The 72,089-nt window shown below is 42.3% G+C and overlaps 2 protein-coding genes across 6 annotated transcripts in view; both read left to right on the top strand.

The window, feature by feature from the left end:
• The window catches only part of hadhb (hydroxyacyl-CoA dehydrogenase trifunctional multienzyme complex subunit beta), a 79,605-nt gene extending 73,883 nt beyond the window's left edge, over positions 1-5,722 (top strand). For all 5 annotated transcript variants that reach the window (XM_043675785.2, XM_043675776.2, XM_043675803.2 and 2 more), the window contains 2 exons: positions 3,681-3,845; positions 5,509-5,722. In XM_043675785.2, the coding sequence (XP_043531720.2) occupies positions 3,681-3,845; positions 5,509-5,547 (204 nt within the window). In that variant the 3' untranslated portion in view covers positions 5,548-5,722. The remainder of the gene's footprint in view (positions 1-3,680; positions 3,846-5,508) is intronic.
• Positions 5,723-17,838: 12,116 nt separating this feature from the next.
• LOC122540277 (uncharacterized) lies at positions 17,839-68,137 on the top strand. Its single transcript, XM_087975811.1, has 7 exons — positions 17,839-17,891; positions 21,138-21,305; positions 22,420-22,511; positions 24,308-24,408; positions 27,664-27,856; positions 60,858-60,998; positions 66,572-68,137. Exons 1-7 carry the CDS (start codon positions 17,839-17,841, stop codon positions 66,580-66,582), a joined length of 759 nt encoding a protein of 252 aa, XP_087831937.1. The 3' UTR covers positions 66,583-68,137.
• Positions 68,138-72,089: the final 3,952 nt, after the last annotated feature.

Below are 72,089 nucleotides of genomic sequence, written 5' to 3'. Positions count from 1 at the left end.
GCACAACATCGTGGGCCGAAGGGCCTGTTCTGTGCTGTATTGTTCTATGTTCTATGTTCTACCTTGTCAAGCCCCTTAAGAATTGGCACGGTGGTTCAGTGGTTAGCATTGCTGCCTCACAGATCCATGGACCCGGGTTCAATTACACTCTCAGGCGTGTGTTTTCTCCAGGTGCTCCGGTTTCCTCCAACAGTCTGAAGATGTGCAAGTTAGGTGGATTGGCCATGCTAAATTGCCCATATTGTGCAGGAATGTGCAAGCTGAGTAGATTAGCCATGTGAAATGCAGGTTACAGGGATAGGGTAGGGGAGGGGGGGGTGTCTGGGTGGGATGCTCTTCACAGGGTCACTGTAAACTTGATGGGCCAAATAGTCTGCTTCCCCACTGTAGAGATTCTATGAATCCTACATGTTTCTGTCCCAACTCTATTCCTTGATCTTTAGTCCTGTGCTTTTTTCGGTTGCAGATCTCCATTCCTGCCCCACTCCAGCTCTGTCCCCAGATCTCCAATTTCACACCCACAAGTGTACAGCCCAGCAGCACTGGTCCTGGTATTCCCTTTGGCCAAGGTGCACCATTGTGGTGGGATTCAGGTGAGAGGCTGCAGCCATCACTGAGGGCAGTAAATCAAGCCTGTTGCCCAAACATACTTCACTAGTCTGATTTTGAAAAAAATGATTGAGTAAACTCCTGAGCAGGAGCGGAGCAAATCTTCCACCCTCTGCATCCCTTTGCCAGTCAAACCAAGTTCTCGATGCTGAGAAGGAGCCAAGCCCAAGGAGAGTCTCCAGCTCAGGAAATTTCACAACTACGGGGAGCCAGAGGAGTGCCCCATGCCCCTCTTCCCTGCTGTCTGTTTTGCTTCCCAACTGCTGCTCTACATTTCACCCAGTCAGCCAAGCCACGGCAAATAGCCTTCAGTCAGTTCCCTGGTTGGCTGTAAGGCTTTTGGTGTTGGCAGGCTTCCAAATGGAAAGTGGTGCTGACTCTGAAGCAGAAGCAAAGATGCCAGGCACTGTTCAAACTTGCCCCCTCCTCTGGGCACCTACTCCACCTGAACACACAGTGAACACAAGCTGAAAGTGTCTCCTTCCATTGTAATCCTTACCAACTATTGAACTCAGAACAAATTACTCACCCTATTCAGCATATCTGATGTCTTCCTCTGCCTAATGACCAGCAAACCACACAAATAACACCTTTTTTTTTCTCTCTTGCTCGCTGTCTCTCTGCGCGCTCTCGCTCTCTCTCTCTCCCTCCTCCCCTCGCTCGCGCCTGCTCTCGCGCTCTCTCTCCCCCCCCCCCCCCCCCCCCCCCCCCGCTATATCCCCTGCGCCCAACCGGGTCTACTGTCTGTCAAGCTGGTTCCTAAGTCACCGCTGCTCTGCCACATGACCCTTATGGTTTCTGTTTAGAAAGATGTTTTCTTTATTTTTATTGCAGGTTGGGATTACTTCGGATATCATCTCTCTTTCTTAACAATGTGAAGCTTATGTAGTTAGATGAATATAATCTAGTCTGGGATGTACATTCAGATCTTCAAATTGGAAAGTAACCGTGAGAATTACAGAGAATAAATTCTGAATATTCTTATTTTGCCTTTTCTTCCTTTCTGGCTGGCTCTCAATTTTTTTAGAAGTCGTTGCTGAACTGTCTTCAGTGCGATAATAACTTTTCTTAAATAAGGGACCAAAACTGCTCTCACTGCTCCAGTCATGATCCCACCAGTAGCTTGTTTAGTTGTAGTCAGTCTTCTCTGCTCATATACTCCTTGAAATAAGAGACAACATTCCATTTGCCCCCCTGAATACCTGCTGCACTTGTGTGCCATCTTTGTCTGTCTTGCACATGTCCCTTTGAAGCACAATGTCTTCATGGTTAGCACCGCTGCCTCACAGTGCCAGGGATCTGTGTTCAATTCCAGCCTCAGGCAACTGTGTAGAGTTTGCACACATCCCCCGTGCCTGCATGGATTTCCTCTGGGTGCTCCGATTACCTCCCATAGTCCAAAGATATGCAGGTTCAATATGGAGTTCAAACCAGACAAATTTGAGATGATGCATTTAGGCAAATCTAATTCTAGAGCGAATTATATAATGAACTAAAGAGCCTTGGGAATAGTTGATGGGCAGTGAGATCTGGAAGTGCAGGTCCATTTGTACCCTGAAGGTTGCTGCACAGGTGGATAAAGTGATCAAGAAGGCATATGGTATGCTTGCCTTCATTGGACATGGTATTGATTATATGAGCTGGCAAGTCATGTTAAAATTGTACAAGACATTAGTTCGGCTGCATTTAGAATACTGTGTACAGTTCTGGTCGCCACATTACCAAAAGGATATGGACGCTTTGGAGAGGGTGCAGAGAAGGTTTACGAGGATGTTGCCTGGTATGGAAGGTGCTAGCTATGAAGAGAGGTTGGGTAGGTTAGGTTTATTTTCATTAGAGAAAAGGAAATTGAGGAGGGGATCTGATTGAGGTCTATAAAATCATGAAGGGTATAGACAGGCTAAATAGAGATAAGCTTTTTCCCAGGGTGAAGAATTCCATAACGCAAGGTCAAACTTTCAAGGTGAGAGGTGAAAAGTTTAAGGGGGATACACACGGCAGGTACTTCACACAGAGGTTGGTGGGTGTCTGGAACGCGTTGCCAGCAGAGGTGGTAGAGGCAGGCACAGTAGATTCATTTAAGATGCGTCTTGACAGATGCATGAATTGGTGGGGAGCAGAGGGATACAGATGCTTAGGAATTGGGCGACAGGTTTAGACAATAGATTTGGATCGAGTCAAGCTTGGAGGGCCGAAGAGCCTGTTCCTGGGCTGTAAATTTTCTTTGGTCTTTGTTCAGGTTAGGTAGATTGGCCATGGGAAATGCAGGGGTAGGTTGGAGAGGCAGGTCTGAGCGGGATGCTCTTTAGAGGGTAGGTGTGGACTTGATGGGGCTGAATGGGCTGTTTCCGCATTGTAGGGATTCTATGATTCTTTGTGTTGCGGCTTTCTGCAGTTTATTTCCACTTAATTAATACTGTGTTCATTTGTTCTCCCTTCCATAATAAACAACTTCACATTTTCTAACCTATTGCCCACTTATTTAACCTATCAATATCTCTTGGTAAACTGTTTGCATACCTCTCACAACCTTCCTTTCCACCTATTTTTGTGTTGTCTGTAAATTGGATACAGTACATTCCTCTCTTCCTCCAAGGCATTAATATATTTTGTACACAGTTTTGGTCCTAGCACTGAGCCCTACTTTTCACAGGTCGCCAATCTGAAAAAGAACCCCCTTCTGAAATTATATACTTCACAGATTTTTGAACTGAAGTTCTGATGATGTACGCATGGCAGACAAAACTGCATATGGCATATTGTCATGTAATGTGTCGGGAATAGGAAAGACAAGGGTGTGGGGACAAAATCAGGAAAATGATACTGTTTGCTATTGGGGAAGCAATGCCTTCCTCTTCAAAGAGGGGGATGTTCTGGCTAGCTACTTTTTAAAAATTTTTTGCCAAACTGGGTTTGGATGACTAGTAGGCAGTGAAATCAGAAGGGTTAATTTGTTAAGATATCTTTGAAATCTTTTGCATAATGAAAATTACAATGAGGTATTTAATATTTTGTTTTACATATAGCTTCCAATTTATTATGCATTGTAAGATTTTCTATAATTTTGCTAGGTTGGTGTTCCTAAAATGGAAAAGTTTAACTGCTGGGGTGGTTCGCTGTCTCTGGGACATCCTTTTGGTGCCACTGGTTGCCGCCTTGTGACAACAGCTGCTCACAGACTGATTAAGGAAGGTGGACAGTATGCACTTGTTGCAGCTTGTGCTGCTGGAGGACAGGTTTGGCTTTTATTTTTTATTTTGTATGTTTCAACTTTACAATAGTTAATAAATCTTTCACACAATGTCTTCATGGTTAGCACAATTGTCTCTCAGTGCCAGGGATCTGTGTTCAATTCCAGTCTCAGGCAACTTTCTTGAGCGGTCCATGTTACAACACGAAAGCTGACTGTGAAAGCTATTTTTACAATGGCACCCTAAAACATTTGCTGTCCAGCAAACTTTATGATTCATGATGCTATAAATTTGGCTCATTCATTTTTTAGAGCAGTCTTTGGAGTCATCTGAAATATTAAATTCTGACTTGCTGAAAATTACATTAGAATTTTGTAGTTTACTATTAGTCCTCAGGTATTCTTTACAAATACCACTGTGTCATTTATTGATACAAGGACAGTCTAATATAGGAAACATTTTATTAACTGACACCTGAAATGTAACATTCCTGATGAAGGGCTTATGCCCGAAGCGCGATTCTCCTGTTCCTCAGATGCTGCCTGACTTGCTGTGCTTTTCCAACTCCACACGTTTCGACTCTGACTGTCCAGCATTTGCAGTCCTACTTTCTCCTCGTCACTGGAAACCTTACAGCGAAGCCTCTTCCAAGGAACCCCACCTTGAAGAACTTCTCCTCTCTCCCCAAGGATCTAAGTGAGTCTCTCTCCTACTGCACCCCCCCAGGTTACCTCCTCTGCCCTGAAGCTCTTCAACCACATCCCGAAGCAGACCCACTACTACAGCCATGTCTCCTTGCTCAGCACTTGCCTATGCAACCGACTGATCCACCCCATGTCCTTGATAAAGGGCTTATGCCCAAAACGTCGCCTATCCTGCACCTCGGATGCTGTCTGATCTGCTTTTCCAGTGCCACACTTTGAAGTTGATCCAGAGGTCCATATAATCAATGTAAAAAAAACATTAAATAATAGAAGTATAACAGGGGGTGTACACATCACTGTTATACCTTATTAAATAATTCATGCTGTAAATAATGAAACTTTGCCTTAATTAAAACTTACTAGCAGAGAGTCTTCTCCCTCTCATCCTCAACTGACTAATTGGGGATTGCAGAGATCGTGATGATGATACAGTAAAGTTCCAGTACTTCGGGTATATAATTTTTGCTGCTTTATTGAGAGTGCTGGTTCATAAGGTTTTGGTTAAAATGAAGTTTGCTGTACAAGAAAAGTCCGAGGTGTGTTCCATCAAAACCTTTGACTTCTTTTCTCCAAGTTTTGTGTTTACACCATCCTTGTATTCAAATAATAACATATCTATGAGCCAATAAATTTTGTTTCAACCCACAAACAATGTGGGTTCACACTGCAGAGCACAGCATTCGGTATCACACCTAATTTGCAACAGTTTATTTTTCATGGTAGCTGTTCAACTTAGCCCACAACCTAAGGTGTTTCATTTTCTGAAATCATTAATTGATTTTTCCATGTAGAACACTTTACTTCATCCTTCATATAGAGACTAATCTGTTGCCTTTTCCCTGCTGAATAATCTGGCATCCAGATGCATAGCAAATCAGGGCTATGATGAGTTATGTTTAGGAAAAAAAAATTGTTTAGATCATATAATTTTGCATTCACATGCTTAATTATTTTCAAGGAAAACTCCGTCAACTGTTGATATATCTTGCATGTTCTCTTCTCAGGGCCATGGAATGATCATAGAAACCTATCCTCAAAAATGAAAAGCGTTTTGGCTTTCTGAATTAAATCAATGCCATTCCAATGCAGTGGAGCATTAAATGAAGACGACCCAAAATAGTCTGCTGGACTGAGCAGATACATTTTTTAAATACCACCTACATTTGTCAATTAAAATTCAAACCATTGGATCTGTCAATAAAATGAGTTCTGGAGGTCTTTAAATTCTTTTTTTCCACGTCTTAGAATTTTAATACTGCCTGAAATCCTAGAATGTGTACCTATTGTTATTTTATAAAAAGAGTAAGTCAGATATGCTGATATATAAAGTGTGTTAACAGCTTTTTTTCTTTAATAAGCAGTGAATATATTAAATGTATGGACTTCCAATAATCTTTATAGACACATTAGTTTACAATACAAGCATCTTTAATTTTATCCAAACACAAGAGGAATTAGAATTACATTTCTTTGTGTGGCACTCAGAACAGTTAAAACAATGGTCAAAGTTTTCTTTTATAAAATAACTTTCTCTGCATAAAGGGCATAGATTTAAAGTGATGTGCAAATAAAGCAAGGATGATGTAAGAAAATGTTTTACCCATCAAGCAGATAGGGCATTCAAGTGGGTGTTGGATATCTATTTGGTTGGCAATGGTGTGCACAGATATGGGGAAAAAGGCAGAAGATTGGTACTAGATACTAGAACTGGTGCAGAGGCACTGGGCTAAGTTGCTTTAGTCAGTGCTGCAATAATTCAATGATTTTGTAATAACAGTATAAGATTCATCTACTCCTAATTCTAGCACTTGTGAAAGATCTGTTTCATTACCGCTTTGAATTAGTGACATTTTTGTGCTGTTAAATTGACAGCACTGTATTGTGACTGCCTAAAACTAATTGAATCTGTGACCTTAAAGCCAATGCATTGAGGACTCTATTTAATCCAAAGTATAGTTTGAACTTTGGTCTTTATTCAGGAATAGTGTATATCTATACAAATGCACCTGTATCTGTATTAACTCCTCAGAACAAAATCATTGAAATACTCCAGCTCATATTGCAAGGATCTGTGCACTTCAATAAGTCCTGATAATTTTAAAATCATGGGTAAGAATGCGCTCTCACTATTACTATGTTCCTTTTTAAAAATTTGGAGTATGAATGACAATGTTAAATCTTTTGGAACATTCTTTAGAATCAATGGGTAAGAGTTTGGATAGTATGTTTAGTTGGAGAAAGTGAGGTCTGCAGATGCTGGAGATCAAAGTTGAAACTTTATTGCTGGAACAGCACAGCAGGTCAGGCAGCATCCAGGGAACAGGAGATTCGACGTTTCGGGCACAGGCCCTTCTTCAGGAATGAGCAGAGAGTGTTCAGCAGGAGAAGATAAAAGGTAGGGAGGAGGGACTTGGAGGAGGGGCGTTGGAAATGTGATAGGTGGAAAGAGGTCAAGGTGAGGGTGATAGGTCGGAGTAGGATGGAGGCGGAGAGGTCAAGAAGAAGACTGCAGGTCAGGAAGGCGGTGCCGGGCTGGAGGGATTCGGCTGAGACACGGTGGGGGGAGGGGGGATGAAGAAACTAGTGAAGTCCAAGTTCATCCCCGGTGGTTGGAGGGTTCCCAGTCGGAAGATAAGACGCTCCTCCTCCGACCGTCGCGTTGTTGTGGTTTGGCGGTGGATGAGTCCAATGACCTGCATATCCTCGGTGGAGTGGGAGGGGGAGTTGAAATGCTGTGCTACAGGGTGGTTGGGTTGGTTCGTCCGGGTGGCCCAGAGGTGCTCTCTGAATCGCTCCGCAAGTAGGCGGCCTGTCTCCCCAATATAGAGGAGGCCACACCAGCTGCAGCGGATGCAGTAGATGATGTGCGTGGAGGTGCAGGTGAATCTGTGGCGGATATGGAAGTTTCCTTTGGGGCCTTGGAGAGAAGTGAGGGGGGAGGTGTGGGCGCAAGTGTTGCACCTCCTGCGGTTGCAAGGGAAGGTGCCGGGAGTGGAGGTTGGGTCGGTGGGGGGTGTGGATCTGACAAGGGAGTCGCGGAGGGAGTGGTCTCTACGGAAAGCTGATAGGGGAGGGGAGGGAAATATATCCTTGGTGCTGGGGTCTGTTTGGAGGTGGCGGAAGTGACGGCGGATGATGCGCTGTACATGGAGATTGGTGGGGTGGTAGGTGAGGACCAGTGGGGTTCTGTCCTGGTGGCGGTTGGAGGGGCGGGGCTCAAGGGCGGAGGAGCGGGAAGTGGAGGAGATGCGGTGGAGGGCACCGTCGACCACGTCGGGGGGAAATTGCGGTCCTTGAAGAAGGAGGCCATCTGTGTTGTACGTATTTTGAACTGGTCCTCCTGGGACCAACCACCCTGTAGCACAGCATTTCAACTCCCCCTCCCACTCCACCGGGGATATGCAGGTCATTGGACTCATCCACCGCCAAACCACAACAACGCGACGGTCGGAGGAGGAGCGTCTTATCTTCCGACTGGGAACCCTCCAACCACAGGGGATGAACTTGGACTTCACCAGTTTCTTCATCCCCCCTCCCCCCACCTTGTCTCAGCCGAATCCCTCCAGCCCGGCACCGCCTTCCTGACCTGCAGTCTTCTTCTTGACCTCTCCGCCTCCATCCTACTCTGACCTATCATCCTCACCTTGACCTCTTTCCACCTATCACATTTACAACGCCCCTCCTCCAAGTCCCTCCTCCCTACCTTTTATCTTCTCCTGCTGAACACTCTCTGCTCATTCCTGAAGAAGGACCTGTGCCCGAAACGTCGAATCTCCTGTTCCCTGGATGCTGCCTGACCTGCTGTGCTGTTCCAGCAATAAAGTTTCAACTAGTATGTTTAGTTAGCAAGCTAATCTTCCACCTGTTGTAAAAGATTCATAATTATTTTATAACAACAACTATTTAATTATCCATTTCACCCAAAAACTGCTGATGCTACAAATCAGAAACAAAAACATAAGTTGCTGGAAAAGCTCAGTAGACATGGTAGCATCTGTGAAGAAAAATCAAAGTTAATGCTTCAAGTCTAGTTCTGAGGAAGGATCACCAGAGCTGAAACATTAACTCTGATTTCTCTTCGCAAAAGCTGCCCACTCTGTTTAATTATTAATTTAGTGCCTTTAGTGTAGTAAAGGTCCCAAAGCACTTCACAGGAATAATCTCAAACAAATAATCAAGGAATAATCCCGCCTCAGGCGACTCTGTGTGCAGTTTGCACGTTCTCCTCGTGTCTGCGTGCGTTTCCTCCGGGTGCTCCGGTTTCCTCCCACAATCCAAAAATGTGCAGGTTAGGTGAATTGGCCATGCTAAATTGCCCGTAGTGTTAGGTGAAGGGGTAAATGTAGGGGAATGGGTCTGGATGGGTACTCTGCGGCAGGTAGGTGTGGACTTGTTGGGCCGAAAGGCCTGTTTCCATACTGTAAGTAATCTAATCTAATCAATTTCATACCAACTATCCATCATGTGTTGGGATTGATGACCAAAAGCTCAAAGAAGTATGTCTCAACAGTGTCTTAAAGAAGTGGAGATAAAGGAGTTTGGGCAAGAATTCCAGAGTCTAAGGGTCATATTTGCTGAAGACGTCCCCACACTATAGTCATCGAGTCATACAGCACTGAAACAGACTCTCTGGTCCAACTCGTCTGCATTGACAAGATATCCAAATCTGACTACATCACATTTGCCACCAATTACCATAATCCCTCCTAAATCCTTCTGTTTCATACATCCATCCAGATGCCTTTTAAATGTTATTGTGTTTGCCTCCATCACTTCCTCTGGTAGCTCATTCCACATGTGCCCATCCTCCGCATGAAAATGTTACCCCTCTGGTCCTTTTTAATATTTCACTTCTCACCTCAAATAATATCACTGCGCATACACAGGATCTGCTTATACAAGGAGAAACACAACGGCGACTAAAGATTTTGAAGGGCACTCTCCTATGAATGGGATATGATGCTCAATTCATCAATTGCCAGTTCTGACTTGCCACAGTGACAAACCACAACAACCTCCTCAGAAGACAGACCCAGGACAACCTATAGTGTACTTGCCCGGAATGAAGAAACTACACCGTGTACTTCGCAGCCTTCAACGTGTCATCGATGACAACAGATATCTTGCCAAGACCTTCCATATGCCCTCACATCTCACCTTCAAACAACCGCCAAATATTAAACAATCGTTTGCACCAAACTACCCAGCCTTCAGGACAACAGAGACCACAACACTACACAGCCCTGCCATGGCAATCTCTGCAGTACATGTCAGATCATTGACATGGATGCTACCATCATGTGGGAATATCATGCACAATGTACACGGTAGATACTCTTGTGACTCAGTCAAATGTTGTTTATCTCCTACACTTAGGCAAGGACGCCCTGAGATATGGTATATTGGTGAGATTATGCAGATGCTACGATAACATGAATGGACACCTCGCAACAATGGCCGGACAGGAATAGTCCCTCCCAGCCGGGGAACACTTCAGCAGTCAAGGACACTCACCCTCTGACCTTTGGGTAACATCCTCCAAGGCAGCCTTTGAGAGACACAATAACTCAGAATCACTGAGCGGAAATTGATTGATACAGTGAAGACAGCCTCAACCATGATGTGTCATGCTGCATGTAACCACACCATACTGTTCTGTATTTATAAGATCTTCATATTGTCCTGTTTTGACACCATCAGCTTGATAACCTGTAATGATCTCTCTATCTTAATTAGTTTGTACAGTTGTCACTTATTAATGTGCCTCGGCAGGCAACTCTTATACCTATCATGTTATTCCAGTCATTCAGTTTGTCTCCAGCTACACCTTACTTCTAATTTTCTTTATAATTATCCCTCTGCCTCAATTAATTGGAATGTAGGTCATCCCTTCACCTACAACTCAGTTGTTGACCCTTTACTCACCGTTTGGCACTCTTGATCACCCGTAGAGACTTTTTATTTGGCCTGTCGACACTTCACTCAAACCATTTGTATGATCTTTTGATCTCTCTCTGCCTATAAATTCTATAACTATACTTTTCTTTACTTCACCTGACGAAAGGACACTGCTCTAAAAGCTTGTGATTTCAAATACACCTTGTGGACTATAACCTGGTGTCATGTGACTTCTTCCCTACCATAGGAAGTAATTGATGCCAAAGTACTGAATCTGTTCACGACGTGGCTAGATATAGCACTTAGAGTGAACGGGATCAAGATTATGGGGAGAAAGCAGGACTAGGCTATTGAGTTGAACGATCAGACATGATCATGATGAATGATGGGGCAGGCTCGAAGGACCAAATGGCTTTCGTCTGCTCCTATGTTCTATGTTTCTATTTAACACTGTTTCTTCCACATCCATGTAATGTTTGCCATTTTATGTTCTCTACGAAGAGTGCTACTAATTGCTTTTAGTGTAAATAGGCACAAAACCGACATGACTATCTCTCTACTCGATACTTTTGCCATTGTTAATATTTATATTGGTAATTAAATTATAAATCTATCCATAGTTTGTGAAATAAGCAGCATAAGTCAGTAGCACTTTAAAGGAACATAGTATTTTACAGTTTTTTCCCTGTGAAGTCCATATTGAAAAATTAACTTTGAAATTAAGCAAAATTAATGTAAAAGCGGCTTAGACTATTGTATATATTGATGTATGCTTTTATTTGAGATTGTAGAAGAACAGATGAGTAATTATCATTCCAATTTATTCAAATTAATGCCAATGTACTGCTTTCATTTTCATTAGTAAATGGGTGAAGACTACATATTACAAAAATGAACTCTCTCAACGTTACTACCATAGAAATTTTTATTTTCAGTATTGCACCTCTTGGTCAGAATTCATTCAAAGTATTATTAATACCATTGTTGGAATTTTTTTAAAATAATAGAATACCAGTTAACATCGGCACCTACACATCATGGAATATGTTAAGCAGGGCTACCAACCGATAGCAAACAGAATTGAGCTAACATTAATAAAATTTGAAAATATAAAAATTGTCTTGCTTACTGCACAAAAAGAATTGTTTTTTAAAAAGTTACTTTCCTTACTCACGTAATATTAATCTACAATAGTTTCTGAATTTGAAGTCTTTAACCTTTTGCAATATATGTCACCAGAGAAGCTCAAATTACGTTTTATACTTATTAGCACCTTGAGTTTCTAAACTCTTACAAAATAAAAGTTTGATTGAAGTTTGCGTATTTTGGACACAATATTGGGAACTCTTTCCATACTTTACAGGCTTCTTGTTGTGACTGGAAGCAGGGCCTGGTGGAGCTCATTGACTATGAGGTACTTGATTGGGATTGTTAACCTGGAGTAATCCGGGAGCCCTGACTGACCGATGTAAACAAGAGACTCAGAGAGTCTCTTCATTGCTGGGGACTGGCTCTGAGCTGGCTGGTCAGAGCCTATGCACTGTGCCCATGCACTTCTCGTTATTTAAGGTAAATATATTTCATGGACAAATAAAAGAATAGTATGCCAAAAAAAATTATGACTGGAATTTGAGAAGCAAAAATTGCATCACTCATGTACGAGTCAGAAAATAAAAGGCGATTTGAAAAGAAAAACAAACTTGTGCAACAGTACTTTAAGTTGTAGAATGACACTTGTTCAATTTAAAATATACTCACAGGGGAGAAGAGTATATCAATAACAAACACAGAGATGACAGGAAAAAAATCAGCAGCTCAGGCAGCACCTGTGGAGAGAGAAGCAGTATTTGTGTTTTGAGTCCAGTCTGACTTCTTCTGAAGCACAAAAGTGACTCTATGTCAAATGGCCTTCCTCCATGCTGGAACTGAATCTGACACTGTGAACAGGGCTGTTCTTCTAAGTGAAGGGAAGACTGGGTGGTGTTTAGGGCTTTCAGGTTATGCTGAGGGAGTTCAATCAGGGATAACCAGAAAGATGTACAATTATAGTTGCTCTGCTATAGGAAGTTGGTGTTAAAAGTACAGCACAGAACAGGCCCTTCGGCCCATGATGCTGTGCCGAGGATTAATCCTAATATAAAATACAATAACTTAACCTACGCATGATTTGGAGATGCCGGTGTTGGACTGGAGTGGACAAAGTTAAAAATCATACAACTCCAGGTTATAGTTCAACAGGTTTAATTCGAAACACTAGCTTTCAGAGTGCCGCTCTTTCATCACAACCACCTGATGAAGAGTGGCGCTCTGAAAGCTAGTGTTTCCAATTAAACCTGTTGGACTGTAACCTGGTTTGTGATTTTTAACTTTAACCTACACATGCCTCAATTCACTGCTGGCCATGTGCATGTCCAGCAGTTGCTTAACTGTCCCTAATGACTCGCTGGTAACGCATTCCATGCATTCACAACTCTGTGTAAAGAACCTTCCTCTGACATCCCCCTCTATACCTTTCTCCTAATATCTTAAAACTATGACCCCTCATACCAGTCAATTCTGCCCTGGGGAAAAGTCTCTGGCTATTGACTATCCATGCCTCATTACCATGTATACCTCGATCAGGTCACCTCTCTTCCTCCTTCTCTCCAGAGAGAAACGTCCAAGCTTAGTCAACCTCTCTTCATAAGACAAGCCTTCCAGTCCAGGCAGCATCCTGGTAAACTTTCTTTGCACCCTCTTCAAAGCTTCTGTATCTTTCCTATAGTAGGGCAATCAGAACTGGACACAATATTCCAAGTGTGGTCTCACGAGGGACTTGTAGAGCTGTAGCAAAACCTTGCGGCTCTTTAACTTGATCCACCCCGTTAATGAAAGCCAAAACACCATTTGCTTTCTTAACAACCCTATCCACTTGGGTGGCAACTTTGAGAGATCTATGTACTTCAACACCAAGATCCCTCTGTTCCTCCACACTACCAAGAATCCTGTCTTTAATCCTATATTCAGCATTCGAGTTCGACCTTCCAAAATGCATCATTTCACATTTATCCAGGGTGAACTCCACCTGCCATTTCTCAGCCCAGCTCTGCATCCTGTCTATGTCACGTTGCAGCCTGCAATAGCCCTTGATACTATCGACGACACCTCCAACCTTTGTGTCATTTGCAAATTTACTAACCCACCCGTCAACCTCCTCATCCAAGTCATTTATAAAAACTACAAAGAGCAGAGGCCCAAGAACAGAGCCCTGCAGGACCCCACTCAACAGTGACCTCCAGGCAGAATACTTTCTATCTACAACCACTCTCTGCCTTCTGTCAGCCAGCCAACCAATTCTGAATCCAGATAGCCAAATCTCCCTGTATCCCATACTTCCTGACTTTATGAATGAGCCTACCATGGGGAACCTTATCAAATGCCTCGAAGAGGGCTTCCAGTTGTTCCAAATCTGTTTTTCAGGTATTGCTGTGCATTAGGAAGTCATCTGGGTGCACTACGCAATTAGCTAATCCTGCCACCATCTGGTTCACCAGCCCTTGAAAGGTAGCTGAGCTATTTCAGAGTTTGAACGGCTTGACTTGACACCGGTGCAACTTATTCAGAGATGGTTTTACTTACTCTATCTATGCAATCTTCCAACCAGATCATCGGTCAAAGTCCACTCTGATCACTGCAATGACCTTTCCTTAGTCAATGCAGAGACTATTTGGCCTGTGGAACTTGCAGAAAGGACAAGAGGATCATAGTATCGCTACTGTGTGGAAACAGGCCCTTCGCCCCAACAAATTCACACCGACCCTCCAAAGAGTAACCACCCAGACCCATTCCCCTACCCTATTATCCTTCATTTACCCCTGACTAATGCACCTAACCTATACATGGGAGGAAACTGGAACATCCAGAAGAAAACCCATGCAGACAAAGGGAAAATGTGCAAACTCCAAAGAGACAGTCACCCAAAGCTGGAATCAAACCTGGGTCCCTGGTGCTGTGAGGCAGCCGTGCTAACCACTGAGCCATCAAGAATGGAGGATAATAAGGTGGAAAGTAAGACAAAAACAAAAATGGCTGGAAAAGCTCAGCAGGCTGGCAGCATCTGTTCAGAACTCAGTTCTGAAGAAGGGTTAACTCTGTTTTCTCTCCACAGATGCTACTAGTCCAGCTGTTTGTGGTTCTGATTTCCAGCATCTGATTTCCAGTTCTTTGAGTTTCTTTTAAGGGCAGTGGGAGACACATGAAGGAGTGGAAGCACAGAACAGAATTACAGCAAGAAATAGGTCAGACAGGCCTTAGGGTGTGATAACCATGCTGGTGGGGAATCCTCAATGAAGAAAAGAGAATAACATCTTAATGGTACCGCTGTGGTCAGGTACGAGAACAAATCTCACTTCCTCCAAATAAAATGGTTTCAATGACATTATTAGAATTTCTAATTCCAGAGTTTTAATGAATTCAAATTCCACTACCTGCCATGGTGGGATTTGAACCCAGTTCACCAGAACATTACCTGGTGTCTTGAATCACAAAGTGTATTCAAACAATTTTTCGGATTCAGTTAAATGTAGTTAAGAGAAGACTTAACAACATAAGTTTACTTAAAGATGAACATTTATTAAGTAATAGAAACAATGAAAAAGAAATGAAAAAAAAAATGTCTCAGATGCCCTTCTGCCCATCAGAGACTCCTTGACTGACAGCTGGTCTGAAGGAACATTCCTGGCACTGTTCACCATCCCAGCCTGAGGGGAAGTCCAATGATTCAGAACGAAGCTTTCTCTCTTATACAATATAATGAACTTCAACTCCAGAAAAACAAGTTGATTGTGTCATCTTCGGCACATACAGGAATGTGTGGGATTGTGTTCAAATAACAACTGAAATCAGTGAGTGGAAAAAATACCCTCTTTATTCAGCATAGCAGTAGCAAAGTTCAAGAGAACGATGGAATTCCAAAGTACAGTTCTTACAGTAGCCTTGTTACACAGAGTTCTTACATGCATTAAAATTCTAACATTTAGGGTGTCACATAGCTTTATCTTTTCCACACAAAAGTTTGTAAGGATGGGCACCTCAGCACCTCACTCCACCACAAACCCACAGGTAACATCACAATGCTACACTTCTCCAGCTTCCACTTGAAACATATTAAAACAGCCATCCCCAATGGACAAGCCCTATGCATATACAGGATCTGTTCAGATGAGGAGGAACATTACAAGCAACTGGAAGTACTCAAGGATGCCAGCATAAGAATGGGGTATGACGCTCAACTCATCGACCACCAGTTCCAACGTGCCACATCCACAGTGAGAAACTGTAATGAGCTCCTCAGGAAACAGACGCAAGCTGCAACCGGCAGGGTACCCTTCGTTGTCCAGTGCTTCCCAGGAGCTGATAAACTACGCTATGTTCTTCACGGCCTGCAACACATTATCAATGAGGATGAGCACCTTGCCAAGACCTTCCCCACGCCTCCACTTCTCACCTTTAAACTGCCACCAAACCTCAAACAGATCATTGTTTGTAGCAAACTGCCCGGCTTTCAGCACTACACCATACAACCTTGTCACGGTTGACGCTGCAAGACATCTCAGAGTGTCGACACAGATACCACCATTACGTGTGGGGACACCTCCCACTGTGTACAACTCAGCCAACGTTGTATATCTCATACGCTGCAGGCAAGGATGCCCTGAGGCATGGTACACTGGTGAGACTGAGTAGAGGCTACGGCAATGGATGAATGGAGACCACACTACACTCAACAGACAGGAGTGTTCCCTCCAAGTCAGAGAACACTTCAGCGGTCCGGGACATTCGACCTCGGACCTTTGGGTGAACCATCCCCCAAGGCGAACTTCGGGACGGGCAACAACACAAAGTGGCTGAGCAGAGTGATTGAGTCAGAGTCATAGAGATGTACAGCACGGAAACAGACTCTTCGGTCCAACCTGTCCATGCCGACCAGATATCCCAACCAAATCTAGTCCCATCTGCCGGCACCCGGCCCATATCCCTCCAAACCCTTCCGATTCATATAACCATCCAAATGCCTCTTAAATGTTGACAATTGTACCAGCATCCACCACTTCCTCTGGCAACTCATTCCATACACTTACCACCTGAAAACGTTGCCCCTCAGGTCTCTTTTATATCTTTCCCCTCTCACCCTAAACTATGCCCTCTAAGTTCTGGACTCCCCGACTCCAGGGAAAAGACTTTGCCTATTTATCCTATCCACTCCCCTCATAATTTCGTAAACCTCTATAAGGTCACCCCTCAGTCTCCGGCACTCCAGGGAAAACAGCCTCAGCTTGTTCAGCCTCTCCCTATAACTGGAATCCTCCAACCCTGGCAACATCCTTGTAAATCTTTCTGAACCCTTTCAAATTTCACAACATCTTTCCGATAGGAATGAGACCACAATTACGCGCAATATTCCAACAGTGGCCTAACCAATGTCGTGTACAGCTGCAACATGACCTCCCAACTCCTGTATTCAATATTCTGACCAATAAAGGAAAGCATACCAAACACCTTCTTCACTATCCTATCTACCTGCAACTCCACTTTCAAGGAACTGTGAACTTGCACTCCAAGGTCTCTTTGTTCAGCAACACTCCCTAGGACCTTACCCTTAAGTGTATAAGTCCTGCTAAGATTTGCTTTCCCAAAATGCAGCACCTCGCATTTATCTGAATTGAACTCCATCTGCCACTTCTCTGCCCATTGGCCCATCTGATCAAGATCCTGTTGTAATCTGAGGTAACCTTCTTCGCTATCCACTACACTTCCAATTTTGGTGTCATCTGCAAACTTACTAACTATACCTCATGAGTTGTAGGACGGTGCTTGGAGATTGGCAGTTGTTGGTGTTGAATACTGAGGCTGTTGCCGGGATGCCGTCATTGTGGGGGATGCTGGTGTAGAGTGCTGAAATGTCCATTGTGACAAGGAATGTTTCCGGTTCAACTGGTTTGTGGATGCTGAGTTTCTGTAAGAAATCTGTAGTGTCACGACAGAAGCTGGGAATCCTCTGCACAATGGGTTTCAAGATGCTTTCCACATAGCCAGAGAGATTCTCACATAGGGCCTGATACGATGATATAGGAACAGCCTCTGAAAGCTAGTGCTTCCAAATAAACCTGTTGGACTATCACCTGGTGTTGTGTGAATTTTAACCTTGATAGGATTAAAAGTGTTGGTCTGGTCTGCTTGATAATTAAGAGGTGTTAGTCCTTTTATCTTTTAAGTTAGTAAATGTTAATAAAAGTACTAGACGTAAATGCTTTAAATAAGTTAAAAATCACATGACACTGGGGTTATGTCGAACAGGTTTATTTGGAACCTGTTGGACTATAACCCAGTGTCGTGTGATTTTTTAATTTTATCCATGCCAGTCCAACACCAGCACTTCCACACCTGAAATAATATACATGCAGTTAATAAAAAGAATAAAGGATACAAAACTGATTACCTCAACTGGATCGTGAGATTCTGTTTACTATTTTCCAGTGTGCGTTCCATTCATTCATGCAGTTTCATGGAAATGTTGTTTTGATAGTAAGTTTACTGGCTTTGTTTAATATGTATTTAACAAATACATACTAGTTGGAGAAACTGTTTGTTGTTCTGCAATCTATTCAGGTCCCAGGAGATGGTTGGTAAGGGCTGATTAACGTTATAATGTTTCCATAGTTTTGGGTGGGTTGGGGAGACACTATGGCAGCGAGGGTACTGTTTCTGAAAAAGTTAATAATATTTAATATTTATTCAGAGGTAGCTTTTGATGGAAATAAGTCTGATAAGGGTTGAAGGTGTGAAGAAGCAGTAATGGTTTGGAAGGAATGATTTTAATTTAGTTAAAAAGTCACACAACACTAGAATATAGTCCAACAGGTTTATTTGGAAGCACTAGCTTTCAGAGCGCTGCTCCACCATCAGGTAGCTGTGTGATGTTTAATTTAGTCAATCTTGCAATATTAAAATGTACTACAAAAATGCAGTTTTATGAATGAATCGGAATGTGGTATTAGTAAATATAGTGAGTCAATAAAGAGTTGAGGATGATCCTCAACTCTTTATTGACTCACTATATTTACGAATCCAGTGATAATATCAGTAGGCCATCCCCTCCCCTATGTGCAAATAGGGCAGACCATTACCTGTTTGTCCCCTTATCAGTCTTGGACTGGTTTATCTGTTGGCAAAGTCTCTGCTTTTTTTTCATCTAAGCTCTGCAGATGCTGTTAATTCAGAATTTGGTTACACAGTTGTGGATGTACAAGGAGTATAGTAGGGGGCTACAAACACATATGTGAGGGGCTGTAGTGTTGAGACTTATTGTGGAGGATTGATAAATCGTGATCTTGGGGTTCAAGTCTATAGCTCCCTGAAAGAGGGAGCACAAATAAATTTACAGCCTTCTCAATACAAAGTTATTGAAAAATATATCAGAATCACAATTTACTTAAAAATCTATCTTTTCAAAAAAGTATTGATAATTTTTTTGGTAATAACTTTAGATGGTTGGTTTGATTGGAGCATTCAGTCATCCCTGCTCCCTCTGGACAAACAAATTTAAAAATCACAAACCAGGTTAATGTCCAAGTTTTATTTAGAATTATTGGCTTTCAGAGTGCTGTTCCTTCATCAGATAACTAGTGGGGCAGGATCATACGACACAGAATTTATAGCAAAAGATCACAGTGTCACGCAATTAAAACAAGATACAGTATTGAACAAGCAGCATCCAAGGAGCTTCGAAATCGACGTTTTGGGCAAAAGACCTTCATCAGGAATAAAGGCAGTGAGCCTGGAGCGTGGAGAGATAAGCTCGAGGAGGGTGGGGGTGGGAGAAAGTAGCATAGAGTACAATAGGTGAGTGGGGGAGGGGATGAAGGTGATAGGTCAGGGAGGAGAGGGTGGAGTGGATAGGTGGAAAAGGAGAAAGGCAGGTAGGACAAGTCCGGACAAGTCATGGGGACAGTCCTGAGCTGGAAGTTTAGAACTAGGGTGAGGTGGGGGAAGGGGAAATGAGGAAACTGTTGAAGTCCACATTGATGCCCTGGGGTTGAAGTGTTCCAAGGCGGAAGATGAGGCGTTCTTCCTCCAGGCGTCTTGTGGTGAGGGAGCAGCGGTGAAGGAGGCCCAGGACCTCCATGTCCTCGGCAGAGTGGGAGGGGGAGTTGAAATGTTGGGCCACTGGGCGGTGTGGTTGATTGGTGCTGGTGTCCTGGAGATGTTCCCTAAAGCGCTCTGCTAGGAGGCGCCCAGTCTCTTTGTTGGCTACGTAAAGCAGTTGATCTTCCGTAATTACACCGGCACCACTCCCCACTTCTTCCTCCGCTACATTGATGACTGCATTGGCGCCACCTCGTGCTCCCGCGAGGAGGTTGCGCAATTCATCAACTTCACGAACACTTTCCACCCTGACCTTAAATTTACCTAGACCATCTCTGACACCTCCCTCCCCTTCCTGGACCTCTCCATCTCCATTAATGATGACCGACTTGACACTGACATTTTTTACAAATCCACCGACTCCCACAGCTACTTGGATTACACCTCTTCCCACCCCCTACCTCTTGCAAAAATGCCATCCCGTATTCCTAATTCCTCCGCCTCCGCCGGATCTGCTCCCAGGAGGACCAGTTCCACCACAGAACACACCAGATGGCCTCCTTCTTTAGAGACCACAATTTCCCTTCCCACGTGGTTAAAGATGCCCTCCAACGCATCTCGTCTACATCCTGCACCTCCGCCCTCAGACCCCACCCTTCCAACTGTAACAAGGACAGAACGCCCCTGATGCTCACCTTCCACCCTACCAACCTTCGCATAAACCAAATCATCCGCCGACATTTCCGCCACCTCCAAACAGACCCCACCACCAGGGATATATTTCCCTCCCCACCCCTTTCCACCTTCCGCAAAGACCGTTCCCTCCGTGACAATCTGGTCAGGTCCACGCCCCCTACAACCCACCCTCCCATCCTGGCACTTTCCTCTGCCACCGCAGGAACTGTAAAACCTGCACCCACACCTCCTCCCTCACCTCTATCCAAGGCCCTAAAGGAGCCTTCCACATCCATCAAAGTTTTACTTGCACATCCACTAATATCATTTATTGTATCCGTTGCTCCCGATGCGGTCTCCTCTACATTGGGGAGACTGGGCGCCTCCTAGCAGAGTGCTTTAGGGAACATCTCCGGGACTCCCGCACCAATCAACCACACCGCCCCGTGGCCCAACATTTCGACTCCCCCTCCCACTCTGCCGAGGATATGGAGGTGCTGGGCCTCCTTCACCACCGCTCCCTCACCACCAGACGCCTGGAGGAAGAACGCCTCATCTTCTGCCTCGGAACACTTCAACCCCAGGGCATCAATGTGGACTTCAACAGTTTCCTCATTTCCCCTTCCCCCCACCTCACCCTTGTTCTAAACTTCCAGCTCAGCACTGTCCCCATGATTTGTCCGGACTTGTCCTACCTGCCTTTCTCCTTTTCCACCTATCCACTCCACCCTCTCCTCCCTGACCTATCACCTTCATCCCCTCCCCCACTCACCTACTGTACTCTATGCTACTTTCTCCCCACTCCCACTCTCCTCTAGCTCATCGCTCCAGGCTCACTGCCTTTATTCCTGATGAAGGGCTTTTGCCCGAAACGTCGATTTCGCTGCCCCTTGGATGCTGCCTGAACTGCTGTGCTCTTCCAGCACCACTAATCCAGAATCTGGTTTCCAGCTTCTGCAGTCATTGTTTTTACCCTGGAGCTTCAACCAATCGGTCACGAGCCAAGTGTGCGCGCACATCTAACCTGGGCGGCATCCCAGTCCGTTCGCCAGGTTTCGAGACGGCGAGGGTTCCGGGTACAATCCCAGGTACGCCTCGACTTCGAGTGAGTCTTGTTTTATACATTTTCAACGGAAAATGAAACTTGATTCACGGGTCAAATTTCCTGTGAACTGTAGTAGTTTAACGTGCTACCAGTTCGCAAGCAATTGACTTTGTTTTAATTTTCCTGTTTAAATGCAAAGGTCGGAGCGAAGTATCAACATTTTTATTGAAATGGGCCTACCTGCAAGTATCGGTGCTTTTTTCGTGTCATGGAGACTTTACCACTCAGCGAGGTTAAATTCCAAGGCTACACGTTAAACAACCAGAGGAAATTACATTGTTAGAAATGCTGCTGATGTGATAATTAAATTTTGGTTAACAAAAATGCGTCGGATTTATTCAGCAATATCTACAAAGTGAATTTTTTTTTCAACTGCCTTGCGATGAAGAATGGCATTTGGAGGAAGTTTAATGAAGAAAAACAGACGATAATTGGTCGTCTGAAGTGTTACTGAACAGTGAGTGCATTAGCAAATGTGAAGGGAAACGGAACTACTTGTTCGTAGGAAAAATAATAGTCTGTTTTTATGGGACAGAGCATGTGGATCTAGAAGGAATGCTCCCAAAGGTTTGCAGTAAACCACAATCCCTTTCTAAATAAATTGCAGAAAGGGAATATTACAATGGACTGGATCAATGAATTAGTGTTGGTGTTGTGTAATTGCTTAAATAGGAGTGGCACGGTGGCTCAGTGGTTAGCACTGCTGCCTCTCAGCACCAGGGATCCGGGTTCCACCTCAGCTTCGGTTCCACCCACATCCAAAAAATGTGCAGGTTAGGTGTTTAAGGAGGTGTAGGTTAGGTGCATTCGTCAGGGGTAAATGTAGAATAATAGGGTAGGAGAATCGGTCTGGGTGGGTTACTCTTTGGAAGGTCTGTGTGGCTAATATCTTATTAAACTAATATGTTTAGAAATTAAAAACATAATCATAAGTCAGCTCTGTAATGGTGAACACAACAGTCAGTGTTCCCTGCTGTCACCCCTTTGAAACTGGCATAACGTTTGGATTTAATACATGGACAGATTAACATAAAGCATGTGTTACTGCTCTGTCACAAGTTGTGTTGTGATCACCTTTAAATCTGACTCCTCACCCTTACATCTTTATTACTAGGTCTCTAAGTGACAATGAAAATCAAGAGAAAGTGAGGACTGCAGATGCTGGAGATCAGTGTCGAAGATTGTGGGGCTGGAAAAGCACATCTGGTCAGGCAGCATCCAAGGACCAGGAGAGTTGCTGTTTTGAGCATAAGCCCTTCATCAGGAATAAGTTGTGGCTCAAGGGGGCTGAGAGAGAAATGGGAGGGGGTGTGAGGCTGGGGAGAAGGTAACCTATTGATGTTGCAATAGGTTGATGAAGTTGATGGCGAAGGAGATATATCGGAGAGGAGGGTGGAGCAGATAGGTGGGAAGGAAGATGGACAGGTCAAGAATGCAGTGCTGACTTGGAAGGTTGGATCTAGGATAAGGTGGGGGGGAGGGGAAATGAAGAAATTGGTGAAATTCGCATTGATCCTATGTGGTTGGAGGATCACAAGTCTGAAGAGGAGGCATTCTTTCTCCAGGCGTTGGGTGGTCCTGGTCAGCTATGGTCTACGAGGAAGGAAATCTGGCTGTGGTCGCGGGTCTGTTTCAGGACAAGGCTGAAGAGCTTCAGGGTAGAAGAGATGACCTGGGGGGGGTGCAGTGAGAGAGAGAGACTCACTGAGATCCTTGTAGAGGGAGGAGGAGAACTTCTTCAAGATAGGCATCCTTGGAAGAGGCTTTGCAGTTGATGTGGTGAGATTGTCTTTTGTGCTCTTGCAAAGGTCTTAGAAACTATTAAGAAGTTATACCTTTTCCAAACGAGTGTAGCCGCATTTGTAGCAGGGGAGGCATCTGATATTCTCTCTTAGTTTCTGTTTTTATTTCAGTCTTCCAGCAGTATTTTGCGTTTTGTTAGCAATGTTTCTCATGGAAATTTGGGGAATAACCATATCTAAATTATTGATCTGGCCCTTCTGATTAGTTAGGAGAAAGTGAGGACTGCAAATGCTGGAGATCAGAGTCAAGAGTGTAGGGCTGGAAAAACACTGCAGGTCAGGCAGCATCCAAGGAGCAGAAGATTCGAAGTTTCGGGCATAAGCTCTTCATCAGAAATTAGACTTGTGGGCCAAGGGCGCTGAGAGATAAATGGGAGAAGGGGTAGGGCTGGGGAGAAGGTAGCTGGCAATGCGAGAGGTAAATGGAGGTGGGGGTGAAAGTAATAGATTAGCGCAGAGAGGTGGGAAGGAGGATGGACATGTCAAGAGGGTGCACCAACCAACCCCACCACCCCATGGCTGAACACTTTAACTCCCTCTCCCAGTCCGCCAAAGACATACAGGTCCTGAGTCTTCTCCATCACCAAACATTAAGCACCGATGCCTGAAGGAGGAACACCTTATCTTACACCTTGGGTCCCTGAAACCACACGGAATCAATATGGATTTCATCAGTTTCCTCATTTTCCCCTTCCCCTACCTTAGCCCAGTCTATCATCGAATTCCTACAATGTGGAAACGGGCCCTTCGGCCCAACCATCTGAAGATATCCCACCCAGACCCATTCACCTACCCTGTTACTTCACATTACCCCTAACTAATGCACCTAACCTACATATCCCTTAACATATGGACAATTTAGCATAGCCAATTCACCTAACCTGCACATTTTTGGATTGTGGGAGGAAACTGGAGCACCCAGAGGAAACGCATGCAGTCACAGGGAGAATTTGCAAACTCCGCACAGACAGTCGCCTGAAGCTGGAATTGAACCTGGATCCCTAGTGCTGTGAGGCAGCAGTGCTAGCTGCTGAGACACTTCCACAACCACCTGATGAAGAAGCAGTATTTCGAAAGCTAGTGCTTCCAATTAAACCTCCAAATCATTTCATATTTCAGCTTGTCTATTGATTCCATGAATTGATCGAGTCTTTATTTTGATGTGTCTAAACTTCTTTTTCACAAATACTTTTCAGTTAGGCTGGCTGTCAGAATTCTTAGTGATTCATTCTGGACAGTGTGATGCCCAAGTTTGGGAATCCCCATTAAAGAATGCAACAACCAATTGGAACTCAAGAGAGGTAACAATTTACTACATCTCTGTGAATTGTTCTTCGAGTTTCACTAACAGCAAAATCTAGGCCAACAAATCACAACTAATTGTCATGCACACTTCCATCTTTATTATTATCTTGATATTTTAGGAAGTGGAATCAACCAAGTGTTTAAAAATTGCAATTTTTGGCCATTAAGCATAAGGTAAAAGCAGTAGAAAGGGGATAAAGTGGAACAGTGGAAAGCCTTTGGATGGGTAATCTGGACAGCTGATGGAATTTAAGTTCAACAAATAATTCTGGAATAAAGAGTCAGTAAAGATGACCATAAAACTATCTTGATTGTTTCTTCACCAAGTCAAGAAATCTGCCTTCTCCTTAATCTGGAAAAGCACACCAGGTCAGGCAGCATCCAAGGATCTGGAGAGTCACCGTTTTGAGCATAAGTTCTTCAGGAATGTGATGGAGCTTTTTGACTCTGATCTCCAGCATCTGCCGTCCTCACTTTCTCCCTTCTCCTTAATCTGCCTGGCCTGCATGTGACTCCAGATCCACAGTTCATTGAATTGTACAGTAAATTACCAATCACTCTGAATAATGAAAAACAAATCAGTTTTGAAGAAGAACTCTTCCTAAGTCTTAGAATTAGGCTGTAATAAAATTAGGTGTGTTCACCAAAAAAGTAATCTTGTATAAATGCCCTATAAATATCTGAGTTAAAACATGATTTAAAAACATTTTCATGGATTATCTGTCTATTTATATTTTGAAAACTGCAATAGAAATTGAGTGGACTAAATGCTTTGTGTTTTGCAGCATTTGTTTCTAAGTGGGTCACAACTTGAGTCATTTTTTTCAGAACTACATATTTATCAGACAATAATGGACTCTGAAGATATTCCAGAGCCACGTTTTAAATCGTACCAAACAAAGCCAATGCTTTATCGTGATCACAATTTGCAGGTTAGTAACCCGAAGGGCTTTTGCCCGAAACGTCGATTTCGAAGCTCCTTGGATGCTGCCTGAACTGTTGTGCTCTTCCAGCACCACTAATCCAGAACCACTGATTAGTGTTTAGGTACAGGTTTTACCCATTTAAAACATATTTGAATAATATGTTTTTATTTTAGCATAGTTGCTAAGTTTAGGATACCCCCAAATAGTGCTGCTATCATTTGAATATTGGTATGAGTTTTTAATAAAAAATGAACTGCTACCTACCACCTTCTTTCCCCGTTTCTCGCACCTTTTCTCGAGGCAGTCATTGAAATCTTTAAATGCAAAGGTTAGGGGTTAGGAACAAAATCTGCCTTCATTTGTTTTTCCTAATAAGAAATCTATTTCTATGCTTTTATTTAGTACGTCACTTGTGTGAACATATTAGGAATCCAAAATAAGGATTGTTATGCTTTCCCAGAAGATTGTTTATAATTACAGTTAGATCACATTCTGAGCAATGATTCCCATTTGAATAGAGAATTGTACTACTAATGACCTTGAGCTGCGCTTAATAAATCTTGCCTTTTGCTGTTGGCACCCTTACCATTTGTCCTTCTCCCTACCCCTACCCCTTTTTTACAGGTTAAAATCTATCATTTTCTGTGGAGTGAAACAAAGGTAAAAGGGGTGGGGGGTGGGATGGATGGTGGTGAGTAAAAAGTTGAAAAATGTAGATCATAAATGGGTGTTCGTTTTAGCCACTGGGCTAATTTTGAAATTAAAAGCAAGTCCATATCTAATATTTTGCATTTATGGCATCAACTTCAGCACATTGATTCAAAACCTTTGAAGATCAATGTGTGACTTTTATAAACATTTTTGTTAATATGGGAATATCAGAATTATTAGTGCAATATACCAAGTATCTGCAAACATTCTGAATTGGAATCCCAGTGTTACGCTGCACTTTAGAAGCAGGAATTCATGATATAATTACCAATTCTACTTATGTTTTGCACTTCTTGAAGTTGGCTTGGCTTTATATACCTTCATTAATGAGACTCCTCTGATTGTCTGTCTTTTGTAATATATAATCAGTCAATATGCACATTAAAAACAGCTTCCGGTTAGTGTTCCTCCACTTCTAATGAAAATGTTTTGCCTTTGCTGAGCATCACTGATAATAGAAATCGTAATGTCACCTTTTTAGGGAATTGTTGACAGAAACATTTCAATCTCTGTGCATTGATGGACAGGCTTTCATGGATCCAAACAGATGCATGTTTAAGCAAATTTTCCCCTGTCTTTAGCTTTGATCGCCATCATACAATTAGTGTAGTTACTTTTAAAAGAAAAAGGTTTGGAAATGATCAGTTGCTAAGTTCAGGTAGTTAATTTAAAAATTACCATAAAAATGTGTGACATGAATTGAAAAATGGCAACATTTGTAATGCAATTGTAATTCAATGTTCGTTAACTTGAAGTTTTGTTGTTTACATATTATGTATCTGAACAATATGAATTCTTCATGTTTAATTTTCTGAGGGGAGGAATTGGCCTAGTGGTCATAATCACTGGACTGTTCATCCAGAGACCCAAGTAATATTCTGGGACCTAGATTCTGATCCTGCCAGGGCAAATGGTGCAGTTGGAATTCTATAAGTATCTAGAATTAAGAGTCTAATGATGACTGTGAATTCATTGTCAATTGTTTGAAAAAAAAATCTGGTTCACAAATGTCCTTTGAGGGAATGAAACTGCTATCCTTACCTGGACTGACCTATGTGTGGCTCCAGACTGACAGAAACATGGTTGACTCTTAACTGGCGCTGGGTGATTTGGGGTGGACCATAAATGCTGGCTTCGCCAGTGATGCTGTCATCCTGTGAATGAAAAGAAGACAAACAAGTAAAAGAGAAGTGTTTGTCTTTTTATATCAGGCAATGTCAGAATATTTGTTTCTGTTGAGTAAAGCTAGATTTTGATAAGTTGTGATATATTTAAAATGCATCGAGATGGTTATATGAATAGGAAGGGGTTAGAGGGAAATGGGCCAAATGCTGGCAAATGGGAGTAGGTCAGACTGGGATGTCTGGTCCATGTGGGCGAGATGGACCGAAGGGTCTCTTTCTGTGCTGTATGACTCAAAAAGCTATGTATTTGTTTGACATATATTTCTCTGATTTTTTTTGTTATAAATATTGTAATGCAATAGCTAACATTATACATTTTTAGGAATAGCCTTTTAGATTAGGCAGTAGTTATTAAATGCTTTAATAGTTAATTTTTAAAATTACTGTGGGATGTACTAGTCATTTTCTACTTTTTGTTTCACTATAATAGACTTTACCACTTAATTACTCTGGGAATCAGCTTGAACTTGAAGAATGTAAGATTCGAGTAGTTCAAAGTACTCAAATGCAAAATAAGCCGGTATCCTTATGGACAAAGGATGAAGTGTGTGAGTGGCTAAGAAGCCAATATCCACGACAAAGCTCTATTTTTATAGAAGCAATATCTGAGCATGCAGTCTCAGGTAAGAGTTTAGAGTAAGCTAATGTACCTCTGCTTGTACAATCAGAAGTGATTTTTTTTTTCTCTTTTTGCCTAGACATGTTTCATTAACAGCAGAAACTTTGTTTTTATTTAAGATTTTCCCTATGTCATCCCTGCCACTCTTTAGGTTTCTAGGCAACATACTGTGAAGGGTCTTGTAAGAATTTATAAATTTAAGTTCGATAATTTAAAGTTTGCTTTGGCTATTCTGTCATATAGAAATGCTTCATATTTTCATACAGTGTAATGATCAGGTTCATACATTGTAATCTGTGCAATTTATGATTCTTCATTAGAGATGGACAATATGAAAACAGATCCTTTGGTCCAACTCGTCAATGCCGACCAGATATCCTAATCTAATCAAGTCCCAATTGCCAGCGCTTGGCCCATATCCCTCTTAAACCCTTCCTATTCATATACCCATTCAGATGCCTTTTAAATGTTGTAATTGTACCTACCACCACCACTTCCTCTGGCAGCTCATTCCATACACGCACCACCCTCTACGTGAAAAAAGTTGCCCCTTGGGTCCCTTTTATATCTTTCCTCTCTCACCCTAAATCTATGCCCTCTAGTCTGGACTCCCCCACCCCAAGGAAAAAAAAAGTCTTGTCTGTTTATTTTGTCCATGCCCGTCATGATTTTATAAACCTCTGAGGTCACCTCCCCCAGCCTCCGATGCTACAGGGAAAACAGCCCCAGCCCATTCAGTCTCTCCCTGTAGCTCAAATCATCCAACTCTGGCTACATCCTTGTAAAGCTTTTCTGAACCCTTTCAAATTACATGTCTCCTTCCCATAAGAAGGATGTTCAGAATTGTATGCAATATTCCAAAATTAGCCAAACCAAGATCTTGTACAGCTGCAGCATGACCTCCCAACACCTGTACTCAATGCTCTTACCAATAAAGGAAAGCTTAACAAACACCTTCCTCACTATCCTATCTACCTGCGACTCTACTTTAAAGGAACTATGAACCTTTACTCCAAGGTCTCTTTGTTCAACAACAATCCCCAGGACCTTATCATGAAGTGTATAAGTCCTGCTCTAATTTGCTTTTCCAAAATGCAGCACATCACATTTATGTAAATTAAACTCTATCTGCCACTCCTCAGCCCATTGGCCCGTCTGATCAGGATCCACTGTACTCTGAGATGATCTTCTTTGCTGTCCACTACACCTCCAATTTTGATGTTATCTGCAAACTTACTAACTATACCTCCTATGTTCACATCCAAAGCGATGAAATGTAGTGGACCCAGCACCGATCCTTGTGGCACTCCACTGGTGACAGGCCTCCAGTGTGAAAAACAACCCTGTGCCTTCTACCTTCTAGCCAGTTCTGTATCCAAATAGCTAGATCTCCCTGTATACCATGCGACCTAACCTTGCTAACCAGTCTACCATGAGGAACCTTGTTGAACGTCTGACTGAAGTGCATGCAGATCACATCCACCTCTCAATCCTTTTCGTTACTTTTTCAAAAAATGCAATCAAATTCATGAGACATCATTACCCACGCACAAAGCCTGGCCGACTATTGCTAATCAGTCCTGCCTTTCCAAATGCATGTAGATCGGGTCCCTCAGGATTCCCTCCAACAACTTGCCCACCACCAATGTCAGGCTCACTGGTCTATAGTTGCCTGGCTTTTCCTTACCATCTTTCTTAAATAGTGGCACCACGTTAGCCAACATCCAGTCTTCTGGCACCTCACCTGTGACTATTGGTGGTGTACATATCTCAGTCAGGGGCCCAGCAATCCCTTCACCGGCTTCCCTCAGAGTTCTAGGGTACACCTGATCAGGTCCTGGGGATGTGTCCACTTTTCTGCATTTTAAGACATCCAGCGCCGCCACCTCTGTAATATGATGAAATAAAAGAATGAAAATGGTGTATTTCAATGTATTGTTTGGTTGTTCCCGCGTGGCAAATAAAGTGGTTTCGCCTCCATATTACTTTTGTGCTTGGCTTTGCCTTCCTTTTGGAGATTTCTCTAATGGTAGAGATGACTAGACTCGCCTTCATTCATTTTTTTATACTAGTATTGTGTTATTCACAGAAAGAAAGTAACTAGCAACTTTCCAAACTTGGTCCAAAGTTTACTTAATTGCCATAATGAGTTCATCATTTATAGTTCATGTGGAAAACTTAGTTACATTTTAACTACTTGTTACTTCATTGGCTTCATTTAATTTGTATGTTTTATTGACTTTATAAACAAAATATTTGGAAATAGTTCTTTTTACTCTTTGGATGCAGGCATCACTGGCTAGACCAGCATTTATTGCCAGTCCCTAGTTGTCTCTTGAGAAGGTGGTGATGAGCTGCCTTCTTGAACTGCTGCAGTCCATGTTCTTATAGAGGGAATTCCAGGATTTTGACCCAGTGACTATGAAACAATCGTGATATATTTCCATGTCAGGATTGTGAGTAGCTTGGAGGTATATTTGCTACCTTGTCCTTTTTGATGGTAATTTCAATGGATCTTTGGTGAATTTCTGTAGTGCACCTTGCAGATAGTACGTAGTACTGCTGTTGAGCTTTGGTGGTGGAGGAAGTTGATGATTGTGGATGTGGTGCCAATGAGGTGGCTGCTTTGTCCTTGGATGGTGTCAAGTTTTTTGAATGTTATTGAAGCTGCACTCATCCAAGCAAGTGGATTTATTTTACAAATTTGTATTTTACAAATACTTTCTTTTGAAAAATTGGGGATCCAATCCTGAATTGCAATGATAAACATTGCAAAATTTGTGTACACTAATGAATAAATGGGAAAATATTACAAATCAGTGGAAAAACTGTGGAGCTCAAATTATGTTCTGAAGTCCTGAGACTACTTTTTAAATTTTATACAAAGGCAAACAGAAACCTCAAGGAATATATGATCTGGTGGCTATTGTATTGACAATTATTTCTATTAATTATGTACAGCTTTCCTTCAATCTAAATAGGAAATTAATACCAAATTACTTAATAACTAGTATTAACAAAAACCAGGCCAGAGCGCTCAAATCACTTCAAGAAATTAGCCCAAACTTGAACTTTGCTAGTTGTTTTAAACAGGTGTAGTGTGGATATTCCAGCAGAGATGCAGCTGGTCCAACCACTTAGTTTTAAACAAAACAGAACTAACTTACAAAATTACTGAATGAAACACAAACCCCAAAAAGAGAACAGAATATAGAACAACTTAACAGAATATAGAATCTAAAAATACAACAGACTATCCCAACTTAATGATCTGTTCCAAATTCCTCCAAATTCCATGTTCTATAAACACCCCTTGGCAAAACAAAGTAAAATCAAACACAAAGTCCTATAGGAGAGATAGAGATTTGGCATGGAGCAGCAGCCTCAAAAACTGACTGACTGCTTGCTCTGGACAGCCAGTCTGCTGAAACCAAAACAAAACAAATCAGAGAGAAGTTGAGCTGAGAGAACTGGCCAATCCCCTTTCATTTTACTAGTTTAATGTACTTTCATTAAACTTAAAGCTTCCCCAAGTAAATAAACCCAGACTTTTCAGAGCTTAGGTCATTACAACCTCTTGGCGGGGAGGGGAGGAAAGGACTATCTAATGTTGTTAAAGGAGCAGCATCATCACAAACCCATATGAGATGAAGGGCTGTAAGAATGGCAGTTGTTGGTATGGGGTGAAGAAGGAAAGGAGGGTCAATGCTTCATTTGTACTGTCAATAAAAAAATGGAATTGTTAGCTTCACTGAATACAAAAGAGTAAAATATCATTAAGATATGGATAATAGACTTTGTTGGCTGTTTGAACATATGATGACCTTAACCTAACCAAGTTGGCGGCTCTCTCCTACCAGAGCTCGTCTGCTCCACCCATTCTTTTTTCTTTTCTCTCCAGTGTTTTTTTTCTGTTGTCTTTTTATTCTTCTGCCAGTGGGCCCTGAGCAAAAATGGCTTCTGGTTGGGAACCAGTGAAACCCTTATGGAAAAACTGTTAATGTCTATCTTTTTATCTTTATTTCTTAATTTCCTGACTTATACTTTGCCTATCCATAATGTAGTGGAACTTTTTTCTTTATTTTTCTCTATTTTTGTTGTACCTGGGTACTTAAGTTGGTGCTGCGAGTTAGCGACACTAAACTTTTCACTGTACTTCTGTTCTTTTGTAACTTGAGTACACATGACAATAAACCTAATTCTAAAATTCACGTCTTTAAGTGCATGCAGTGCGAATGTATATATTCATAGATTTTATGAGAGCAACGATGTTTGGACTCGCGTAATGGTGTTTTCTTCAGTGTGCATATGAAAGCTGTGAGCAGTTGCTGGAGACGTTGGGAAGGATGCGGTAACTATCTCTCAGCCTGTAAGAACCAGAGTCATATGGATGTACAGCATGGAAACAGACCCTTCGGTCCAACCCGTCCATGCCGACCAGATATCCCAACCCAGTCTAGTCCCACCTTCCAGCGCCTGGCCCATATCCCTCCAAACCCTTCCTATTCATATACCCATCCAAATGCCTTTTATGCTTGGAGCAAAAACAACACTGTATATCTCTCTGTGAAACAGTTTGAAAAATCATAACGTTTCAAATATTAGACCTCCTCATTGTTTCCCATCTGAATTTGAAACCTGGTCTGAAGATTTCCCGTCATTGTGCAACCAGCAAAAAGTGAAGATTTTAGAATAGTACTCAGAATTCCAATTTAGCTGTGTTTTAGACCTATTATGGCAGAAAGCGTAGATCAGATTCTTGGACGCAGCAAGAATTGCTTTTTATTTCAAATAGTTTCTAGCTGTAGGTAAACAATTATAAGCCGTTCTTAGAATCAAAGATTTTACAGTACAGAAAGAGGCCATTCAATCTATCATATTAGAACTAGCTCCTGAAAGTGTGATCCAGATAGTCCCATTCTCTAGCTCTCGAAAGTGTGTGGTGCTGGAAAAGGACAGCCAGTCAGGCAGCATCCAAGGAGCAGGAGAGTCGACATTTTGAGCATAAGCTTTGATGAAGAGTTTGAAACATCGACTCTCCACTTGGATACTACTTGACTGGCTGTGCTTTTCCAGCACCACACTCTTCGATTCTGATCTCCAGTATCTCACTTTCCCCTCTATTCTCTAGGTCTGTCATATAGCCCTCTAAATTAATAATTTTTAAATATATATCCAGCTTTCTTTTGAAACCTCATATGGAATCTTCCTCCACTATTCTCCCATGTAGTGCATTCGTAATCCTTACAATTTTATGAGTAAAGACGTTTCTTCTCGTCTCAGTCCTAGCTGTCTTGTTGACAATCTTGTAATTGTGACCCCCAGTTATGGAGTAATAGAGATGTACAGCACGGAATCAGACCTTTCAGTCCAACTTGTCCATGCTGACCAGAAAGCGCAACCTAATCTATTCCCATTTGCCAGCACTCGGCCAAAAGCCGTCTGCCACTCCTCAGCCCATTGGCCCATCTGATCAAGATCCCATTGTAATCTGAGGTAACCTCCTTCGCTGTCCACTACACCTCCAATTTTGGTGTTATCTGCAAACTTACTAACAATACCTCTTATGCTGGCATCCAAATAATTTATATAAATGAGAAAAAGTAGTGGATCCAGCTTCAATCCTTGTGGCACTCCACTGGTCACAGGCCTCCAGTCTGAAAAACAACCCTCCACCACCTTCTGTCTTCTACTTTTGAGCCAGTTCTATATCCAAATGGCTAGTTCTTCCTGTATTCCATGAGATCTAACCATGCTAACCAGTCTCCCATGGGGAACCTTGTTGAACGCCTTACTGAAGTCCATGTAGGTCACGTCCACCACTCTGCTCTCATCAATCCTCTGTTACTTTTTCAAAAACTCAATCAAGTTCATAAGGCATGATTTCCCACGCACAAAGCCATATTGACTATCCCTAATTAGTCCTTGCCTTTCCAAATACATGTACATCCTGTCCCTCAGGACTCCCTCCAACAATTTGCCCATCACCAACCTCAGGCTTACCGGTATATAGTTCCCTGGGTTGTCCTTACCACGTTTGTTAAGTAATGGTACCAAGTTAGCCAACCTTCAGTCTTCTGACACCTCACCTGTGATTATCGATAATACAAATACCTCAGCAAGGGGCCCAAAACCACTTCCCTAGCTTGCCGTAGAGTTCTAGGGTCCAAAAGAGAAAATCTCAGCAGGTCTGGCAGCATCTGTAAGGAGAGAAAAGAGCTGACGTTTCGAGTCTAACTGACCCTTTGTCAAAGCTGATTTCTAGGGTCCACCTGATCTGGTCTTGGGGATTTGTCCACCTTTATGCATTTCAAGACGTCCAGCACTTACTCCTCTGTAATATGGATTTTCAAGATGTCACCATCTGTTTCCCCATGAAACAGTGTTTCTCCGCAAGAAACACTGATGCAAAATACTTGTTTAGTATCTCCCCATCTTCGGCGACTCCACACAAAGGCTGCCTTGCTGAACTTTGAGTGGCTCTATTCTCTCCCTAGTTACCCTTTTGTCCTTAATGTATTTGTAAAAACCCTTTGGATTCTCTTTAGTCCTATTTGCCAAAGCTATCTCATGTCCCCTTTTTTGCCCTCCTGAGTTCCCTCTTAAGTCTACTCCTACTGCCTTTATACTCTTCTAAGGATTCACTCAGTCTCTCCTGTTTATACCTGACATATGCTTCCTTCTTTTTCTTCATCAAACCCTCAATTTCTCTAGTCATCCAGCATTCCTTACACCTACCAGCCTTGCCTTTCACTGTCATGGAACCAAAATATCCTCATTTAACAAAAACAGAAATTGCTGGAAAAGCTCAGCAGGTCTGAGGAAGGGTACCAGACCTGAAATGTTAACTCTGATTTCTCTTCAGATGCTGCCAGACCCTGCTGAGCTTTTTTTAGCAATTTCTGTTTTGGCTTCTGATTTGCAGCATCTACAGTTCTTTAATTTTATTTAGTATCGTTACTTAGTCAAAATTGTTCATTATTTTAAACCTCTTAATTTTCTCTGCTCCAAGAAGAATAAGACCAATTTTTGTCATCATTCCTTGTATCTAATATTCCTCATTAATAGTATCATCCCAGTAAACCTCCTTTGCACAGTCTCCAGTGCTTTATTTTGTCATTATATTTATTAGCAATTTTTTTTAACTTTACAAACATATAAAATTATTCAAAAAAACAATAACAAATATCAGTATAATAAAAAGAAAAAAAATTACAATACAACTCCTATCTACAAACTACTAACCTACCCTATAATACAAAGCAAACCCTAACACTGCAAAGCAACACCAAAAAAAGAAAGAAAAGCAAAAAAAGCCAAAAAAAATCAAAATACAGAACAGCTTTGCTTGGCGCAAAGCTCCCAAACAAAGGAACGGGAGCATTGTATATACGCCTGTATTAACTCAGGAGACCCCCTCCAGGGCCCAGGGCTGGACAAATCTAATCATCCTGGTTAAACAAATGCACTCGTTAATATAACTGACAAATCTACATCTAAATAACTCAAGTAGGGCTGTCATGTCTTATAAAAATTGTCTGTTGTGTGGTGCACCATGTTTGTAAAAAAAAGTCCAAGGGAATATGCTTCATAATTAATTTCTGCCATCCCAGCAAGCCCGGTGGGTTCTCAGACACCCAGTTCATCAGAATATTCTTCAGTGCACAGTATGCAAGAATATTAAATAGTTTCTTCCCATGCCCGCCTAAAGATGGTAAATTCGGTAGACCTAAGAGGAGAGATATAGGGTCGACTTTAACTTCAGTCCTCAATACCCTCCCTATCTCTTCTGCCACAGCACTCCAGTAAACACGGAGCCTGTGGCATGTCCAGAAGCAATGGGTTAGAGTACCTACACTTAATTTACATTTGGGGCACACTGAAGATGCCCCTTTTTTAAACTTCGCTAGATGGTCTGGTGCCAGATGAGCCCTGTGCAGAACTTCTAACTGCGAAGAGCATGCCCTATTACAGATTGAGACCTTTCGAGTGTTCTCCCATGTTTCAGAAGAGATCTCCACTCCAGCTCTTGCTCCCAAATCTCACATAACCGGTTAATATCCTGCCAGGCCCTGTCACCCAGCAGGCAATAGAGGGCACTAACCAAAAGGGTGCTTGTGGAACGTAGCAACATCCTCTCTGTATCGGGTTTATGGGGCTTAGTGAGAAGTGTAGTCTTCTTCTGGATGAAATCCTTAACCTGAAAAAAACGGAAAAGATCTCTGCTGGGCAACCCATATTTGCGGTGCAGTTGCTCAAAAGACATCATAACCTCCCCCTCAAACAAGTCTCCCAAACTAGAAACTCACCTTGCTGCCCATAGTTTGAACCCTGAGTCCATCATCCCTGGTCGGGACCCTGGCATGCCACCTATAGATGTAAGTGGTGAAGTCTTGGATAGACAACACTCACTCTGACGCATCGCCCTCCATGCCTTGACTGTACTAATGACAATGGGGTTCCGGCAGTGGTCCATAACTGTCCTCATCTTATCCATGAATGACAGGTTAATAAGAGGGCACTTTGCCTGGGAGGCCTCGATATCCAGCCATATTGAGTTTGGATCGTTACCTACCCAATTACAGACAAAGGACAGCAGGGAACTCGATTGATACCTCCTGATGTCTGGGCAATCAACTCCTCCCCCTCCTTGAGGCAACTGCAATTTAGTAAGTTTGATGAGGGGTCTCCCACGATGCCAGACAAAGGAATCAAACCACCCCATAAGCTTCCGCAGCGTTGATCTAGGAAACATTATAGGGAGCATACACATGGGATAAAGCAAACGAGGAAGAACATTCACCTTAATTAGAGATATTTGACCTAGCCATGAAATTGGAAGAGCCTCCCGTCTCTTGAGATCTCGCCTAATATTGTCGAGCAAGTGAGCAAAGTTAGTCTGAAATAACAAAGGGTAATAAAAATGCCTAGGTACCGGAACCCTGCCTGTGACCACTTAAAAGGAACTTAGGGCCACCTTCAACTTCTGGTACATCCTTAAGGTTCCCTAAAGGCATAGCCTCCGATTTTGCAAAGTTAATCTGATATCCTGAAACAGCCCCAAATGAATTGATACATCTAGGTTAGAAGTTCGGCACAACATCGTGGGCCGAAGGGCCTGTTCTGTGCTGTATTGTTCTATGTTCTATGTTCTATGTTCTATTGTATCAAATGGGATCATACAGAAGGACATTATCCGCTTACAGTGTAATCTTGTGTGCCCTCAATCCCACTTCCAGAGCAGTTATGTGGACGTTCTGACGAATAGAGTCGCTGGCAGAGGCTATCACCAACATAAACAACAACGGTGAGAGGGGGCAGCCTTGCCGACTACCCCTGATTAAGGGCTTTTGCCCGAAACGTCGATTATACTGCTCCTCAGATGCTCCCTGAACTGCTGTCCTCTTCCAGCACCACTAATCCAGAATCTGGTTCCCAGCATCTGCAGTCATTGTTTTTACCTTGCCGACTATCCCTACCAATCCCAAAATTCCCAGACTTCACCCCGTTGGTGATGACCGCAGCCAGTGGGTGGTGATATAAAACCTCTACCTAACCCAAACTGTTCTAAGACATAAAAAAGATATGGCCATTCCACTCGGTCAAATGCTTTCTCTGCATCTAAGGAAATCAACCCCTGAAGTGATCGCTGCTGACAAACTTGGACCATATTCAGTAACCTTCTAATATTATAAGAGGACCTACGGCCCCTTATAAAGCCTGTCTGGTCCTCTTTAATAATATGGGGCAACACCCTTTCCAATCTTAGCGCCAGGATCTTGGACAGAATCTTGAAATCTGAATTTAATAGAGAGATGGGCTGTATGAGGCACAATCCTCAGGAACCTTCCCCTTCTTAAGAATTAGGAAAATATTAGCTTCTCTCAAAGATGGTGGTAGGCATTCATGCATATAGGAGTGATTGTACATCTCCAACATGGGCCCTGACAGAATCCCTATAAACTCCTTATAAAACTCACCCGGAAGACCATCAGGGCCAGGCACTTTCCCACTCAGAAGTTGCCCAGCTGCCTCCTGTATATCCCGAGCTGTCAAGGGGACATTAAGGAGAAAGGCCTGTTCCAAGGTTACCCCTGGGAGATCCAGGTTCTTAAAAAAGGTCTCCATTTTAGTCCTCCTGTCTTCGCAACCTTCAGACCAATACAGTTCAGAGTAAAAGCTCCGAAAAGCCTCACTAATCTTTTTAGCATCATTTGTAAGGACCCCGGCGCTGTCTCTGATTGCAGTAATGGATTGGGGGCACGCTTTTTCTTAGTCAGGTACGCTTATTGCTTCCCCATTTTCAAACAGCCTTTGTCTAGCAAAAGCAAGTTCTTTCTTTGCGTTTTGTGTCAGTATTTAATTCAAGGCAGCCCGTAGGGCCGTGATCTGCTGTAACTTAGTCACCAAAGGCTGCGCAAAATGTGCCGCCCTGGCAGCTTTCAACTGCATCTCAAGTAAACGTTGCTGTTCCTCCTTCTGTCGTTTCTGGCTAGCCGAATAGGAAATAGCTAATCCCCTAGCAAAGGCCTTAGCAGTCTCCCATAGCATAGATGGACTACGAGCCGTGCCTGAGTTGATAGTCAAGAATTCCTGAAACTCCTTCAAAACGTATTCCACAAATTTGGAATCCTTAAGGAGAAAAGGGTCCAAACGCCTGTGCCGCAAACCTAGCCCCTCACTCTTGGCCTTAACCTCCAAATACTCTGCTGCATGATCAGAGATAGCTATATTCCTAATTTTACAACCCATAATCGAATCCAGAAGGGCCGAGGGAGCCAGAAAGAGATCAGTCCTCATGTGAAATTTATATGGGTTTGAGAAACAGGTGAAGTCCCTGCCGGTAGGATGAAGACATCTCCAAATATCCACCAGCCCCATCTCCCCGCATATGTCAACCACCTGCTTGGCCTGCGAATAAATAGTTGGGGGCCCACAAGGCATCCTGTCCACTGTCGGATCCAAACAACAGTTAAGATTCCCCCCCCCCCGATAATAATGTGCTGTGTTCTAAAAGCACTCAACTTAGAGAAAGCACTAATCAAAAATTTGAGGGGATGCGCCGGAGGACAGTAGACGTTTAAAATGCCATATTCCTCCCCATGTATCAGGGCTTTAAGTATCACAAACCGTCCCTGCTCATCTTTCACCTGCTCTAATAACGTGAACGGAAGATTTTTCTGGATAAGTACCGCCAATCCTCTACTTTTAGTAATAAAGGATGAAAAGAATACCCGGTCATAACCCCCCTGTTGTAATTTCAGGTGTTCCCCATCATCAAGATGGGTTTCCTGCAACAAAGCGATATCAACCCTTTCCCTCTTAAGGCTAGAAAACACTTTTTTTCCTTTTAACAGGGGAGTGACTTCCCTTAATGTTCCAGGTGCACCATTTAATAAGACACTTAACCATATCCCCTTTCAGAGACCCTTGAACACCTGGGAAGGAGAACCCTGCTTACAAAGCATCGAGCATAAGTAAATAAAGACTCTCAGAGACGAAGAACTATACATACAAAAACGACTCTATCATAACTATAAACAACTATTACTACCAAAACACTACAAAAAAAAACTATAAAACCTTGAATGGAAGACTCTTCCCCCTGCCCATAGGGGGCACTCACCCTACCATCCCCTCCTTCACAGCTCCTTCAAATCCAGACTGTGCCACAGCCTTCGGCCAGGAAAAAAAAAACAAGGAGATGATCCTTAAATCAACAGAAAAAAGAATAAATCAGGATGAGCACTCCACCCATCCCTAGCTTCATGTCACCCCTATTTGTGACTAAAAGAGAAACAGAAGAAACAAAAAAAAGGGGAGAGACAACGAAGAACATCCACAAAATTTCCCATCAGAAAATCCAGTTATTAAAAAAAAGGAACAACTTATTCCAAGGTCTTTTCACCCCCTTTCCATAAAGGAAATTATTAGGGAGAAAGAAAGGAATTTTTAAAAAAGGAAGGGAAAACATGGGGAAAGATAGAAAAGAGAACAAACATTAACTGTATTCTTCAGGCCAATCTATCTATTTTAAAGTAGATACAAAGCTTTTAGCTTTATCCACTGAGTCAAATGTATAAACTGAGTCCTCGTGGCTGAAATGGAGCACTGCGGGGTATCTCGTGGAGTACTGGATGCCCAGGTTCTTCAGCCTCTTTTTAACTTCATCGAAGGATTTCCTCTTTCGAATTACAGCTGCAGAGAAATCCTGGAAAAACATGATTTTTGACCCCTTGTGCAGCAGTGCCTGCAGATCTTTTTCCAGAGATCTGGAAGCTTCTGACTTTTTGCTTGTCCTTATATGAGTGGACGTGCACTAGGACCGAGCGGGGGCGCTGCACTGGCCCTGACTTGTGCACTGTAACCCGATAAGCCCTTTCCATCTGAAGCCTGCTGGACTCGGTGTGAAGGCCCAAAAACTTCAGCAGCCAGTTTTCAAAGAAACTCACTGGCAGCTAACCTTCTTCACCTTCAGGGAGCCCAACAATTCGGAGATTTATCCTCCAACCTCGATTTTCGAGGTCGTCGATATGGTCTCGCAAGGCCCGCACCTCTCGCTCCAGCACCTTGATACGACTGGATGAGGACTCCATTGCAGCTTCTGAGGCCTTAGTTCGACCCTCCAGCCTCTCCCCGAGGCCCTGAATCTCCTCATGCTTCTGCAGCATGGCTGCAATAGGTTGGACCTGGGCACGAATCTCCCCACGGATCTCCTCAGTCGCAGCCCCAACTTTCTGTGAGTCTATCAGGTGCCCGGGTGGTTCAGGAGAGGCTGCTGCTGCTGCAGGGGAGTGTCCTCCCTGCTGCTGTTTGCTTGTTCTTTTTCCCTTTGGCATCCCTCCCACTCCCAAATATTAACAAATATATGTTCTGTAAGGTTTTAAACTAATAATTCCACCACATAAGTTGGCTAGGGATGGCAAAAAACACCAGTATGCCTTGGCTGTTAGGCAGAGCTGTCCACAGCAGTTCTACAGAATCGCCACCATCATGCCGAGTCCCTCTCCAGAGCTTTAACATCCTTCCTTAAATGAAGTGGCCAGCATTGAACACACTACTCCAAATGTGACCTGACCAATAATTGTAGAGGTGTAGCATTGCTTCCTTGCTTTTATACTCTCTTCCTCTATTTAGAAACTCAAGAATCCCATAAGCCTTCTTTACTGTTTCAATTTGCCTGGCCACCTTCAGAGAATAATGCATGTAAGCCCCGAGGTCCCTCTGCTCCTGTACTCCTCTCCAATTTGTACCATTGACCCTGTATTGTCTCTCTGTATTTCTTCTACCAAAATGCATTACCTCACATTTCTCTGCATTAAAACGCATCTGCCAGGTATCTCAACATTTGGCCAACTAGCCACTGTCCTTCTGAAGTTACACAGTGTCATTTTCAGAACTCACTACTTTCTCTAGCTTAATGTCATCTGCAAATATACAGATTGCTACATGTTAAAACTAATCGCCTTATAAAACTTGCCCTGCACACACAGTGTGTTGTGGGTGAAGGAAAAGATTCAAGGCATTTCAATGATCCCTGCCCCTAGGGTTTGCTGAATTGATCCTTTTGGCTTGTTAGGACTTCCTGTTCCTTGACCTTCTTTCTTTGCGTAATTTCTCTTGCTTGCAGGAGGAAGAGGGTGACTGGTTCACAACTTATCAAGTATGTGACCTGTTGGCTAAAAGCCATAGCTGATAGCAACAAATGGGGGAAAAGAAAACTGGCTTTCTTCCAACTGAGGCATTTTATACTTCAAAAGAAAGGACAGTAGCTTCCCTTTCCAGAGGACTAATGACTTCAAACCAAACTTTCACACCACGAAGCTATTCAGCTCCTTGGGAGCCAATCATAGATTTTTCACAAGTGGAAAGTCTTTGTCATTGGACTGTGGCATAGTGAGCAATTGTTAACATGTCATTTTGTACACTAAAATAAAGCAAGAAACTGTGGATGCTGGAAGCCTGAAACAAAAACAAAAATTGCTGGAGATACTCAACAGGTCTGGTAGCTTCTGTGGGAAGAAAGCAGAGTTAACGTTTTGAATCTGGTGACTCTTCATCAGAACTGTTAGCAGTTAGGAAAACGTGATAGTTAAGCTGAAGCCACAATAATGGGGAGTTGTAGATGGAATCCAAAGAGAGAGATGTGAGAGTGGTATGTTAACGAGGTTACGGGTGCTGGCAGTTTCTGTTGCAGGTTTGCTACTGTGCTCCAGCGAGCCTCTGCAACCAGTAAGAACACCATCTCATTTTCTGCTTGGGGTCCCTGCAGCCCCTAGGATGCAACACTGATTTCAGAAACTTTGGAATCCTATTCCATCTTCCATGCTTTTTAACCACTCCAAATCTGGTTCTGTTGTGACATGGAAACAAAAAGAGAAAATGTGGAAAATCTCAGCAGGTCTGGCAGCATTTGTAAGGAGAGAAAAGAGCTGACATTTTGAGTCTAACTGACCCTTTGTCAAAGCTTTGACAAAGGGTCAGTTAGACTTGAAATGTCAACTCTTTTCTCTCTTTACAGATGCTGCCAGAGCTGCTGAGATTTTCCAGCATTTTCTCTTTTTGTTTTCAGATTCCAGCATCCGCAGTAATTTGCTTTTATCCTGTTGTGACATGGATTGCTTTTAACACTGTCACCCATTCTCCAATATTCCTTGACACATTATCATGTTATATGGGTTGCATCAGTAGAGCCTACCCGTTTTCTACTGCTCTTAATTCTTATTATTGTGGGTAGAACTGGTTTTGAGGAAGGTAAAACCAATGACTGCAGATGCTGGAAACCAGATTCTGGATCAGTGGTGCTGGAAGAGCACAGCAATTCAGGCAGCATCCGAGGACAGGCAAAATCGACGTTTCGGGCAAAAGCCCTTCATCAGGAATAAAGGCAGAGAGACTGAAGCGTGGAAAGATAAGCTAGAGGAGGGTGGGGGTGGGGATAGAGTAGCATAGAATACAATAGGTCAGTGGGGAAGGAGATGAAGGTGATAGGTCAGTGAGGAGAGGGTGGAGTGGATAGGTGGAAAAGGAGCTAGGCAGGTCGGACAAGTCCGGACACGTCAGGGGATCGTGTTGCTGGAGGTTAGAAACTAGGATGAGGTGGGGGAAGGGGAAATGAGGAAACTGTTGAAATCCACATTGATGCCCTGGGGTTGAAGTGTTCCGAGGCGGAAGATGAGGCGTTCTTCTTCCATGAGTCTGGTGGTGAGGGAGTGGCGATGGAGGAGGCCCAGCACCTCCATGTCCTCCGCAGAGTGGGAGCGGGAGTTGAAATGTTGAGCCACGGGGCAATTTGGTTGATTGGTGCGGGTGTCCCGGAGATGTTCCCTAAAGCGCTCTGATAGGAGGCGCCCAGTCTCCCCAATGTAGAGGAGACCGCATCGGGAGCAACGGATACAATAAATAATATTAGTGGATGTGCAGGTAAAACTTTGATGGATGTGGAAGGCTCCTTTAGGGCCTTGGATGGAGGTGAGGGAGGAGGTGTGGGCACAGGTTTTACAGTTCCTGCGGTAGCAGGGAAAAGTGCCAGGATGGGAGGGTGGGTCGTAGGGGAGCGTGGACCTGACCAGGTAGTCACGGAGGGAACGGTCTTTGCGGAAGGCGGAGAGGGGTGGGGAGGGAAATATATCCCTGGTGGTGGGGTCTGTTTGGAGGTGGCGGAAATGTCGGCGGATGATCGGCGGTTTTGAGGAAGGTCATTTAACCGAAGCGTTAACTCTGATTGTTCTCCACAAATGATGCCAGACCTGCTGAGCTTTTCCAGTAATTTCTATTTTTGTCTTTCATTTACAGCATCTGCAGTCCTGTAGCATGGGGACCCGGGTTTGATTCCAGCCTTGGCTGACTGTCTGTGTGGAGTTTGCACATTCTCTCCATGTCTGCATGGATTTCCTCTGGGTGCTCCGGTTTCTCCCCACAATCCAAATATGTGCAAGTTAGGGTGGATTGGCTGTGCTAAATTGCCCGTGCTGTTTGGAGGGGGGGGTGGGTGTGTAGGTTAGGTGCATTAGTTAGGGGTAAATATAGCATAATAGAGTAGGGGATTGAGTCTGGGTGGGTTACTCTTCAGAGGGTTGGTGTGGACCTGTTGTGCCAAAGGGCCTGTTTTCACACTGTAAGGATTCTGTGAAATTTTGGTTTTGGCTTTTCTCTGTCCTGGCCTGGTTGAATAAATAACAACGTAAACAGTGCTTAGTAATCAGTAGCCGAGAAAATGCACAACAGGTCAGGCAACATCCGATAAGCAGGCATAAGCCCTTCACCAGGAATCAGTAACATGCTTTTCAAAAAGAGCAGTAAGTCTTTACACAACGCTTGGTTTTCAGAACAGTCCTATTCCCATTTCAATTGTCATCAGTGATGCAGAAAAATATAAAGATCTAGTCCTTACAATACAGCTTATTATTGAAATATGATATATTGGGGAAGGCTGATATACAAAGGGACTCTGGTGTATTCGTGCACGGGTTAAAAACAAGCCTATAAGTGAAGCAAGCAAGTGAAATGATATGTTGGCCTTCTTTGCTAGAGAGGTTCAGCACATAAGTGATTTCTGCATAGATCTCATACTTGCTGCAGAGGATGTGCAGTGAAGGTTCAACAGACTGATTCCTGGGGTGGCAGATTTGTTATATGAAGAAAGATTAGGGCAACTCGGCCTGTTTTCACTGGAGTTTACATGAATGAGAGAGAATCTCATTAAATACTTTGACAATTCTAGATGGACTGAATTCAGGAATGACGTTTTCCCCTGTCTGTCATGATCCAGAACCTGTGGTCACAGTTTCAAGAAACTTGGATTGAGATAAGAAGTTTCTTCATTCAAAGAGTGGTGAATCTGTGGAATTTTCTACTACAGAATGCTGTGGAAGTGAAGTAACTACCACAAGAAAGAAATAGATTTCTAAACCATATCAACTAATCTGATTGTGCAAAGCATTCAACACAGTGTCCAGTGTTAGGTGTGATTCTGCAATCGGACAATATTTGCTGGATAAACCAGAGTATGCAAAGAATTACACTGACAACAATTTTGGATTGTTGGTTGGTCTTGCAGATTAAGCACTTGCATGTACTATAAGATACATACATTAATAGACTGGGCGCTTCTTTGCAGACAGAAAGGACACATGCAGTTTCAAGTCAACGTAATAGATCACAGTCATTTGCTGGTTCATTTCTCTGACTAATGTTCTAACCAATCAATGTGAGCCCACCTGGTTTAAAATTGGAACAAAACCTGGCAGTTATCAGTCAATCACCAATAACCAATGCATTTTCCATAGCACTCCCTCTATGAATCAGAGTGCACTTTCAACTAATTAGCACTCTTAATTGTTGCAGCATAAATGTTGGTTTTCTTTATTGGTATTGTTAAGAATTGATGTAATGAGTGCCAGACTAAAACCTCTGACAAAATATGCCTTTATTTCCTCCGGTTACTGGTTAGGTTTCAGGTCTAGTTCTGAAGAAGGGTCACGAGACCCAAAAAGTTAATTTGGATTTCTTTCCAGAAATACTGCCAGACCTGCTGAGATTTTCCAGCAATTTCTGTTTTTATTTGGAATTTGAACTTGCCATTTATTTTTGACCATTCCCCTAAGGTCAAGGTCTAATATCTTCTGTGCGTGCATGTGGGGCATGTGTAGTCAAATGATTCCCATTCTCATTTATGGACAGGTACTTGGCAGTCTGAGAGAATTTCAATTGTGATTGATATGTAAGTTGTATCAGGGAGTCGAAGGTTCATCATAACTTTAGAAGAGCAGTGAAAACCCTGATGACATAAGCAACACATATTTTCTGATTTCCTCCGCTTCTTTCATCATAGTCTGTGAGCAATGTGGAATTGGGTGCAAGATGTGTATCTTTTTAACTCTGGCTATAAAGCAAATGTTCTTCCTTGGAATGCAAGGTAATGAGTTTGGGTGGTAGAACATGTGATGATACAACGTATCTGATGTGAAATATCAGATCCCCTGATATGTGGTACATTTTAAAATATTGACAATATGAGGATGGTCCAGGTAAGAAGTGTTGAAGTACAACACCAACATGGTCTCATTGGTGCAGTTGGCTCATAGAGCTGAATGGCCTTCTCCTGTTTTTATCTCTCGTTATTGTGATGAAGATTCATAATTCATTATTATTTGGGAATTTATATTTTAAAGTGAAGGAAAAATGGATTTTGGTTTTTAGTTCTATGAAGGTCTTTTTCTGACAATTAGAAAGTAATTTTGAACATTGAGTTAAAAACAGCATTTACATAAAGTCATATGGTTTTAACTAATAACCAACAAGCCACCTAGAGAAATCAATTGCTAAGTTGTTTACTGACTTGAGTTTTACAACCAGCAGAAGAGAGACCCAGAAGCAAATTCATTAAGAGAGAAGAGACGTAACAATAAAGTTGCAGTTATTAGGAATTTCCAAGTAGTCAGGTCTGGGGAGTATTCCTAACTCAGTGAAAAGAGTGCTTCAGAAACAAAAGTTGTGGAGTTGTCAAAGAGGAAAACTACCTCGAAGCCTGTTGAACTGAGTGAGGAGTTTGTTTTAAGAGTTTAGGGAGAGATTTTGAAGAAACTAAGAAAACAGTATCTTGTGAATGTGAAGAAATTTGCTAAAAAGAAACTGGTTACCGCTGTGCTAGTTGAGCAAGAGCTTCAGTATGAAAGACTCCTCGCTGAGGTTTGAGTGTCTCTGAGGCTATTACTGAGATAAAATGAATGAATGTTTCTTTCTGATGTTTGTAATGAAATTATTCTGATAGTGCTCATATAGTTCATGATTTTCTTTTGCTAAAAATACATTGGCAGCCTTTTGTAAATATGTTTAGTATCTGATCTCCTCTAATCTAAGTTATGATCTACCAACCCAAATTTTACTCTGCGATCTGACCAATATTATCATCAGCTTAGATCATAATAAGATCATGTTCTTACATTTGTTATGTTGAAATTGCTGACTAGCCACAGCTTATTTTGGCAGCAGTTAGACCATTTGCACCAATAGTTACTAGTGGTGTACCACAAGGATCTGTTTTGGGGCTACTGCTATTTATCATTTTTATAAATGACCTGGATGAGAGGGTAGAAGGAAAGGTTAGTAAATTTGCAGATGACAGGTGGAGTTGTGGGAAGTGCCAAAGGATGTTGCAAGTTACAGAGAGACATAGCTGCAGAGCTGGACTGAGAGGTGGCAAATGGAGTTTAATGTGGAAAAGTGTGAGCTGATTCACTTTGGAAGGAGTAACAGGAATACAGAGTACTGGACTAATGGTAAGACTCTTGGCAGTGTGGATAAGCAGAGAGTTCTCTGTGTCCATGTACATAGATCCCTGAAAGTTGCCTCCCAAGTTTATAAGGCTCTTAAGAAGTCATACAGTGTGTTAGTTTTTATTGGTTGAGAAATTGGGTTTTGGAGCCATGAAGTCATGTTGCAGCTATAGAAAACTCTGGTGCAGCTGCACTTGGAGTATTGCGTGAAGTTCTGGTTGCCACATTATAGGAAGGATGTGAAGGCATTGGCAAGAGTGCAGAGGAGATTTACCAGGATGTTGCCTGGTAAGGATGGAAGGTCTTATGTGGAAAGGCTGAGGGACTTGAGGCTGCTTTTGTTAGAGAGAAGGTGGTTAAGAGGTGACTTAATAGAGACATACAAGATGATCAGGGGATTAGATGGAGTGGACAGTGAGAGCCTTTTTCCTTGGATAGTGATGGCTGGCAAAAGGGATATAGCTTTAAGACATTTTGACACCATACTAGGTAACATCGTCAGTGAGCCTCCGGTGAAGCACTGGTGGTATGTCCCGCTTTCTATTTATGCGTTTAGTTTTCTTTGGGTGGTTGATATAATTTCCGGTTCTTTTTCTCAGAGTATGGTCCAAATCGAAATGTTTGTTGATGGAGTTCTGGTTGGAATGCCACGCTTCAAGGAATTCTCGTGTGTGCCTCCGTTTGGCTTGTCCTACGATGGATGTGTTGTCCCAGTCAAAGTGATGTCCTTCTTCATCTGTATTTAAGGATACTAGTGAGAGTGGGTCATTCTTTTTGTGGATAGTTAATGTTCATGTAACCTGGTGGCTAGTTTTCTGCCTGTTTGTCCGATGTAGTGTTCGTTACAGTCCTTGCAAGGTATTTTGAAAATGACATTTGTCTTGCTTGTTTGTATAGGGTCTTTTTAAATTCATTAGCCGCTGTTTAATGTGTTGGTAGGTTTGTGGGCTACCATGATGCTAAGAGGTCTGAGTACTGTGGACATCATTTCTGAGGTGCCTTTGATGTGGGGTAAAGTGGCTAGGATTTCTGGGCACTTTGTGTCTGCTTGTTTGGGTTTATTGCTGAGACATTGGCGGACTGTGTTTATTGAGTACCCATTCTTCTTGAATATGCTGCATAGGTTTTCCTCTTCTGCTGTTTGTAGTTCTTCGGTGCTGCAGTGTGTGGTGGCTCATTTAAATAATGTCCTAATGTAGCTTCATCTGTGGGTGTCGGAATGATTGTTTCTCTAGTTCAGTATTTGGTCAGTATGTGTTGTTTTCCTGTAGACATAGGTTTGAAGTTCCCCATTGATTGTTCGCTCTGCTGTGACATTTAGGAATGACAGTTTGTTATTGTTCTCGTTTTTCTTTTGTGAATTTAATGCCAGTGAGAATATTATTGATGGTGTTGCAGGTTTCCTCTAAATTGTTTTGTTTGGTGATGACAAAGGTGTCATCCACATAACGGACTCAAAGTTTGGGCTGGTTGATTGGGAGAGCTGTTTGTTCATCAGCTGTTTGCTGATGAAGTTGGCGCTGTCTGATGTTTGTGTCTTTGGTTCTTCTGGTAGTGTAGTCAGTGTTTCTTTGGCCAGGTTGATGTTAATGGATGCAAACAGAGCTGTTATGTCAAAGGAGACTATTATTTCATCCTCTTCTATCTTGGTTTATTTGGAGTTCAGGAGTTCCTGGTGGAGTGAATGGAGTGGTGTAACTTTTCTAATAAGTGTTTTAGTCTTTGGTGGAATTCCTTGGGTAGTCTGTATGTTGTTGTTTCAGGTGGTGAGTCTATGGGTGTGGGGGGCCCTGCTGGTGTGTGTACTTTAGGTAATCCGGACTACCCAACTGCGGATTACCTGAAGTACACAAACTAGGAGGCACCCCACCCCCACCTCCCCATGCCCATAAACTCATTACCTGGAACACCAACATAGCCAAGGAATTACACCAAAGACTGAAACACTTAACAGAAGACTCATGCCACTCCATTCACTTCATGCAGGAATTCCCGAACACCATCAAAGACACTAAGAAGAGAATGAAATAATGGTCTCCTTTGGCATAACAGCGCTGTTCACATTCATTAAAATCAACCTGACCAAAGAAACACTGACTATACTACTAAAAGAACCAAGGACACAAACACCAGATAGCGTCAACTTCATCAGCAAAGGTAGCAGCGTCAAGCTAGTGGATCTATGCCTTACCACCCACTTTACATTCAATGACAAGACCTACAAACAAATCAATGGAACACCCGTGGGATTATCAATATCAGGAGACCCAGCAGAGGCAGTAATGCAGAGACTTGAACAAACAGCTCTGCCAACAATCCAACCCAAACTTTGGATCTGCTACGTGGATGACACCTTTGTCATCACCAAACAAAACAAATTAGAGGAAACCTACAACACCATCAATAATATCCTCACTGGCATTAAATTCACAAAAGAAGAGAACAACAATAAACTGCCATTACTAGATGTCACAGTAGAGCAAACAGTCCATGGGGAATTTCAAACCTGCGTCTACAGGAAAACAACACACGCAGACCAAATACTGAACTACAGAAGCAATCATGGCAACACCCACAAATGAAGCTGCATTAGGACATCATTTCAATGAGCCACCACACACTGCAGCATTGAGGAACCACGAAGAGAAGAGCAATGCCACCAGGATACATGAACATCAACTAGCCACAAAAAGACATGACCCACTATCACTAGAATCCTTACGTACAGATGAAGAAGGGCACCACTTTGACTGGGACAACACATCCATCCTAGGACAAACCAAAGAGAGAGACACATGAGAATTCCTTGAATCATGGTATTCCAACTGGAACTCCATCAATAAATACATTGATTTGGACCCCATCTACATTCCTCTAACAAGAAAAACCGGAAATGATATCACCCACCCAAAGAAAGCTAAACACATATATAGAAATTGGGGCATACCACTGGTGCTTCATTGGAGGCTCACTGATGATGTTACCTAGTACGGTGATGAAATGTCTCAAAAGAAACCTTCCAGCTCAACAAGCAAACTTACATCCAGAACCTCAACCTGAGCTACAAATCTTTTCAAAAATCACTAACTTAGCTTTAACTTGAGGGGTGATAGATGTCGGACAGATGTCAGAGGTAGGTTCTTTGCTCAGACAGTAGTAAGTGCATGGAATGCCATGTCTGCAACAGGAGTAGACTTGCCAACTTTAAGAGCATTTAATTGGAGATTGGATAAATATATGGATGATAATGGAATAATGTAGGTTAGAGGGACTTCAGATTGGTTTCACAAGTCGGCACATCTTTGAGTGCTGAAAGGCCTGTCCTGCGCTGCTATGTTTTATGTTCTTAAAATACCTGTTTGTAGTGCAGATAAGCATGCTTTGTCAGTAATTATTTAATAAACTTCGAACATAATGTAAACATTACAACCTCCTCATTCACCAAATGTAGAAATTCAGATATAAATTTGTCAACCACAGTGTTTTATTGGAGTTTTTAAGACTATATTGATCTGTATTAATGTGTGTTGGGACTTTGCATTCATCAGTGATTACTCAGAATATTGACTCTCAGTGAGACATACCAAACCTGTTCATGCATTTCATCCAAGATCTGCTTCGATGTTGTTTTCTCTTTCCAGAATATGCCCTTTTGCAGTGACAGCTGTTTGGGCCTGAATTCTTCTCATGCAGTTATTGAGATTGATCAAGTTGATCATGATGACTGATTTTTGTTTTTATATGTATCTTTTCCATACAAGCATGATCATGTTATGCATTATTTTAGCAGGCAGCCTGTAAGAAGAAAACAACAGACAGAGTCGTGAGTTCATGGAATGCCCTGCCAGTAGCAGTGGTGGACTCTCCCTCTTTATGGGCATTTAAGCGGGCATTGGATAGGCATATGAAGGATAGTGGGCTAGTGTAGGTTAGGTGGGCTTGGATCGGCGCAACATCGAGGGCCAAAGGGCCTGTACTGCGCTGTATTCTTCTATGTTCTATATCTCTTGCTAGCATCATTTGTGCAATACTTGAACATGCTAGTTCATGCTTGAGTCATGAAGTAATTTAAAAATCACTATGTCATGACACATACTCAGTTTGGTTTTATTGAAAATATTCCTGAAGCATTCCTGAAGAAGGGCTTATGCCCGAAACGTCGATTTTCCTGTTCCTTGGATGCTGCCTGACCTGCTGCGCTTTTCCAGCAACACATTTTTCAGCTTTATTGAAAATATACATGGTAGTGGGAGTTTCTTCAGGAGTGCCTGAACCATGAGGAATGGGGAACAACAATGACTTTTAAAAAGCAATAAGTACATAATGAAGTAAATCTGGTAATAGGATGATGTGGAGGAGCTGGTGTTAAACTGGGGTGGACAAAGTTTAAAAAAATCACACAACACAATGTTATAATCCAACAGGTTTATTTGGAAGCACTAGCTTTCAGAGCGCTGCTCCTTCAGGTAGTTAAGAAGCAGCAACCTGAAAGCTGGTACTTCCAATTAAACCCATTGGACTATAACCTGGTGTTGTCATTTTTAACATGGTAATAGGATGAAGAGGTGGTACACCAGTTGAAGTTGATTGATTTATATTTTCCCAGGCCGAGAAATCTATCCACTGTCATCACAGTTTTGTTACACTGTGTAGCTGCCATCATCTCTAAACCTAGTGTTGACAACTAGGCAAAATACAAAGTCTGGTGGTTGAGGACAGCATGCAGATGCAGCACAGATTTTTTTAATACTGCTTCCAAACAGCAGTTGATGATACATAGAACATTACAACGCATTACATGTTGCATTGACCAATGAAACCAATCAGAAGCCCATCTAACCTACACTATTCCATTATCATCTATATGTTTATTCAATGACCAATTAAATGCCTTTCGAGTTGGTGAGTCCACTACTGTGGCAGGCAGGGCGTTCCACACCCTTACTATTCTCTGAGTAAAGAACCTATCTCTGACCCTATCTATTGCCCCTCAATTTAAATCTATGTCCCCTTTTGCTAGCCATCACCATCCAAGGAAAAAATCTCTGTGTCCACCCTATCTAATCCTCTGATCATCTTGTATGTTTCTCTTTAGTCACCTCTTAACCTTCTTCTCTCAAATGAAAACAGCCTCAAGTCTCTCAGCCTTTCCTTAAAAGACTTTCCCACCATACCAAGCAACATCCTAGTAAATCTCCTCTGCACCCTTTCGAATGCTTCCACATCCTTCCTAAAATGTGGTGACCAGAACTGTACACAATATTCCAAGTACTTTCCCATTAGCAAAATACAAATTTAGTCCTACAGGTTGCATTTGAACTAATGTGAATTTCTAAGATTAAACTTTGCACAAATCCTGAATGCTGTTGTGATTGGTCATCACTGACAGCCAATTCCTCTTGTCTCAATTGCAACTCTGTCTTTTACCGAAGTACACAGGCTTTTGTTTGATTGGGAATGGTTTTGGGTTAGATAATGGACCACGTATTGCGGTTGACAAGTTTAGACTTCACTTTAGATTTTATCGTCACGCATATTCAAGTACAGTGAAAAGTGTACAAAGTCTTGATTCACTGGCACCATGTTAGTTTACAAAAGACAAGATTAAAACAGAAGCAGAGGGGGGGATTCGCGATGGTGGTAACCCAGTAGGTCTGAAAATGCTGAGCTCTGCCCAGGACCCAGGACAAAATGGGGACTTACCCTCCCCTCACTTTTTAAATTATTAAAAATAGCTTTTTCCTAACTGCTATAATCATTTTGCACCAAATTTTAGCAGTTTGGTACATTCTAAAATTACTGAAGATAAAGGATCACGAAGTTTGCAACAGGCGGGACCCCCCACCCCCGCAGCAACAGATGTGTCTGCGGTCGCCCCGAGGGCCCTACCTGCAGAGGCAAGCCTGATCTTGCAGTTTGTCAAGCTCCGAGAGAAGATTGATGCTTCGATTGAGGAGACCCGGTCCAGGTGGGAGTCGAGAAACTCGGGCAGCGTGTTGGAGGGTGTGGAGCAATGAGCCTCCGAGACCACTGCTGACTCTTCCGTGGGTCAAGTCTGGGCTCTAGAATGTCAAGTCCTGGCCTTGGAAGGGCAGATTGATGACCTCGAAAATTGAGGTCGTCAAGAATATTCGGTTGCTGGGCCTTCCCGAATGGGAAGGAGGAAGGCCAGCTTGATGACTTTTTGGAGCAACGGTTCCCACAACTGCTGAAGCTGGAGTCTGAGTTAGGCTGGGTTGGGTGCGTGTTGAGTGGGCCCACTGGGTTGCTGTGTGCAAGCCCAGGTCGTATCGGCGCTCCTGCCCGGTTCTAGTATGATTTCAGCATTACAGGGACAAGCAAATGCTGCTGGAGGCCTCCAGAGCTTTGGGGAAGGATCCTGAAGCCATGGTATACAAGGGATCCAAAATAATGCTGTTCCAGGACTTCTCTCCAGTTGTGGTATGCAAGAGGAAGGTGTTTGACGCGGTAAAGAAGCATCTGAGGGATTTAAATATTCAGTACTCCATGAGATACCCGGCAACGCTGCGCTTCAGTCACGGAGAGTCTGTGTATAACTTCGGATCGCCAGAAAAAGCAAAAGAATTTTTGGATGCTCTCAAATAGACTGAAGGATTTGAACTACATGGGCAATTATTTTATTTTACCTCTTTATTTCCTCCTCCTCCTTCCCCCTCTCTCTTTTTCATCCTTCCTTGGGGGGTTTCTTTCTCTTAACTCTTATTTATAACTTGCTTGGTTTATCTGGTTTTTGGGTTTTTTTGAGTTTTCCTTTAATATTTGCTGGGATTATAATTTTATATATTTTATTGCATGTTGCTTTGTTAAGAATGCTGAGATAATAATATGGAGGGGCAGGTTGGTTGCCCACTTCTAATTCTTGCATTATAAGACATTAGTATTTGTTTATCTTACATTGCGAAGTCTGGGCTGAGGGCACAGCTCTTGCTGGGAGGTGTTATGGTGGGATTATTGGATGATAGGAGTGCCCCCTGTGGTCAAGGGGGAAAGTCTCCTTTTAATTATGTCTTATGTTATTATTTCTTAGGAGTAGTTCTTGTAATTCTTGATTTAGTTGTTTCACAAGTTGTATTTTTAAATTTATGTGGATTGTTTATGGTCTCTACTCAATGCTCTTTGGGTGGGATTCTTCCTACTGGGGGGGGGGGGGTCTTGGACTTTCTTGAACTATCATGGCTAGTCATTCATTAAACGGTGCACCTGGAATGTCAAAGTGAGTCACTCGTCAATTAAAAGGAAAAAGATACTATCAAGTCTTAAAAAAGAGAAGGTTGATTTAGGCCTTTTACAGGAAACACACCGACTTGATAAGGAACATTTGAAGCTGCAGCAGGAGGATTTGGTCAGGTGTTCTTTTCATCTTTTCATTCGAAAAGTAAGGGAGTGGCCGTTCTTATCCAGAAGAATCTTCCATTCCAAATGTTAAGCCAGATCAAAGACAAGTCCGGACAGTTTATAATGCTTAAAGCCCTAATGTATGGAGAGGAGTACGGAATTTTGAATGTGTATTGCCCCCCCCCAGCACATCTTTTTAAATTCGTAACAGATGTGCTCTCCAAGTTGATGGCCCTTGGGGTGCGTCACATAATTATAGGGGGAGATTTTAATTGTATAATCGATCCCGAGGTGGACAGGATACCTGGGAGCTTTGTGGGCATAGCTCTGAGATCTAGGCAGTTGGTTGATCTGAAGAGGGAGTTGGGACTGGTAGATGTGTGAAGGTGTTTTCACCCTGAGGGTAGAGATTTTACTTTTTATTCTAACCCGCACAAGTGCCATACCAGAATCGATTTTTTTTTGTCCTTTCAACCTTTCTGAATTTGATATTGTCTTGACCATGCAGCAGTGCTCAGGGAACCTCGATTATCCGAATGAGGTGGGTGGGCACTATTTCGTTCGGATAATCAGTTATTCGGTTAATTGATCAAATGCCTTTGCTCTAGACTCCCCGTTCAGGAGACTGCAGAAGCACACAGCGTGTGAGCCCCCGTCCCCGTCCAACACATCCCCACCCCCCCAACACCGCCCCACCCCCCCCCCCCCACACCCCAACCATCCAATACCTCCCCCTACCCACCCCAACCCTGTCCAGTTCCGCCCTCCCCGCCTGCCCCCCACACCGTTCAACACCACCTCCTGCGGCTCCCCCCCCCCCCCCCCCCCCCACCGCGTTCCTGACCAGCACTGCCCCCGCCCCCTGTCTGGGGCAGCCGGACTGGACACCAACAATAAGACTGCTGTTGCTGCCTTTGTGGGGTAAGTTTCTAAATAGCACGTGTGTGTGCACGTGAGCGCACACATACGCACGTACACACGCGCGCGCACAAATTTTTACTGCAACTTTTTTGCAGGTTCCACCTCCGCCCTGTAAAGGACAATGTTAGTCAGATTATCTGGGCAATGAGGGTTTTGGGTACACCCCCCGATAGAACTCCAGGTTAAAGTGTGGGGAAAGAGAGAGTATGGGAGGTCAGTCATTTGGAGACAGTGCCTGTTTAAACATGTCTTTGATGTAATGTTTCTATTGGGACCTCGAAATCTCCTTCGGATAATCCAATTTTCAGATAATTGGTATTCAGATAATCAAGGTTCCTCTGTATATGAAGGTCAAGACTAATGGCAACAAGATGCGTTCCCGACATTAGCATATGGACCCTTTTCTATTGAAGGATAGTAAGTTCATAAAAAACTACTCGCAGGAATTTAAAACTTTCTGGGGTATCAATTCGAGTACAACCAGTAACCCATCGGTGATGTGGGAGACTGCTCAGGCATATGTGCGCGGCTTGATTATCTCACATTCTGCGACCCAGAAAAGACAAAAGGGAGAACAACAGCATCTGCTTGAGGCTCACCTGAAGGCAGCTGAGTCAACGTATGTAGATAGGCCATCCATTACTAAGTTACAGTGGATTACAGTCCTCAGGGCGACTTTGAATACCGCACTTAAACAGCAAAGAGGGAGATACTAGGTGCAAAGCAGAGATTATTTGAGCAAGGCGATAAGCCAGGCAGGTATCTATCGTATCTTGCCAGAAAGACAAAGGCTCCCCAATTCATTACATCTATTAGAGAAGGTGCTGGTACTTTGACTTGTGATCCTAAAATGATCAATGCAGCTTTTAGAAAGTTCTGTTTTGAGCTGTATCAGTCAGAGGGCTGTGAGGATACAGCAAGGAAGATGGAGTATGGTCCTTTCAAGCTTAACCTCGGAGCAGGTGTCTCTTTTGAACGACCCCCCGACAACTCAGGAGGTGCAGGAGGCGGTGAGGCAACTCCAGAGTGGTAAAGCGCCCAGGCCAGACAGATTTCAGGTTGAGTTCTAAAAAGAGTTTATAGATGAATTGGCCAGACCACTTATAGATATGTATAACTATTCATATAGTCAGGGTAGTCTTCCACCCTCTCTAAGAGAAGCAAATATCTCTCTCATTCTTAAGAAAGAAAAAGCCCCAGATGACTGTACTTCGTACAGACCTATATTCTTATTGAATGTGGACTTTAAAATCCTCTCAAAAATGCTGGCATTAAGATTGGAGAGGGTTTACCATTTATTATAAAAGAGGATCAGACGGGGTTTATTAAGGATCGCAGATCTACTATAATATCAGAAGAGTATTATACATGGTACAAGTCTGCCAGCAAAGAGCGATACCGGGTTTAGTCATCTCCCGAGATGCAGAGAAAGCATTTGACCGGGTGGAATGGCCATTTTTTCATATACTATGGAGCGGTTTGGCATTGGAGAGGTCTTTATCAAGTAGGTCGCAGTATTATATAACCACCCTAGAGCAGTGGTGATTACTAACGGCATAAGATCGGATAGCTTTAGTGTTGGCAGAGGTTGTCGTCAAGGATGCCCTCTCTCACCACTACTATTTACACTAGTGATCGAACTGCTGGCGGAAGCTATCCAAACTGACCCCAATACAACAGCCCCAGAGGTAGGATCGGGTAAGCATAACATCACTCTTTATGCAGATGACGTCCTTCTTTTCTTAAATGATCCATCGATATCTGTGCCCTGCTTAATTCAAGTGGTTAATTTATTTGGTATGTTTTCAGGGTACAAAATTAACTTTACGAAGTCAGAGGCCATGCCACTAGGGGGTCTTACCAGCAAATCCAATTTTGCAGATTGATCCCGCTTCCCCTTTCTGTGGTCACTGGGAGGTTTTCTCTATTTAGGTATTTTAATTACCCTGGTATTTGGTCAGCTATATAAAGCTAATTATATGCATTTATTAGAGTAAATAAGGCAGGACCTCCAATGTTGGAAAGATCTCCCCATATCCTGGCTGGGAAGAATAGCTTTGATCAAGATGAATATTCTCCCTAGCCTATTATACCCCATGAAAATGCTTCCCCTGATGTTGCCGAGACAGGCGCTGCGTAAGCTTTATAGTTGTCTCAGCTCCTTTATTTGGAATCGTACACAGCCCCTTATTAAATTAGATAAGTTGCAGCTCCCATAAGTAAGGGGAGGTCTAGATTTTCTGGATTTTAAGAAGTACCATATCATATGTGACTGATGGGGTCTCTTGTGATCCACAATCAATTTGGCTGGATATCGAGGCTTCCCAAGCAAAATGCCCCCTCATCAATCTATTATTTATGGATGAGATGAGAAATATCACGGATTATTGTAAAAACCCGATTGTACTAAACACAATCAAAGCTTGGAGGATGATACAACAGGGTGAGGGTAATTTACAAAAATCCTCCTCTTTTACTCCTATAGTAGGAATGTTGGGATTTCAGCCAGACTTGACAGATGTTGGATTTAAAATTTGGGAGTCCAGAGACATCTCCTGTTTGGGAGATCTGTGCGATGGGGAGACCATGATGTCTTTCAAACAGCTGCGTCAGAAGTTCGGGTTGCCTCGCAAGGACCTTTTTCGATATTTTCAAGTGCGAGACTTTGTACAAAAAGAGACCACATTGATGACTAATCCTTACAAATCAGATATGGAAAGGAGAGTGCTTCGGCCAATGGGTACACCCTCCGTCAGCACTCTATACCACTTGCTAGGTAATAAGGTATTGAAGGACACAGAAGGGTTATATAAAACCTAGATTCAAGAGTTAGGGATGGAAATCTCCTTAAAGATGAGGGAGGATATCTGGGAAAATGCCAGCAAGATCTCTATCTGTAATAGAACCCAGGCTATTCAATTGAAGACACTTCATAGGGCTCATATAGCACCAGAGCAGCTTGCAAAGTTTAAGGCAGAGGCGTCCCCAATGTACCCTAAATGTAAAGTAGAAGTTGGTACTCTCACTTATTGTTTGTGGATATGCCATAAGATTCGTAGATACTGGGACGGTGTAGCGAATGCCTTGGTAAAGATTTTTGGAATGGAGATTGGGTTGGACCCAGTGTCCCTCTTTTTAGGCTTTCCTAATCTTCTGTCTCCAGGTGCATATGGGAAGAAACTGTTACTGTCCTCTCCTTTTGTTCAAGGAAAAACATGTTGGCAAGTTGGGTAACGGAAAGTCCCCCAGGATTTTTGAATTGGCATAGGATAGTTATGGAACATATTCCCCTGGACTTCCTTACAAATATGGTGTACCAAAAAACGGAATTATTTTATAGAACATGACGGCCCTTTTTGAACTATGCCAATGCATACTATTTAGGGTCTCTCTTTATCCGTGAGGATGATGTTTGTTGTTTCGGGGGCCTTTGGGAGGAAGAATCCCGTATAAATACAGGTCTTGTTATGACTTGATATAATTTTATTTAGAATGCTTATTTATTTATTTACCTTTTTTCTCTTTTTTTTATGTTAGTTATGTACTATACTAGTTTTTATATATACAGTCTTCTTTCTTGTATCTTATTTTGTGTTTTCGTAGTTTGTAGAGTAGATTAGTAGTTAGTTTTCTTAATTTATATTGATGCTGTTATTATATTGTAAAGTGGTTACACTATTTTGTAGTAATTTTGTAAAAAATCCCAAAAACCTTTTTCTTCTCAATAAAAATATTTACATAAAAAAACAGAAACAAATGTAACAGCCAATAGAAAAGCAAGTGCCCACCCCTGCCATGACTCCTTGTTGCCACAAAAACAAAGCCACAAAGTTGATCCCTCAGTCTACAAATACTCAGGTGCCCAAAACCATGAAATCCCTACAGTGTGGAAGCAGGCCATTCAGCCCATCAAGTTCACTCCTACCCTCTGAAGAGCATCCTACCCAGATTCACTCCCCTGCCCTATCCATGTAACCCTACATTTTCCATGGCTAATCCACTTAGCCTGTGCATCTCTGGATACTATGCACAATTTAGCATGGCCAATTTTGGGACTGTGGGAGGAAGCAAGAGCACCCTGAGGAAACTCGCGCGGACATGGGGAGAACGCGACCGCAGCTGGAATGGCACCACCTATGCTATCAGATACCTGAGCCCAGCCCTGACCTGGAACCACACTGCTGCCACTGGAACCATGTCGCCATTCTTTGGCGCAAACATGACTCCATGGTGTTGTTGCTGACATGAATCTGCTGAAGCTGCATGGTCCTGAAATGGACTCAAACTTGATGCTGTGCCCACCATGCTGAAGCACCTGGCACCACCTCCTGGTTTATGTTGCTGCTGCTGCCATCTCCTGCAACTACTATTTTGGTTTATTGTTGGCAATAGTAGACTAAGGGGCCAGGTATTTACTTTAACCATGACTGATATCCACTCCACATGGCTAAACTTCAGATGAAATCAGAGTAGTCAAAGTTTCCATGTTGTCATGTTCTGAAAGGGACACTTCTGGGCCTGACAAGAATGATAGATTTTGTATTACCTTTCTGCCCTTTCAAATCATCTCATTTCGTGTGAAGAGTATCACAGGAAATATATTTATTAATGTGTGTATAATTCCTTCTTTGTGTAGGCACTAACAGGTTTGAAAAGAGCTGAATAAATTTAGAACTGTTAAACTGCACAAGATGATCATTTAGATCATTCATGCAAGGCTACTGCAAGTGAAAGTCAAAGGGCAATTATGATTTAAAACCCTGGATGACATATTCTGGTGAATGTGGGTGATTCAACTTCACTCAGATGAAAGTCATGTGGAAGATAAATAATTTAATGTCATATGTTTTCCTGTTTGAATTGCAACTAGGATTGACACTAATCAATTATTAATCCTGTTTCTGAACAATGAGTCATCTTGATAATTCAACAGAATTTAACTTGCTTTTCAGATTTAGTCTGGAACTGAATGATCTTTGTACTGGAAAAGCCTAATGTTCATTACTGCTGAGTTCAAATTGTATCACCATAATTTGAATTGGTTCAGAATACAAATTGCATATTTTTTTGCCTGAGGTTTGCACTTTATTTGTTTATACGCAACTCATTGCCAACATGTTAATTTTTTTTGCAACAGCATATTTGTAAAATGCCTAGAATCCTGATTAAGCTAATATTAACATTTTTAGCCAATAATTAGCAAATATAATTGTTTTTACATGACATGTTTCTAAGAAAAATGTTGAACAAAGTTTGCAGCTTGTTTTTAAAAACAAGTTTATTATATTGATTTTCGATGGAATTAATGAAACTTCTGTCATTAATTAATACAAATTCTATCAAAATGCTTGCAGGGTAATGAATGAGTTGTAATCAGGTTTAGTTTCCTATGTAACACTCTCTAAGATGTCATTTATAAATAAGTAAAACCATCTAAACCATTATCAACAGGACGTGCTTTGTTGAGACTCACTGCTGCAAAGTTGAAACAAATGGGCATTGCTCAGGAGAGCCATCGTCAATCCTTGCTGAAGGAAATACTGCAACTGCATATACAAGATGATGTGGAAAGTCTTATTTCTGCCTTTGCAGGTATAATTAAATCAGAACTTCAAATGTAACATTTTTTTTCTTTCTTCGTTACAATAAATTAAAGCATCACCAACAAATATTTTGTGCATGGGTGTAAGAATGAGATTGTGTAAGTATGCTTGCTGATGCTTTTAATTAGATTTTTAATCACTTACTTGTAGCATATCCATGCTCTGTTCTGCTTTTGTTGCATCAATTAAGTTTCTGATTAATGGTCATCCCAGGTTGTTGTTAATAGGAGAAGCAGCAAAAGTATTCCTGTGTCAATGGAGGTGATTAGACTGTAATGTCGTAAATGATCATTATCTGGTACTTACGTGGGAAAAATGATAAATGCCATTTATTAATCTAAGCCTGAATGGTGACTAGGTTATGCTGCATGTGGAGATAGACTGCTTCAGTATCTGAGGAGTTGCTGATGAAACTGAACACTATCTAATTAATCATCTGTTGATGGATGAGGCAACTGAAGTTGACTGTGCCTAAGCTGCCTTGAGAACCTTTAGCAGCAATGCCCTGGGGCTCAGATATAGCAGCATTGACGACCAACCTTATCTATGCTCTCCAAAGTTCCTTTTTAGGTTTCCCCTTGCACATTCTGTGCATGACTGTGTGCAGTTTGCACATTCTCCCCATGTCTGCGTGAGTTTCCTTGGGTGCTCCTGTTTCCTCCAACAGTCCAAAGATGCACTACTTAGGTGGATTGGCCATGTTAAATTACCCATAGTGTCCAGGGATGGGTAGGTGAAGTGTATTAACCATGGGAAATGCAGGATTACAGGAATAGGGCATGGAGATGAGTCTGGGTGGGAGGTTTGGTGTGGACCTGTTAGGCCAAATGGCCTGTTTGCACACTGAAGGGATTCTAAGACATTCAGTACTCCTCTATGGCATCTATTGTTTTGAGCCTTCCATATGTGTCATAAGCCTTCCTTTTTCTCTTTATCTCATCCTCTTTATCCTTTTATATTCAGGATTCACTGGATTTGTTGATTCCATGCTTTATTGTAACATGGTGGCCCTATACTCTTGGTATTTCCTTCTTGAATGCTCCCACTAACACAGATTAATTAAAAGTATCTTCTCCCAGTCCATTCTGGTCAAAGCATGCCTGATCTTATTAAAATTGGCTCTCTCCTAGTTCAGAACTTCGATTTCAGGCCCTTCCTTCTTTTTGTTAACAATCTTGAATCTAATGGAGTTATGGCTGCTGACTGCAAAATGCTCCCCCCGTTGATAATTCAGTCACTCGTCTGGCTTCTTTACCTAAAATTAACATGAGATGTTGGATGTAGGTTTGCTCACTGAGCTGGAAGGTTTGTTTTCAGATGTTTCATCACTATACTAGGTAACATCATCAGTGAGCTTCCAGATGAAGCAGTGGCGGCATGGCCCACTTTCTATTTGTGTGTTTAGGTTTCCTTGAGTCGGTGATGTCATTTCCTGTGTTGATATCATGTCCGGTAGTGATGTTATTTCCTGTTCCTTTTCTCGGGGATGGGGGGAAATCAGGAAATGATGTCATCAAGGAATCTGTCACCACAGGAAATTACATCGCCAACCCAAGGAAACCTAAGCACATAAATAGAAAGCAGGCTGTGCCACCAGTGCTTCATCCAGAGGCTCACTGATGATGTTACCTAGTATGGTGACAATATGTCTGAAAACAAACCTACCAGCTCCGCAAGCAAACCTACATCCAGAACCTCAACCTGAGCTACAAATCTTCTTGAAACTTGTTAACATGAGATGTTGTTGACAAATTGCCTGGTAGACTGTGGGTAACTTTCTAAGTGTTGCCTCATTTGTAATGAAATAAAGTTATCATAATTGTTCTAACCAAATGATCATATATCCAAATCCTTTTCTTCTGTATTTTTATAAGTTTGTTCAGTAGTATCTGTTCATTGCTAATGGTTCTTGTGATAGGATTAGGGTTAGTTGTTATCGGGTTAAGGATTGGTTGGGGTAAGTTTCTGTTAGGGTCAGGGCTAAGGTTAGGGCTGGGTGTTAAGGTTAGTCTCACCTTCAATGGTAGAGAGGGTACGGGTTAGGATGAGGTCTGTGGTAGGGTTAGAGTAGAGTTATGATTAGTGTTAGAAGTTGGGTTTGATTCAGGGTTGGGTGGGGTTAGAATCCGATGGGATAAGGGGTTTGAGGTTAGGGGTAATGAGAACTAGAAGCAAGAGAGACAGGAAGAAATGGGTCGAGAAACACAGGTGAAGATACCGAGACTGAGAAACAAAGTGGGCCACTGAGGAGGACCTGAAAATATTTTGGAAAAAGTCGGCTCAATCACGATGGGGAACAAGAGACGGGGAAACAGTGTGGTGAAACAGAAACTGAGAAATAGAAGGGGAGCAACCGAGTGGGTCTCTGAAAAGTAACTGAGTTGGATTCTGGGAGAAATTTGCTCTGTCATCTCCACTAAGAAGGATTGTGAAAGTCCTAGTGGCAAAGAATGGTGTAGCATGTAAAATGTTGGTGGTTTTAGATCGGCAAAACAACAAGGGCAGTCACGTCTGCATGAAGTACCAGAGGGTAGCAGTCATAGAGTTATAGAGGTGTACAACATGGAAACAGACCTTTCGGTCCAACCTGTCCACGCCGATCAGATATCCCAATCCAGTCTAGTCCCACCTGCCAGCAACCGGCCCATTTCCCTCCAAACCCTTCCTATTCATATACCCATCTAAATGCCTCTTAAATGTTGCAATTGTACCAGCCTCCACCACATCCTCTGACAGCTCATTCCATACACGCACCACCCTCTGCATGAAAACGTTGCCCCATTAGGCCTCTTCTATATCTTTCCCCTCTCACCCTAAACCTATGCCCTCTAGCTCTGGACTCACCAAATCCAGGAAAAAGACTTTGTTTATTTATCCTATCCATACCCCTCATAATTTTGTAAACCACTATAAGGTTGCCCCTCAGCCTCTGACGCTCCAGGAAAAACAGCCCCAGCCTATTCAGCCTCTCCCTGTAGCTCGAATCCTCCAACCCTGACAACATCCTTGTAAATCTTTTCTGAACCCTTTCAAATTTCACAACATCTTTCCGATAGGAAGGAGACCAGAATTGCACGCAATATTCCAACAGTGGCCTAACCAGTGTCCTGTACAGCTGCAACCTGACCTCCCAACTCCTGTACTCAATCTCTGACCAATAAAGGAAAGCATACCAAACACCTTCTTCACTATCCTATCTACCTGAGACTCCACTTTCGAGGAGCTATGAACCTGCACTCCAAGGTCTCTTTGTTCAGCAACACTCCCTAGAACCTTACCATTAAGTGTTTAAGTCCTGCTAAGATTTGCTTTCCCAAAATGCAGCACCTCGCATTTATCTGAATTAAACTCCATCTGCCACTTCTCAGCCCATTGGCCCATCTGGTCGAGATCCTGTTGTAATCTGAGGTAACCCTCTTCGCTATCCACTACACCTCCAATTTTGGTGTCATCTGCAAACTTACTAACTGTACCTCTTATGCTCGCATCCAAATCATCTATGTAAATGACAAAACATAGAGGGCCCAGCACAGATCCTTGTGGCACTCCACTGGTTATAGGCCTCCAGTTTGAAAAACAACCTCCATCACCTTCTACCTTTGAGCCAGTTCTGTATCCAAGTGGCTAGTTCTCCCTTTATTCCATGAGATCTAAAATTGCTAATCAGTCTCCCATGGGGAAACCTTGTCGAACTCCTGAAGTCCATATAGATCACATCGACTGCTCTGCCCTCATCAATCTTCTTCGTTACTTCTTCAAAAAACTCAATCAAGTTTGTGAGACATGATTTCCCACACACAAAGCCATGTTGACTATCCCTAATCAGTCCTTGCCTTTCCAAATACATGTATATCCTGTCCCTCAGGATTCCCTCCGACAACTTGCCCACCACAGAGGTCAGGCTCACCGGTCTATAGTTCCCTGACTTGTCTTTACCACCCTTCTTAAACAGTGGCACCACGTTTGCCAACCTCCAGTCTTCCGGCACCTCATCTGTGACTATCGATGATACAAATATCTCAGCAAGAGGCTCAGCAATCACTTCTCCAGCTTCCTACAGAGTTCTTGGGTACACCTGATCAGGTCCTGGGGATTTATCCACCTTTAATCATTTCAAGACATCGAGCACTTCCTCCTCTGTAATCTGGACATTTTGCAAGATATCACCATCTATTTCCTTACAGTCTATATCTTCCATATCCTTTTCCACAGTAAATACTGATGCAAAATATTCATTTAGTATCTCTCCCATTTTCTGTGGCTCCACACAAAGGCCATCTTACTGATCTTTGAGAGGCCGTATTCTCTCCCTAGGTCCCCTTTAGTCCTTAATATATTTGTAAAAACCCTTTAGATTCCCCTTAATTCTATTTGCCAATGCTATCTCATGTCCCCTTTTTGCCCTCCTGATTTCCCGCTTTAGTATACTCCTACTTCCTTTTTACTCTTTGAACAACATGTGGGTGATTTGGAGCAGTGGATCTCCTCACTCCACACCGTATAAAAAGAAGTTTCTGGGACAGTTGTAACAGAGAGTGGTCACTCTACATCACGACAGGCAGGCAAGGAGTTCAGAGATAACAAGAGTGTGGGTGACCATTTATTGAAAGGAAAGGAGACAGCAGCTCCCAGAAATCCAGAACTTATTGGAGCTGTCTAACAGGTTTGAAATTTTAGATGCCTATTCAGTAAGCAACACGACTGAGTCAGGGTGGATAACTTGACGGAAAACACAGAACTATAGTAGCTGAGGCTACTCTGGAAAAAGAGACAGAGGATAGTAGGCAGATTAGTAAGGAATATTTCAAGGGATAGATAATCTAGTTTGCAGTCGAGATCGTGGGTCCCATATGGTTTGTTGCCTCCCAGGTGCAAGGTTATAGGACATATGGAAAGATTAGATAAACTTCTGAAAAGGGAGGGTGAACAGTGAGTGGTAGTAGTTATTCACACTCTCATTAGGACTAGTGGTACTAGAGTGATAGTAGTTCATGTGGGAAGCAACAACATAGGATAGCTTAGAGGTCTTGCAGGATCAGTTTCAGGAGTTGGAGAGGAGATTAAAATGCAGGATCTCCAGGGCAATAATTTCAGAAATACTACCTGTGCCTCAAGCTCCACCATTTAGGCAAAGACGGATCAGGGAGGTAACATGTTTGGCAGGAAGGGGCTTAGAATTTTGCAACATTATGGATCATTGGGAAATGAGAAAGCTATTTGGAAGAGATGGGCTTTACCTGAACAGAAAAGGAACTGTATCTAGCTGCGCAAATCACAAGTGTTGTGGAGGGTGACTTTAAAACTGAGATTGGGGGTGTGGGTTGGCTAATAAGCCTAGTTTTGGAAGTAGCAGAGGAGGCATAAAATTGAAAATGGTGCATGGAGAAAAGGAATTGAGGGAAGGCTTGAGTGTTGACAGTGAACTGAGAAATAATCACCTTCTAAGGGCAAAGAAGAGATAAGGACAGGATTAAGTTGGATGAATGTAATTGCATGGAGTTTACTGAACAAAATTGCTCCCTCCCTCATGAGCTCAATGCATTTTATGCTTGCTTTGAACAGAATGTCAGTGAAATGATGTCACCTGCCCAGACAGCTGACGCAGATGTCTAATCAGCATTTTTGAGAGTGAAGCCCACGGAAAATGACTGGCCCAAATGGAGTCCCTAGCTGTGCACTCAGATCCTACGCATACCAGCTAGTGGGAGTATTCACTGACATATTTAATCTTTCCTTACTATGATCCGATGTCCCCACCTGCTTCAAAAGACCACCATCATCCTGGTGCCAAAGAAAACTTAGAGTGTGTTTCAATGACTACTGTCCAATGGTTCTGATCTCAATTATGAAGTGCTTCAAGAGGTTAGTCATGTTTCACATCAATTCTAGCCTCCCAGCCTGCCTTGATCCCTTGCAACTCACCTCCTGTCACAACAGGTCCATGGCAGATTCCATCACCTTGGAACATCCCATAACAAGGATACCTACATTAGGCTCCTATTCACTGACTACAGTTTCACCTTCAACACCATAATTCCAACCAAACTAATCTCCAAACTCCAAGACCGAGGTTTCTGCTCTGCCCTCTGCATCTGGATCCTCAATTTCTTGACCCACAGACTGCAATCAGTAAGAATAGGCACCACTTCTTCCACAATATTCCTCAATACTGGCGCCCTGCAAAGCTGCTTACTCGGCTCCTTACTATACTCCCTATACACTCCTGACTGTATAGCCAAGTTTCATCCTAACTATCTAGAAGTTCGCTGACGACACCACTGTCGTAGACTGGATCTCAAACAAAAACAAGACAGAATACAGGAAAAGGTAGAGTACTTAGTGTCATGGTGGAAAGATAATGAGCTGTCCCTCAACATCAGCAAAATGAAAGTGCTGGTCATTGACTTCAGAAAGCAAGGTGGAGGGAACACTCCTGTCTACGTCAATGATGTTGAGGTGGAGATGACTGAGAGCGTCAAGTTTCTGGGAGCAATGATCGTCAACAATCTGTCCTGGTCCACCAATATTGATGTTATAATTAAGAAAGCACAGCACTGCGTCTACTTCCTCAGGAGGCTAAGGACATTCAGCAAATCCTTAAAGACTCTTAGATCCACCCTAGAAAGCATTCTCTCGGCATGCATCACAGCTTCATATGGCAGCTGCTCTGCCTGGAACTGTAAGAAACTACAGAGAGTTATGAACACAGCCCAGTCCATCACACTAGCTAACCTTAAATCCATTGACTCCATCTATACTTCTCACTGTCTCAGGAAGGCACCAACATAAAGACCACTCCCACACCAGTTATGATTTTTTCCAAACTCTTCAGTTGGACAGATGACACAAAAGCTTAAACACGTACCAACAGATTCAAGAACAGCTTCATCCCTGCTGGTGTTAGACTTCTGAATGGACTTCAAATTTTAAATGTAATGTTGATGTTGCTCTTTATGCACCTGCTCTATAACCGTAACATTGTAATCCTTGCTCTGTTCTATTACTATCAGGCACTTTGTATGGTGTGATCTGCCTGTACTACACACAACAAAACTTTTCACTGGACTTAGGTACTTGTGACAATAATAAATTGTATCAAATCAAAATTGGGCAAGTGTAAGCAGAAATTGCTTAGGGTGATCTGACGTTCTAGCATTGTAAGTGGCTCAAGCCAGAACAGAGGGAAGGTTGGTAACACTAGGTAGAAAAGTTGTCAGAGCTGAAAATGTGTTGCTGGAAAAGCGCAGCAGGTCAGGCAGCATCCAAGGAACAGGAGAATCGACGTTTCGGGCATAAGCCCTTCTTCAGAAAAGTTGTCAGGCCCAGATAGCCTGCAGCCTAGATTGCTGAAAGAGCTAAGGGAGCAAATTGTGGAACCATTCAAAACATTTGCCAGGTCTGTCTGAATGTGTTTCAGTCCCAAGGGACTGGAGGATTGCAAATGTGACATCATTGTTTTTAAAATAAAGGCGAACAAAGGATAACTCAGGAAGCTACAGACATGACACTGGATGTTGATAGTAGGAAAACTGATGGAGACCACAATACTGCAATACTGTGGAGAAGTTGGGGGGGGGGGGGGGGGGGGAGGGTTGCAAGTGTGGGGTAGATACAGGCATTGTGACATTGAGACATAGAGAGGAAGAATCAGGTTGAGAAATAGGCAGAAACACAGGGTAGAAACAGAAGGAGAATAACAGAGGAGCAGTATCAGAGACCGAGAATCAGAGGGAGAGAAAGATACAGAGAATCAGGAAGGGAGCAAGAGAAACAAAAGTCAGAGAAAGTGAGGGATAGAAAGAGATACTGAGAAACATTGGGGTGGAAAAACAGATGGAGAACATTGTGATGAAAAAATGAAGAGTGAGAAAGAGGGTAAGAAAGAGATAATGGGAAACTGTGTGGGAGAAACAGTGATGGACACAAGTGGGCGAGAAATTGGGGTAGAAACTGACACAAAAACAGTGGGTGCGAAATATACGATCAGAAACTGAGAGACAGGGAGACAGTAACAGGTGTAGAAGTGGGAGGTGAAACATGAGGCAGGGCAGTGGGCGAGAAAGAAGCACTGGGAAACAGTGGGAAGTGGAGACAGAGAAACAGACTGAGACGAGAGTGGGGGCAGAAACCGACAATGGGCGATAGGCATGACAAACAGCTATATAAAGAGGATGAATCAGAGGAGAAAGAGGGGGGCAGAAACAGGTGGAGAAAGAGTGGGTGAGAAATGTGGCGAGAAAGGAACAATAGAAAATGGAGGACGAGAAACAGGGGAAGAGAAACATATTAAGAAATGGAGATGTATGAACAGAAGGGGTAGACCCAGAGCCGAAGGAAGAGACACTAGGGAGAGAGGCACCAAACCGAGGGGGTGGAAACATGGGACTCCACGGGATCGGGTCACTGTAGAATCAGAGTTCAGGCCTTGATTCTGGGTTTCCCTGTGGAGCAATCAGGAAGCCGGTCGTTTACCCTGGGCCTGCAAATCTAGCATTACTAATACTCAGAAAAAGAGAGACAAGAGAAAGAAAAAAGAGACAAAGAGAGAGAGAGGAAAAAAGAGAAAAAGAGAAAGAAAAATAGCAAAAGAGAGTGAAAAAGAGGGAGAAAACAGAGAAAGAGACAGTAAAAGAGAGAAAAATAGAGATAAAAAGTGAAAGACTAAGAGAAAAAGTGAGAAAAGGAGAGAGAAAAAGACAGAAAAAAGAGTGAGGAAAAAGAGAAGAAGAGAAGAGAGAAAATGAGAGTGAAAAAGAGAAAAAGGGAGAAAATGAGAGCGAAAAGAGATAGAAAAAGAGAGAGAAAGAAAGAAAAAGAGAGAGAAAAAGAAATTGAGAGAAAAAGAGAAGAGGGAGAGAAAATGAGTGAAAAAGAGAGAAAACGAGAGAGAAAAAGGGAGAGAAAGAGACAGAAAAAGAGATAAAAAGAGTGAAAAAGAGAGAAAACAGAAAATGAGAGAGAAAAAGAGACAAGAGAAAGAAAAAAGAGACAAAGAGAGAGAAAGGGAGGAAAAGAGAGAAAAAGAAAGAAAAATAGCAAAAGAGAGTGAAAAAGAGGGAGAAAACAGAAAAAGAGAGAAAGAAAGAGTCAGTAAAAGAGAAAAATGAAAGAAAAAAGAGAATGAGAGAAAAAAGACAGAAAAAGAGACAAAAAGAGAATAAGAGAGAAAAAAGACAGAGAAAAAGAGAAGAAGAGAAAAATAGAAAAAGTGAGCGAAAGAGAGAGAGAGAAAATGAGAGTGAAAAAAGAGAAAAGGAGAAAATGAGAGAGAAAAAGAGATAAAGGGAGAGAAAAGGGAGAAAAATGAGAGGAAAAAGAGAAAGAAAAAAGAGAGAGAAAGAAAGAGAAAAAGAGGGAGAAAGACAAAAAGAAAAAAAGAAAAAGTGGAAGAAAAACAGAAAAAGAGAGAAAGAAAGAGACAGAAAAAGCAAGAGAAAAAGTGAGAGAAAAATAAAAATTGAGAGAGAAAAACAAAGAGAAAAAGAGAAAGAAAAAGAGAGGAAAAGAAAGAAACAGAAAAGAGAGAGAGAAGAGAAAAAGAGAGAAAAATAGAAAAAGAGAAAAATAGAGCGAAGAAGAGAGCAAATTAGAATGAAAAACTGAGAAAAGAGAGAAGGGAGAGAAAAAGAGATAAAGAGAGAAGAAGAGAGAAAAAGAGTGAAATGAGAGCGAAAAAGAGAGAGAAAAAAGAGAAAAGGAGAGAGAAAAAGTGAAAAAGAGAGAGGAAAAGAGAAAAAGAGAAAGAAAATGAGAGAGAGAAAGAAAATGAGAGAGAAAAAGACAGAACAAGACAGAAAAAAAGAGAAAAAATGTGAGAAAAAGAGAAGCAGAGACAGAAAATGAGAGTGAAAAAGAGGGAGAAAATGAGAGCGAAAAGAGATAGAAAAAGGAAGAATTAGAGAAAAAGAGAAGGAAAAAGAGAAAGAGAGAGAAGAAGAGAAAAAGAGAGAAGAGAGAGAAAATGAGTGAAATAGAGAGAAAAGAGAAAAAAGACAGAAAAAGAAAAATAGTGAGAAAAAGAAAAAAGGGAGAAAAAGAGTAAGAAAAGAGGAAAAGAGAGAAAAAGAGTGAGAAAAGGAGAGAGAGAAAGAGAGAAAAAGGGAGAAAAACAGAAAAAGAGAGAAAACTAGAAAATGAGAGAAAAAGAGAGAGAAAAGGGAGAAAATGAGAGCGAAAAGAGATAGAAAAAGAGAGAATTAGAGAGTGAAAAAGAGAGAGCATTAGAGAGAGAAAAAGAGAGAATTAGAGAGAGAAAAAAGTGAAAAAGAGTAAAAGAGAAGGAAAAAGAGAGAAATTGAGAAAAAAGAGAGCGAAAATGAGAATGAAAAAGAGAGAAAAATGAGAAAACGAGAGAGAAAAAGAGAAGAGAGAAGAAGAGAAAGAAAAAGAGAAAATGAGAGTGAAAAAGAGAGAAAACGAGAAAGAGAGAAAAAGAGAAAATGAGAGAGAAAAGAGGGAGAAAAACTGAAAAAGAAAACGAGAAAATGAGAGAAAATGAGAAAAAAGAGAGAGAAAAGGGAGAAAACGAGAGTGAAAAGAGATAGAAAAGGAAGAGAAAAAGAGAATTAGAGAGAGAAAAAGAGAAGGAAAAAGAGAGCGAAAATGAGAGCAAATGTGAATGAAAAAGACAGAAAAAGGAGAAAACGAGAGTGAAAAAGGGAGAGAAAAAGAGAAAGAAAGAGAAAGAGAAAAAGAGAGAGAGAAGAAGAGAAAAAGAAAGAGAAAAAGAGGGAGAAAAAGAGAGAGAAAATGAGAGAAAAAGAGGAAGAAAAAGAGTGTAAAAGAGAGAGAAAAGGGAGAAAACAAGAGCGAAAAGAGATAGAAAAAGAAAGAGAGAATTAGAGAGAGCAAAAGAGTGAAAAAGAGAAGGAAAAAGAGAGAGAAAAAGAGAAATTGACAGAAAAAGAGAGAGAAAAGGGAGAAAACGAGAGTGAAAAGAGATAGAAAAAGGAAGAGAAAAAGAGAGAATTAGAGAGAGAAAAAGAGAAAAAAAGAGCGAAAACGTGAGATCAAATGAGAATGAAAAACAGCGAAAAAGGAGAAAAAGAGAAGAAAGAGAGAGAAAGAGAGAAGAGGAGAA

This window comes from Chiloscyllium plagiosum, unplaced genomic scaffold (genome assembly GCF_037043375.1).
Source record: "Chiloscyllium plagiosum isolate Xiang-an unplaced genomic scaffold, Cpla_swu_hap1 HiC_scaffold_3, whole genome shotgun sequence".
Taxonomy (NCBI): Eukaryota; Metazoa; Chordata; class Chondrichthyes; order Orectolobiformes; family Hemiscylliidae; genus Chiloscyllium; species Chiloscyllium plagiosum.
Note: the sequence above shows the minus strand (reverse complement) of the source record. Positions and strands in the feature narration are given on the sequence as shown.

Excerpts from the sequence above, each read along its gene's own strand:
- LOC122540277 (XM_087975811.1), top strand. The coding sequence starts at position 17,839 with ATGCAGTTAATAAAAAGAATAAAGGATACAAAACTGATTACCTCAACT. Across the intron at positions 24,409-27,663 it reads CCAATTGGAACTCAAGAGAG|ACTTTACCACTTAATTACTC; the intron begins GTAACAATTTAC and ends TCACTATAATAG. Across the intron at positions 27,857-60,857 it reads ATCTGAGCATGCAGTCTCAG|GACGTGCTTTGTTGAGACTC; the intron begins GTAAGAGTTTAG and ends CATTATCAACAG.